At 51.0% G+C, this 68380-nt stretch overlaps 4 protein-coding genes across 10 annotated transcripts in view; 2 read left to right on the top strand and 2 right to left on the bottom strand.

Moving 5' to 3' along the window:
* Positions 1 to 6834: 6834 nt before the first annotated feature.
* Positions 6835 to 10543, bottom strand: C23H1orf216 (chromosome 23 C1orf216 homolog). Its single transcript, XM_069035954.1, has 2 exons — positions 10464 to 10543; positions 6835 to 9181 (listed from the first exon to the last, which is right to left on the bottom strand). Exon 2 carries the CDS (start codon positions 9163 to 9165, stop codon positions 8347 to 8349), a length of 819 nt encoding a protein of 272 aa, XP_068892055.1. The 5' UTR covers positions 9166 to 9181; positions 10464 to 10543; the 3' UTR covers positions 6835 to 8346.
* A 14457-nt stretch (positions 10544 to 25000) lies between these two features.
* On the bottom strand, positions 25001 to 38885 carry CLSPN (claspin). Of its 6 annotated transcripts, XM_068994365.1 has the most exons (26): positions 38292 to 38403; positions 37941 to 38070; positions 36979 to 37442; positions 36494 to 36661; positions 35792 to 35881; positions 35504 to 35576; positions 35139 to 35247; positions 34041 to 34597; positions 33388 to 33579; positions 32740 to 32951; positions 32165 to 32367; positions 31930 to 31994; positions 31334 to 31539; positions 30589 to 30749; positions 30266 to 30492; positions 29957 to 30071; positions 29199 to 29280; positions 28797 to 28891; positions 28032 to 28196; positions 27817 to 27938; positions 27428 to 27555; positions 27022 to 27127; positions 26855 to 26937; positions 26505 to 26666; positions 26171 to 26306; positions 25001 to 25406 (listed from the first exon to the last, which is right to left on the bottom strand). In XM_068994365.1, exons 1-25 carry the CDS (start codon positions 38343 to 38345, stop codon positions 26193 to 26195), a joined length of 4083 nt encoding a protein of 1360 aa, XP_068850466.1. In that variant the 5' UTR covers positions 38346 to 38403; the 3' UTR covers positions 25001 to 25406; positions 26171 to 26192. The 6 variants fall into 6 exon arrangements, with proteins under 6 accessions (XP_068850466.1, XP_068850469.1, XP_068850470.1 ...); XM_068994368.1 differs by lacking the exon at positions 38292 to 38403 and adding an exon at positions 38816 to 38885 and having other exon boundaries at positions 25001 to 26306; positions 36494 to 36658; XM_068994369.1 differs by lacking the exon at positions 38292 to 38403 and adding an exon at positions 38816 to 38883 and having other exon boundaries at positions 25001 to 26306.
* Positions 38886 to 43477: 4592 nt separating this feature from the next.
* LOC138121865 (protein argonaute-4) lies at positions 43478 to 58699 on the top strand. Of its 2 annotated transcripts, XM_069035787.1 has the most exons (19): positions 43478 to 43899; positions 46423 to 46588; positions 47266 to 47386; positions 48335 to 48516; positions 48913 to 49049; positions 49129 to 49263; positions 49424 to 49511; positions 49931 to 50078; positions 50155 to 50274; positions 50493 to 50621; positions 50772 to 50905; positions 51377 to 51561; positions 51799 to 51958; positions 52066 to 52185; positions 52957 to 53272; positions 53546 to 53680; positions 54445 to 54546; positions 54761 to 54960; positions 55053 to 58699. In XM_069035787.1, the coding sequence occupies exons 1-19, from the start codon at positions 43881 to 43883 to the stop codon at positions 55159 to 55161; spliced, it is 2706 nt and encodes a 901-aa protein (XP_068891888.1). In that variant the 5' UTR covers positions 43478 to 43880; the 3' UTR covers positions 55162 to 58699. The 2 variants fall into 2 exon arrangements, with proteins under 2 accessions (XP_068891888.1, XP_068891889.1); XM_069035788.1 differs by lacking the exon at positions 52066 to 52185.
* Positions 58700 to 60054: 1355 nt separating this feature from the next.
* LOC138121900 (protein argonaute-1) overlaps positions 60055 to 68380 on the top strand; it is a 23167-nt gene continuing 14841 nt past the window's right edge. Inside the window, exons 1-4 of the mRNA XM_069035888.1 lie at positions 60055 to 60173; positions 67199 to 67382; positions 68107 to 68227; positions 68358 to 68380. The exon at positions 68358 to 68380 is cut by the window's right edge and continues 159 nt beyond it. Coding sequence (XP_068891989.1) covers positions 60149 to 60173; positions 67199 to 67382; positions 68107 to 68227; positions 68358 to 68380 — 353 coding nt within the window. The 5' untranslated portion in view covers positions 60055 to 60148. The remainder of the gene's footprint in view (positions 60174 to 67198; positions 67383 to 68106; positions 68228 to 68357) is intronic.

Raw genomic sequence — 68380 nt, 5'->3', positions numbered from 1 at the left:
CACACTGGTGGCATGTCCTCAGGACATTTATTGCCTCCCTGTCCCACCAGGCAGCCCTGGGCAGGGTCCACATCAGCCTGTCCCCCATCCACCACATCGTTTCCTGCTTTGCATCTAGTGAGATGATTCCCCAGATACCCAGGGATGTTCCAGCTCCTCCTGTTTGGATAAAATATCGGTAATTACACGCATGCCTAATTTGAATTATTTCCACAGTGCACTCCTGGAGCTTTGGACCCCACCGAGTAACGTGGTAGAAGACTCCTTCCTCAACAAGGAGAAGTTGGGTGGTGGCACTTCTGCTTCTGGACTGGGTGACCAGTGTGGCCATCAGGTGACCCCCATGGGGTGCTCACTGCCAGCACCCAGAGAGGGCCTTTCCTCTTCGGCAGGTCCCCGAGTGTACTTTAGGTGTCCATAAAGATGAGTGGAGAGGGGGATTTGACATCTGCTCTCAGACCTGCCATGGGTGTCCCCATATTGAACCTGGGAGGGTGTGGGAAGTTAACTGCTGTGCCCATGGCCTCGTTTGTCACCACAGAGCTGACAGATGCTTTCCCAGCCGTGACGCTGCTGTCACAAACTGTGGGGCTGGTGGAGAAGGTTCTGGGTGAGTTTCCTTGGCCCAGGCTGGGTAAAATGTCAAATTGGATTCGTGTCGTGGTTCCTTCTGGCCCCGCAGTTGATGGGCGCAAAACTGGGGCTGGCTGGGGAACAAGAATGGGTTCATCAACTGTTCAAGGTTTTAAAACTTGGTTGTCTTCCAGCGTGCAGCCAAACCGAGTCCTTTGGAAAGTTTTCCATGGCGAGCTGCCTGCATGTCCCAAGGAGCTGGGGCCAGAGCAGAAATCTCCCACAGCAGGCAGAAGGATTTGGGGTGCACATCTCAGCCATGAGAGGCCCCCATTCCCTCTCTGCTGCCTGCCCACACTGATCCCTGCTCTGGCAGGTCCCTGCCCACGCTGCTGGGCACATTCTCTCCGCATGGTGGGTTCCCCTCAATGCAGGGGTCTCCGCAGCCCCTCGCAGCCCCTCGCAGCCCCTCGCAGCCTCAAGCTGTCACACTGCATTATTTGCTCGTGAGAAGTGACTGATGAACCTTCTCCCACCATTCCCCCGTCCTCAAAATTTCCAGCGGCCACCTGGCATTGCCAGGGCACCGGAGGGGGATGCTGGAAAGGGGACCCCAGACCTCAGCACCCATTGCTGCCTCCCACAGCATCTGTGGTGGGTGGCTCCAGGATTGGAGAGGGGTGTTATTTGGGGATTGGGAAGTGACACCTCAGGTGGGATTCGTGCCCTGATGCCCTCCTGGGCACCCCCCACCCAGGCTCCTGCCCATTCCTGGCTTTGTGGGCAAGGGTCCAGGCAGGGCTGAGCCCCTTGTCCGGGGCACAGCAGCTCCCCCTCCATGTTTCCTCCACTTCTTAATTCGTTCTCCATCATTTTTGTCTCTCCCTCCTCCCCCTCTCTGTCTCAGCTGCCTGATGAATGAAGGATGGGTTTTTAAGCCTTTTTTGCCCCCAAGGCCCACAGCTCTGGCTCGGCTGCTATCACTGGGATAAATGCAGCTTTTGGGCCTGGAGCAGCATCCGTCGGAGCCACGGCCCCCCGTGCCGGGTTATCAATCCCCGCTCAGCATCGCCAGCGCCGGGCTGGGTCCTCTCCACTGGGAGCCCTTTTCCTACCCCCTGGCCACAAGAAAGACCAGTCTGACTTAATTCTGCACAGTATCAACACCAAACAGACTCAGCCCAGCACTACTGGCTCTCCTAATTCGGCTTTGTATTCCTTGGTTTTCATGAATTTTTAAAAAGTTTGCATTTCTCCCAGGTTCCGGTGGGTTTGCTGGGGTGCGTGTGCCCCAGTGCTGGCTCTGCATCCTCTTCCTTGCCCTCCTGGAGAAAACAAAGGAGACAGAAAGTCAGCTTGGATCTCCCCACCCTGGGAAGTTTTTGGATGGCTCGAGAAACCAAGTGTGTGCCACAATTCAGGAGATGAAAGGGCCGGCATGGTGACTGGATCCAGCACTTGGGTCCTGGCACAGCTGGTGCCACAGTGCCACTCCTCCCTCTGGCAGCACTCAGACGTGAAAATACAGATGGTGCCACTTGCAGGGCAGGGCTGGAGCCATGGGGGAAGGAGGCTTTGGGAAGGGAAGACAAAATGAGCTGAGCCCTCATAGGACTTAAAAAACCCAAATGCATTTCTCTGTTGTTTCACTTTGTTGTTGGTGCGAAATGCAGCCTCCATCCGTGACTGGGAGCTGGAAGCTGCCTTCTCCCTCTGGGTCTGTCCAGAGCAGAGAAATCAAGCCAGGGCAGAGGAAAATGGAGATTCCAAGATGGAAAACATAGATAGAGTGTGTGAATGCAGCCAAGCCAGGCCCTTCAGTTTAAATCTAAGCACAGACGAGCTGGAAGCCTCACTCCAGCACACCAACCTGAACTTTCGTCCACTTCCAGTGGTCCACAGAGAGCTTGGAGATCAGTCTGGCCATCCCAGAGGCTGGAACCTGGTCCCAGTCTGCACCCCAGGGGTTCCTGTCTGCAGAGGTTGGCAGTGGTGACGCTGCAGTCCCACCTATGTCACGGAGCTGGAGCCTGTCTTTAGCAGCCCCCAGCCCCATCCCAATGTGCAGCAGCCCGTGGGGAATGGTGTCCCCCCATCCTGGCCAGGAGGAGCCAGCAGCTCCCCCAGTGAGCCCCTGGGGCTGCACGGGGGTTTGTTGGCTGTCCAGGCAGAACCTTTGTTTTTAGCCCTCAATCAAACACTCATGGACAGGCTGTGCATGCAGCACTCGGATCATTATCGTCTTGAAGGAATAAAATGCAGCACTGGGGCTTTTGGGATTCAACCCGATGCTTCCAGGGCTCCAGATATTCCAGTGCAGATGCTGAAAACTGGGAAGGCATTCCCTCCAGCGAGACAGCCACTACATCACAGGGGACCCGCGTGAGGAAATAATGATGTACGGCTGGCCTTGGGGCACTCTTTGCAGCTCGATTGGCCTCCCTGGCAGAAGAATAACCGAGAGTTTATTGCCTCTCTTCCAGTGATCTTTACTCCCAGCTGTTTTCTCAGGGAGGCCTGGATCCCCATACCTCATCTGAAGAGCCATGGGCTGCCAGTGAGGCACAGAGTTGGTTCCTGGGATGGGGCTCTGCTCTCACAGGGGAAATCCTGACCCACCTCTGTCCAAGGCAGACGATGCCTGGGACCTCTTTTCCCCTTCTCCTGCAAGTGCAGTGAGCTCCTGGAGCAGCACCAGCACCCTTGGCCTCAGCACCCAACCATCCCAAATGAACAGCATCCACGTGCTCGCTTCTTCACACCACATCCCCTTCCCCAGCACCCAAACACCTGGTGCACCCGTGTCTCGATGCTGCACCTGGGCAAAGCCCCTGCAAGGGGTCCAAGAGCCCATTTCTGACTTAAATCCCACCTGCCTGGGCAGGAGAAAGGGGAAAAAAGCACTTTCATGTCAAAGGCTGGTGATTCCCAGGTCCTGATGCCGTTTATGAGGGGCAAAGGTGAGGTGGTAGCAGGTGATTTTTCCCCTTTTCCCTGGCACTGCTGCAAACAGCCCGATTGCTACGATTCCTCCGTCATTAAAATGTAAATGAAAACAGACACAAAAACAATCTGAATTTCCAGCCGAGTTGCTCTTGCTTAATATTCTACCCCGAAGGGGGATGTGCGGAAGCAACAACATTTCAAAGGGAATCATTAAAGAAGGGAGGCTCAAACTGCGTTTCCATCAGATACCACGGGCAGAGCCCGGCACTCGGGGTCCCGCCCATCCCAACGCCGCTGGAAAGGACGAGGTCTTGGAAAATGAACCATCCAAGCCAGGGTGAGGAGGATGCTCACCCTGAGCAAGGCTGTGCTGGTCACATCCCAGCGTGGTCCAGTTCTGGCTGTGGATGGGCAGAGGAGCTCCAGGTGCATGTTTCCAGCTGCAGTGATCCGGCTGGGATGATGCCCAGATTTTAATGCATTTTGAGGTTTTAGAAGTACCCTGGAAGGGCAGCAGGGTTTGCAATGTGTCCTGATACCTCAGCAGCGCAGGGTCGGGAGAAGATCCTGGTATTCCTGATCCTGTCTCCTGCCTTGTCCACCCCGAGCTCTCGGCATCAGTGCTGCTCTGCTCTGCTTCAAGCAGGAGGTGACTGTATTTCTTCTGTATTTATTCTGCCAGTGTGAGGCAGATAAAAAGAAATATAAAACGTCAGGGAGTGAGAACAGCCTGAAAAATCCTGTGAATGGTGGTTCTGTCCTAGTGGATGCTGCTGGAACTGGAGAGATACACCAAGACCCAGAGCCACACGTGAGCTCCCAGGATCTGCCTCCAACCCTCCAGTTCCCACTGGTCAGTGCCACTTACCCCGGGCTGCAGGACAAAGGAGCCCAGATGGACAAGGAGGATCTCTCTGTGGAGAGACTGGAGCAGCAGGACAGAGCCCCCCTGCTCCCCAGCACCCTCCTGGACCTCCCAGGCAGTGGCAGGTGCTCCCAGCACGGTGGACATATGGATCCTATAAGGGCTGAGCTCATCTCTCTGGGCAGCCTCACTCCTCCGTGCCCCAGGGAGCAGCCTGGGAAGGTTGATGATGGTGGGACAGGGGGTGCCCAGGGGGGTGGGACCTCTCACCACACTGGGTGCTGCCTGGATGTGACATTTGGGGTGAGGGGAGCAGCTCTGGCAGTGCTCATCCTCCCAGCTGAGAGTAAGGAAAGCCCTTTTCCCACTGCAAACCAAACATGTGGGATCTGGAAGTCTCCGAGACACAATAAACAAGGGATCCTGGGATGCTTTAAGTGTGTCCCAGTCTGGATCTCTGGATAATGGCCTGAGATGATTAATTTTCTTTTGTACTTTCATTGCATCAGTTATCACATCATTCGATTTTATTTTTAAAGACTTTTTTCTAAGCCCACAAAATACTGGAAAGGGTTAGAGTGGATTCCAATTACAAGGTAAAATATTTCCCTCCAAAGCTTCATAAATACTTGATTTTGGTTTAATGCCATTATTTTAACTTTCAAAGCAAGGCAACATTTGCCAAATCTTGCTTTGTGCAGTAAAACCGGCCCAGTGTCACAGGGATTTGATATAATAGTAAAAATAAACTTTCAGAGGAGGCTTTAAAACCAGAGGGGCCATCGGTCAGGCATGGGATTTCAGGCTCAGATGCCATGGGGTCCACAGCTCAGATCCCCCCATGCTGGCAGGGAGCCCCATCATGGCTCCAGGCTTCTGCCTGGAACAACGGCTGCATCCAGATCCCCCCGTGCTGGGGGCATTCCCACCGACCTGGGGGGGTTTGGGGCTGGAGCCTCTCCCCTGAGATCCAAGTTAATCCCTCTGGGAGGTGAGAATGCAGCCCCTTTAGGGAGGCTTGGCAATCCCTGAGGATGGGGAAATCCCTGGCATGGAGTCCTGGGGCAGATCCCCATCCCAGCCCCATGCCAGTGCCTGCCTGTGGCACCCATCCCATCTGGATTGCACCCAGAGGGGGCTGAGCATGGGATGCAGGGTCAGAGTGTCCTGGGGGGTGTGTCCCAGGGGCAGAGTGGGACCCTGCCCCCCCAAGCTGGCCTGGGCTCAACCCTGCAGTGTTTTGTGTCTTTATTGTTTTTCCCCCCACAATTGGTCGGGTTTTTAATTAATTCCCAAATCTCATCTGGGCACGGGAGCTGGGGGTGGAAAAGCTCTGTCTGTAGTTGATTTTGCAAATCAGTTCTGGCCATCTCCAGCCAGGTCCTGGGGCAGGAGCATTGGGGTCCCAATAACCAGGGAGGAAGCCTCTAGCTGCCAGAGCAGATCCACCTCTTTGATGTGCTCCCGCAGTTATTCTTTCATTTCTTGAGCAAATAATCTGGATTTTCACAATATTTACCTTGGAAATAATTATTTGTGTAAAGCATTTGACCAAGATAAACAGAGAATCTCTTGGTCTTGCTGCGGGGCTGGGAGGGCTCATGTTCCCCCAAACCTGATGGAGTGTGGACTCTGTGGAAAGTGGATGAGGTGAGAAACAGGCTCAGAGAGGAGCACCCCACATCCTAGGGAACCCCCGAGGGCTTGGACAAACCTCCCAGCAGTCCTGGCTGCAGGGCATGGATGAGGGTGGAAAAATGTGGTCGCTCTGCCCTTCATGCCTTGCTGTGTCTGTACATGGATCCCTGAATTGCATCCCTGGATTCCCACAGACTCAGAGGCTGGAAAGGAGAAGCAGGAAGGGGCGGGGGGGAAAGGTGAGGGAGGGTTCAAAGGGCTGCTACAGCCTCGGTTTTTCATCTCTAGTTAATCTCTGTGAAGCCTGAGGCAAAGTCACCTTTGGGTCAACACTCAGGTGTTGTTATCTGCCACCCCCATCACCCGGAGCTGCCCCCAGCCCTCCCCACGAGCAGGGCCGCAGGGCAGGGTGCCAGGAATCCGGGAATCCGGTCCCCCCGGTTCCAGCCACGTTCTCCTGGGGCAGAAGGTAAATCCTGCACTCAGACTGCACCACAGCGCCGGCTGCCTGCTGCCCCACGGCCACGGGAGAGCCAGGAGGAGCAACACACGCCGGTGTTTAAAAAAACCTTTAGAACTTAAGCCTGGATGAACTGCTGGTGCTGGCACAGCGTGGCTGACCCAGCAGGCCAGCATGCCCAGGGATGCAGGGATGGGAGGAAGGTGTCAAGACCTGTGCCCTCGACCTGCCATTCACCCACGGTCCCACCTGCGCCAGCTCCAGCCCCTGCGGTGAGCACGGGGCGGCTGCTCCCAGCTCGGCAGGCTTGGGAAGGGAAATAAAGGAACAAATCCAGCTGGGGCTCGGCTCCTTCAGCTCCAAGGCTTTTATTAAGGTGCACAACATGCCCACGATCACAGGTCTGGGATGTGACACAGGCAGCAGGTGCTGGACGCGAGCGAGCAGGAGGGAGGTGAGGGCAGCATGAGCCTTGCAGGAAGCTGCCGGAATCCTCCAGTGCTGGCACAGGTTGCTTTGAGCTGAGTGCACCCTTTGCCACCAAAATGTCCTTTTTGGAAGAGGATTTTTGTGGATCTCCTCACTTCACCCACTGGCAGCAGCCTCAGGGGGAGCAGAGCCTGGCTGTGCCCCATGTGGGGCGGGAGGAGGCTGGTGCTGCCCCTGGCCTGTGGGTCGCTGGTGGGCTTGGCCATGGTTGTTCATCCATAGTCCAGGAGCATTTGGTGGGTGCCAGGATGTGACCAGATGGTGCTGGTCACTGGGGCCCCGGTGAAGTGGCTCCTCTGAAGGCAGGAAGCAGTTTGGCTGGGGGGACGCGGCAGCTCTGGAATCCCGCATCACCCTCCTTTTGTAGATGCCAAATGGAATCAGTGCCTGGCTTTGCTGGGCAACCGGGGCAGGATGGGGAGTGCAGAGCCCTCTGGCTGAGCCCTCACTGCCCACTGCTGCTCCTCCACATCAGCACTTAAATGGAATATGTGTCCTATGAATACACAGCAAAGCAAACATACACAGCAGCTCCTTTTCCATCTCTAGTTAAGACAACTGTTCTTTGGGTTCTGTGTACAGCTCCCACTGGATAAAATGCAGATTAGAAAAAAATATTTCTTTGCTCTCAAATGATAAATTAATATAAACACCAACACCACAAGTTCATGAGCAGCTTTGGGATCATGCACTGAGTGAGAGCATTGCCCACAGCAGACACACGTGCACACACACATAGACCTAAATTAACTTTTCTCTAATACTGACATTAAAAACATATACTGGTGTTGGATCATTTGACTTAAATTTTCAGCATTCTGAGGTCACTTTTCAGAATGATTTTTTTTCTCTCTCTCACAGCCCAGGACACCTCACTCTCACCAGCAAGCAATGTTTACCAGAGGCTGGGCTGTGGCTGCAGGGACGCACCGGTGCAGGTGGGATGTGGAGATGAAGCACATGCTGGAAGTGCTTTGCCCAGGGAGCTTTAGAAGCTTCACTGCCCTGGGGCCCTCACTGCCCTGCAGCTCCAGCACGGCCATCCTAGCACTGGTGTGGCTCAGCCAGGCTCAACAATGGACTTAGATTAGGTTTAAAGATGAGCCTGGTCACCTCGGACTCAGCACACCCCAAGGTCCTGAGGTCAACCCATCCCAGCGCGACCCCGGACCAGGGTGCAGGACAAAACAAATTCCAATGCAGAGGGTAATGGAGATGAATGCTTCGGGGACTCTTGGCTGCGTTGGAGAGACATGGGAAGGGCAGGGTGGGCACCCAGGGGCCTGGTGAGCGCTTGGCACAGGATGGAGATGCCACCAGCCAATGCCACACCATCCAGAGGGTGAGGGCTGGGCTGGGCAGCGCTGGTGGCACCTCAGGGGCCAGGGGCAGCCGCAGCAGCAAGGCAGGGTGGGCCCTGCTGCATGCAGCGGATGAGCTCCTTGCGATTATCCAGGATGGTGTCGAAACTCTCCTGCAACCGGTTCTGCTGGTCCACAACTTTCTGCTGGAGGCCGTGGATCCAGCGCAGCAGGGCCAGGCGCCGGTACATCACCAGCTGGATGTGGTGCTTCTCCTTCTCCTGCTCCTTGAAGCGCTCCTTGTCCTGGAGGTGCTGCACGGCCTCTGCCAGCGCCGGGAAGAAGGTCCCCGGCTCGGGCTCGGCCGCCCCTGCCTCAGGGGGGCTGCTGGCTTGGGGGGCAGAGGCAGGAGGGTCCCAGGTGGTGCTGCAGGTGCTGTCGGGGCTGTCGATGCTGAGGGAGCTGCTGGCATAGCCGTTGTCCTCTGCAGGGGAGCTCGGGGGCTTGACACATCCCCTGGCCCCCTCCTCGGCAGTGTCTCGTCCCCCCGCCCCGCCGACCTCCGCTCCCTCGGGGGGGCTGCGCACCCCCTGCTCGGGGGGCACGTCGCCCAGGCCCGGGGCGGTGTCCCTAAGCCGGCCCTGGACCATCTGTCTCTGCGTTAATAACAGCAGATTATCAGACGGATTTGTGGTGTTTTCGCTCCGGCTGGAGCCCTCCTCCGGCGGGGACCCGGGCGCTGGCTGGCTCCAGTTCTCGTTGCTGTCACACACCTCTCCCACGAAGTTGGAGTTGGAGTCTGGCCCATGTCCTGCCCCTGGGATGGCCGTGCCCGGCGCTGGGGCCCCCCGGCCCTGCCGGAATGGGGCATTTGCTGGGCAGACAGCAAACATCTTGCTGGTGTCCTGCCTGCAAGAGAGACACGGAGCCGTGACACGCCTGTGGGCACCTGGGCCGGCACAACCAGAGATTGGTTTCCCTGCAGCTACAGTGGGGAAAAACACTCTCTTCACTTTATTTACCTCTTTAAAGGTACTGGATCCATCATAGGCTCAGAGTTCCTGGGTGTTTGACTGCTGCTCTCAGCAGGTCCCCATGCAACATCATGGAATCATGGAATGGATTTGGTTGGAAGAGGCCTTAAAGCTCATTTTGTTCCAGCCACTTGTCACAGGCAGGGGTGCCAGTCATCCAAGGGCATCTTCCCACCTGATGCAGAAGCTCAAGGAGGCACCTCCCATCCCATCTGTCTTCCCTGACAGCTCCAGTCCAACCCCATGTTCCTGCAGCATCCCCTGGGTGATGCCAAAGGGCATCACGGGGCGCAGGCACGCAGCTGCAAGTGCTGCTGGCAGCATTTGGACCGTGGCTGATGCAATTAATTCCATGCTGGTACAGGTGCACTTGGAACACAGCTTTCCCAACAGCAATAAATGACTTTCAGCAGGTGAGACTGCCTGGGCTTCTCTGCACAAGCCTTGCCATCAACCCTGCATCAGGACAGGGGGCTGGCCTCTGCCTGCGCCCAAACCGGTGACCCCACTGGCCTTCTTTCTCTGCAGGGCTGGGAACAGACTGGGCCAGAAAAGGAAAGGTTATCTCAGTGTTCCTTGCCGGGTCCCTGGCATTGAGAGGCGCTCTCCAAGCTCTCTCCTACAAGGACACGCTCACAGGAATCCCAGGAAGGAACCCATGGGGTGTCCCGGTCTGACCCCGGACAGCAGCACGGCAGGAGCCCGTGCCCAGCTCAGGGTGCTGCCAGAGGCCTGGGACCCCGGAACCCCCGTCCCGCAGCCCCCCGCATTGACATCCGCTCTGTCCAGGGCTGGGTGACACCCCCGTAGAACCGCTGCACCCCACAAAAGAGCTGCACCCCGTACGAGCGCTTCCCCCCGCAGGCGCGGGGCCGAGCTGCTCTGCCGGGGGGATTCGCGGGCGGAGGGGGCGAGTCGCGGAGCATCCCTGCCCCGCAGAGCCCCGCAGAGCCCCCGCAGAGCCTCCTGAGCCCCAGTCCCCCGCAGAGCCCCCGCAGAGCCTCCTGAGCCCCAGCCCCCCGCAGAGCCCCCGCAGAGCCTCCGCAGAGCCCCCCTGAACCCGCAGCCCGGCCGGGGGCGGCCAGCGACCCCCGGGCTCCGCGACCCCCGGGCCCCGCCGCTCCGCTCCCACCGCCCGCTCGGCCCCGCGCACTCACCGCCCCGGTCCAGCCCTGCTCCGGCCCCGATCCCGGCCCCGGTCCCGGCCCCGGTCCCGGCCCGGGCTCCGTGCGCTGCCGCCGCCGCCGCGGGTGGGAGCGGGAGCGGAAGCGGCCCCGCGTGGGGAGGCGTCACGGCCGCACTTCCGACGGCGCCGGCGGGGCTGCTGGGGGGGGACAGGGATGCTGGGGGAGTGGGGATGCTTGATGGGGGGGCGGGGATGCTCGGAGAGGACAGGGATGCTCGGGGAAGGCGCGGATGCTCGGAGTAGAACGAGGATGCTCAGGGAGGTGATGGGGCTGCACGGCCCGGAACCGCCCGGTCCTGCCCGGTGCCCCCCGGTGCCACCCGCCCCCGGTTGTCGTGACTGCGTATCGCTATGGGTCCATTATTCACCCACAGCATCCCTCGGGAAACTCCAACCGTTGTCCTCCAGCGGAAAAGGGAAAACTCCCACCAGTGTCAGGGAGAAGGAGCTGGAGCCCCCCGGCACGCACAGCCCGGCGCTGGGTGGGTGCTGCTGGGCGCTCCCCGACACGGGCGGGGTGGCTGGATTGGGACACTCTGGCTCCTTCCCACTGGCCCGTGGGTCCCGTGAGCCTCAGCAGGTCCCCGTGGGGATGGGGACGGAGCTGACTGCTCAGTGGGTTCTTTATTCCCCTCGCCCGGAGCCGGGGTGTCCGCGCTGGGAAAGGAAAAGGCTCAGGAGCATCAAACGGTTCCCACGAGCCCCCGCCCGGCGCGGGGGTCACATGAAGCACCAGGAGCGTCTCGGGAGATAAAGAGGCTTTGTGGGGCTGGGAGCCGCGGTGGGGGCAGCCCCATCACCCACAGAGCTGCCCCGGGCGGGGATGGTCCCATCTCCTGCCGGGTCACCCGATGGGGCCTTCCCTGTCATCCTATGCGAGCGCTGGGATAGACATGGCACGAGCAGAGCACCGACATCCCAAGCGCTCCGCAGCCCAAGACCAGGCTGGGATCGGCGCCTCCCACCTACCCCGAGGGGGAGGAAGGAGGGATGAAGGTGGACAAAGATCCTTTTAAAAGCTCTGGATTGCTGGAGGTGGGATGTAGGCGAGAAACACCCAGAGCAGATGTTCCCTCATGACATTTTGAGGGTTTGGAGCAGTGGAATATGTGGCCAGTAAATAAGTTGTTTTAATTTCTTATCTGCCTGACGGGTCCCTTGACAACCTCTCCTGCTCCTGGCTGCTCCAAAGGCTTTGACAACTCCATGGAGGAGCAGTCAGAGGAGCAGGACCAAGCGCTGTAACTGGGACACTTGGGCTGCAGCTCCAAGGGAAGCCTGGGATTAAAGAAACAAACCCTTCCCGTCGCACAGGAAAGGCAGGAGCTGACTCAGGCGTCTGGGAATGGGCAGGACAGAAACAGGAGTTTGGGCACACAATGGGTTCAGCTCAGCCTTTGCCATCAGCCAAGCATTTGCTTTGTGCTGCTCTGGGCTTCCCTCCCATCATGGCCTGAACTCAGAGTGAAATTTTCATCACTGAGAGCACAGAGGGAATTTTGATCCATTTGGGGACCTTCTCCCCCAGTTTACCAAAGGGCACATCCCAAACAGGCCTTTTCCATCTCCAGTTTAGGTTTCAACAGCACAGAAAACCATGAGCACCACTGGAGTTTGGCTCCAGGGCAGAAGAGGGTTTGCTCCTCTCCCAGCTTTGCTTGTCCCCAGCCCAGGAATCCCCGCAGGCCAGTGGGTGCGGATGTGCTGGAGCCTGCTGCAAACCTGCTGCCCTGGCTCTGGCTCCACTGGTTTGGGGGTTTTGGGGTTCCCCCCCAAAGTGCCAGCCATGGGGGGAGCCAGGGACGTTCTGGGTTCACAGAGGGATCCAGAAACAGTGTTTTTAGGGGTCTGTCTCACTGGGATTTTGCACTGGTGCAGCTCAGCTCCTGGGGATTGTCTGTGTCTGATGGAGACCAGCAGGATTTGCTGCTTCCTGTGAAAACAGTTCCATTCCCCTGCCAGGCAGTGTCCCCTCAGCCCCAGCTGTCCCTTGCTGCAAGGACCTGCCTGCGTGGACACTGTGGGGAACCCCAGAGCAGGAAACCCAAGCTTGGGGCACAGGACAGAGGGGATGTGGGGACTCAGGGAGGGCTGGGCTGGTCCTTTCAGGGACAGTGGGAAAGGGAAGGTTTGGAAATGGAGGGGGCTTAGTGATGGATTTCAGAGTCATCTTCCCCTCCCCTTCCCCCACTTTGTTCCAGAAGTAAATTAAAAGCTCTCCCTCCAGGAAATTAAAAATAATTTAAGAAGGCTGAGCACAGGACTTGATGCACTGGGGTTTTGGAGCTGGGGATCCTGCGTATGGAAGGGAGAAGGGTGCTGGGGGTGACCCACTGGAGCTTCTCCAGAAGGCACTGGCCCCAGATTACTCCACCAGGGACATTCCCTGGGGCACGGATGCCCTGCCCTTCCCTGGCCTCAGGGCCTGTCCTGGCTGAGGGAGCCCCCTTGCACCCAGGAGACTTCCATGGCATCTGTGACCTTGCACCAGCAGAGTGCAGGGAGGGACACACCAGAGCTGGGAGCCTGGCACTGGCCATGGTGGAAATCATCCTTCAATCCCAGGGCCAGCTCCCCTCTCCCTGCGCTCATCCCGCTCAGGGGAGCCGCCGTCTGCTTCTCATCTGCCGCGCGTCCCGCTAACCGCTGCAACGTGCCATGGGCTTTGAACCAAATTGGTCCCAGAAGGAGCCCTGGCACTTGGCCCTGTGCCCGCATGACATCAGCCTCGTGTCGTGGCCACAGCCGGTCCTGACCCCTCTGCTGGGAAGGAGGCACCGGAGTTCAAAACTGCCCGGCACAAGATGGGCTGGGGATCTGCGGCCTTGCCGGGAGCTGGGGGTGCGGGAGCAGGCGAGTGTTGGTGCTGCTGGTCCTCAGGTTCTGCCTGCAGCCCCTGTGCCCTCTGCACAGGGCCATCCTGAGAATCCTGCCATGTCCCTGAGAGCCTTTTCCAAACACTCCTGGAGCTCTGGCAGCCTTGGGGCCGTGACCATTCCCTGGGAAGTCTGTTCAGTGCCTGAGCACCCTCTGGGGATAGAACCTTTTCCTGATATCCAACCTAAACCTCCCAGTGATGCTTGGATGGGCTCATGCTGGTGTCTTCAAGCCTTGAGCACTCCAGCACCAGCCCACCCAGGACACAGGTCATCCAGGAGCTACCATCCCACTTGTGGGTTCATCCTGCTATCCCAGTGCTGAGACCGGCACTTTGTCCCGAAAGAGTTAAGGGTGAAACATTGCAAATACAAAAAAAAAAATTACAAAAGAAAAAAGTGCCCTGAACCACATGCGACCTAACCTCCCCTGCGGCTCATCTGAGTTTAATAATGGAGGAGGGAAATCTCCCAAAAAGCTCTCAGAGAAATTAAAGTAAACAGTGTGCTGACCTCCAGCCCACACTGCCCCGCCGCTGACTCGCTGGCCACGGAGCTCTGCGTTCCCTGGCATTCCCCGTAATTGTAAACACATTCGGGTAAATACAAGGGGAGGGGAGTGAGGGGGTCCTGGGGAAGCAGCTCTCCCCACAACCAGCTGAAACTGGGACTGAGCATCCGCTCATAGCCATGGGTGACATCTCTGGGCAATGTGGCCATGGATGTCCCTGGCTATGAGAGCCTTCACAAGGATTGAGGGCTGTGAGGATTGAGGTCCAATGTTGCCAGTGGGAGCAGGAGCCACTGGGACCACCACGCTGCCAGGTGACTGCAGAGCTGGGGCTGGAAAACCTCACGTTGGGAGCGGTGGCAGGTCCTGCAGATGGAGAGAGGAAGAGGAGAAGGGGGATGCTATTAACAGGTTTGTCCTCTTGGCCTCACAAAATTTAAAAACAATGCTCTTACTTTCATAGATCCTGGTCATGTTTTTAGGCTGAGGAAAAGAAAAGCAACCCCAGGCTGTACAAGTGCTGGCGTTCCTCTCTGGACAGGGGCTGGAAAAGCTGCCGGTCAGGAGGGAGGAAGCATCACTGCCAGCCCAGCCCCATCCCTGGCCTTGCTCCATCCTCATCCCCATCCCCAGCCCCAGCCCTCTCCTGCTCTTACACGCAGCATCCCATGGTCTGCATTTCCCACAGGATTTTCTGGGGAAAACACCACTCAAAGGCTGGGGAAGGGGCAGAGGGGGCTGGATCCAAGTGACCCCATTCCCCTGCCCACAGCCCCAACTCCTGGCTGGTCCCGCTGCCTGATGTCTACTTGCAACTCGAATTCATTTTCAATCAGAATCAAAAGCAGTGGCAGATGCACTGCATTTGGTGAAAAATGCCAGGAATCTGCAGCCAGATTGGATTTCAGAGGAGCTGGGAATCCCACGGAGGCCAGACCGTTTGCACCAGACCGGAGGTCAGAGCCTGCTCCCTGCAACAGCTCCCAGCCCCAAGAATCAGCCTTTGGGTAGCACCGGGAGGAGGAGGAGGAGGAGGAAGGGGCTGCGGGGCCAGGGAGCCCAGCGGAGGTGCGACCCTCCCTCCGGAGGGATGAGCCACCGGTGATGGGGACCTTGGGACACGCAGCTCTGTCACCCAGCGGGGGCAGAGACCCCCTTGCCAAACCACCCATGCTGGAGAGGAAGCCTCCTTACTCTTTGCTTTCCTAAAACCCCCCCAAAAATGGATTTCTCTCGGCCAGGGGAGCAGGGCTCTGCCAAGGGAGGGGGGCTGGCTCCCGTTGACGTTTCCTGTGCGGCTTATCCGCTGCTGAGCCACAAAAGGGGAATATTGCTGCCGACTCCACCCCTTCCATCAGACTAGGACCCAAAAATCATCATTTCCTCTTGGCCTGTGAATCACTAATAAACTCCAGACAGAAAGGTCTGATTAGGAAATTGTTTGGGAAATGGAAAGGAAGGGGGAGGGACGGGTCCTCGCCACAGCCGGTGCCTCTGGGTGGCTTTGCCCCTCGGCGTCCCCTCCCAGCGCCGCGGGCGGGTCCCTGCCTTGGAGTCCTCAAATCTGCTCCAGCCACGGTCCCATCCCAGTCCGGCTGCAGGCAGAGCTCTCCAGTGGATGGATCTATTTGTCTTCAAGGATTTGGGGATGAAAATCTCTGTGTACACTGAAGTATTTATTTTTTATTTGGTCACTGTCCCTTGGCTGTTCCGGAGCTGCGGCACGCAGGGAAACATTCACGGGATCCTCACTAGAGTGTCCCTGGAAGGGCTGCTGTCATTAACTGGGAAGGGAATGTGTGACATGTCCTGCAGCCCAGACCCCTCGGCGGCGACGGGACTGTCCCCTCCCTCCCTGCCGATGGAACTGCCAGCACCCCCCAATTGCTGCACACTCATTCTGACACAGAAAGGCTCCACATTTGGACCTCATAACGCAGAAAAACGTCAGGATCTTTAAATTTCAGCCTTGGACCCAAATCTGATACATTCCAGAAATGCTTTAATTTATCCCTTTGTCACAACATTCAATAAAAGGTTTCATTTCAGCTGCTGTGCTTTGATTAATAACTGTAACAGATTCTAACCTGAAGGAATCCTCTGATATTGCGTCCGTGGAAATTAAATGTTTGATTGCACATAGTCAGGATTTTCTGATGTGGAAACAGTTCCACTAGAGAACTTTGAACAAGCTCTAATCAAGAAACACTTTGAGTTATTTTTCCTTCACCTATAACAAGTCAAAACATCTGTTAAAAATTCAATCAGAGCACAACTGGCTAAAAAACCCCTAAAATTTGGGTTGTACAATGAAATGACTGTCCAGGTTGAAGCCAGGTGGGATGGCTGGATGTGGGCTCAGCACTGGTGCCCACCTGGCCAGCACAGGCTGCGAGGAGCAGTGTCCCATGGAGGGGTCCCACAGCCCATCCCCTCCTGGCCTGGCATCATCCAGGTGCCACTCTGCTCGTCCCTGTGTCCCCGTGAGCTCCACAGCCCCACCAGCGCCTGCCACAGCATCCTGGCCATGATGGTGATGCCACTGAGGCAGCGGGAGCCACTTGGGATCCCCACAACAGAAGAATGGAGCAGAAGGTACCTTTTGGTTTGAAAAGGATGTTTTCCATATGCTTGAAATCCTCTGTGCTTTAGTAAAGATGGAAATACTGGGATTTCCATTGTCTATGTACATTTTCCTTTCTCTTTCTTCCACTTCCATGGCACGGTAAGGGGTTCATATCTCCTTAAGCCATGGGAGAAGGCAGACAGATGGGAAGGAAGAAGGAAAACCAAAATACCATAAGAATTTGGGAACAGGAGCACTTTTCCATGGGGATTGTGGCCGGCAACCGCTGCTTTTTGGTGCCGATCCTGGCTGTGCTGTGCCACAGGTGCCCCTGTGCCAGATGGGGAGTGGTGGCACATTTTTGAGGTCAGAAAGCAGAGTTTTCAGCAATTAGAGCAGCATGCCAAGATAAACCCCCGCTTCCTGGTGGATCTGTTCCCATCAGCCATCATCCCAGCGAGACGGACCCCAGCGAGGGGCTCTGCTGGCGGGAACAGCCCGGCAAATTCTCTCTGCATGGGTGAAATTCCCTCCGCTACCGAGGTTATTATCTCCCAACAGGAACCAACAATATCCTTTCATTTAGGCACTAATTCGAACAATGTGCGCTGGCCGGGGGAGGAAGGGCGCTCGCTGCTCTGGAGCCTTTGAAAAATCCAGGCAGGAGCCAAACCAGAGGGAAAACAAAACCCTGGGATGATGCAAATGGCTCAGCAAGGCAGGGCCAGGACCAGAGCTGGTGCTGGTGCCGGTGCCGCAGGCTCTAGCCATGATGCTGGAAATACGGTGCTGCCAGTGCATGGCACAGGGACAAGCAGGGCACCAGGCACCGTTCTCCCAGCTCCTAGCCAGGGAATGTCATCCTTCAGGCTGTGCTGGAGCCAGGAACCCCACCCATGGGGGTTTTGCCCATTGGTAAAGTCACTTTCTTCACTTAACCAGCGTGTTCAGCCTCGCAATTCCAATTCCCACTGCGCAGCAGGGTGCAGTAAAAGACTTCTAAACTTCTTTTATCACAAAGCTTGCACGAGGCACCAGGAAAAACTGGAGTGTGTAACTGAGAACTGTAAAAACACCGTAATTTCCATTTTTCAGGAGCAAACAGGACAAACACAGCAGGGGAAGGCAGCACCCACCAAGTGGAGCTCACCCACCACCACTCCAGCACGGCTGGTGGCTGTGTCCCAAGGGTTGCACCCACCTCGCTCCCTATGGTTTGTGATGGGACCAGTGTGTTTTGGAATTGCTCCTCAATAGGGATTTCTGCCAGCATGTGCCTGGCAGCAGCATCCTCATCCTCATCCTCATCCTCATCCTCATCCTCATCCTCATCCTCATCCTCATCCTCATCTCATCTCCATCTCCATCATCTCCATCTCATTCCCATCTCTGTATCCAGCCTCATTCCAGACCCCATCCCTATCTCTATCCCTGTCCAAGTGCCTGCTGGGATGCAGCCTCCCATTCCCACTTGCTGTCCCAGTGCTAATCCCTCCTGGGCCCACCTCTCGGGGGTTTCCAGGGGAATATGGGGGGTTTTCCCCGTATTTGCTCTTTGAGTGCTGCTGTTATGAATATTTGCTCCCATGTAGGGAGAGCAGGGGTGTTCCCCGCGTTCCCCGACAGGGATATCAGTTGGAACATCATCTAATTGATTACACAGAAATTGCTGCTGGTGCAAAGGGAAGCCCTTGCCTTACTCTCGGTGAATTAATTTTGCTTTTGCCATTCTTGGCTGTGCTCAATTAATCTTGTTAAAGTGATAAAATTTTAGCTCACACCTCACTCACAGGGTACCAGGGAGGCTCCTGGAGCCAGGACGTTGGTTAATCACAGAATAGAATCATGGAATATCTGAGCTGGAAGGGATCCACAAAGATCTTTAAGTCTGAATCCTGGCCCTGCCCAGACACCCCAACAATCCCACCCTGTGCCTGAGGGTGTTGTCCAAACCCTCCTGGAGCTCTGGCAGCCTTGGGGCTGTGACCATTCCCTGGGGAGCCTGTCCAGTGCCCACCCACCCTCTGGAGGAAAAACCTTCTCCTGATACCCAACCCAATTCTTCCAGTGATGATGGGATGAGCTCAACAAGGTGCTTTCGTGGCCAGGAGTACTCTGGCACCGGCCCACCCCGGACACAAGTTACCCAGGAGCCACCATCCCACCGGGTTCATCCCAGGCCTCCGGTGCTGAGCGGGGCTCCAGAGTGCCGTCCCTGCCGGGGCTACCGGGGCCACCGGGATGCAGGATGCTGGTTTAGGAGCCTGGGCTGTCCCCGGCTCCTCGGCGAGACAAAGAGCGTCGGCTCCCGCGGCCCCCGGCAGCTGGCGCGGGGGGACGTAATCCCACAAAAGTCCTGCTCCGGGGGGCTCAGCGGGAGAGGTGAGGGACACGCCGCCGAGCCCCCGCCGCCGCTGCCCCACTATTGACTGCCTAAACAGTTCTTTGGTGATTACAATGTAAATATAGCTTTTCATGGAGTAAAGGCCTTTTATGGGATCCACACACACTTAACCACTTAACCCCGGCGACAAAAAGAGCAGTGAATGAGCTGTTTAGAGGCTGCTCGTGCAGAAAAGCGGGGCCTGAATAGGATTTGGGGATCTCTGTGTATCAATTGCTATGCTCTGGGGGCCCTCAATGGGGCTTCAGCGTTCGAGCATGTGCCAAAGGGCTCCGTGGGTACGGATGGGGTGTCAAAAAATAAAAAAAAAAAAAAAAAAAAAAGGAGAAGAAAAAAAGCAGCTGCTTCTCTTTAATAAAACAATGATTTATTCATAGCAACTTGGGGAACAGGCAGGGGGACACAGGGACGTGCCAAATTGATGCTCATCCTGCTCCACACTCCCGAGAGGCTGAGGGGATGAGCCTGCCTGGGGAGCAGGAGGCATGGAAACTCCCACAGGGACCCCAGAGCAGCCCAGGTGGCAGGACCAGGTCCTGCTGCAGCCCCAGCCAGATGATAAGGGCATCCCTGTGGCTCCACTTCTTCACCCCAGGCACTTTTGGAGGGTATTTGAGTTGAAGGTTTGGGGACACCCCTCTGCTCTTCCTCTACCACAAGGGCACCTTTGCAGTTGGTCTCACCTCTGCCCCAGGTGCAGCAGTGGGGCCATGCAGGGGCTGACATGAGGCTCAGCCTGAGACCCACCATGCCCAGCATTTTGGGCTGGGAGCAGGGAACAGGGATCAGGGAAAAAGTCAGGGGTGCAGACGCCCCTGAAGAGCCACTTGGTGACACTGGTCTGTGGCAGGACAGTGGCATCTGAGGGACACTGGTGGGTCCTGTCCCCACCTTGCTGGGCCACAAATGGGATCACACCAAAGTCCCGACAGGCTGATGAGGCACAGACCGAGTCTGGCCATGGCCCTATTTTTAGGCCTATGCAGATGGAGGGATGAAAGCAGAGGGGGAGGCAGGGCAGGAATGGGAATGAAAGACAAACAAACGCCAAGCAGATGTTGGGAGCAGGGCTCTTCCACTGGCAGGATGTGCACGTGGCTCCCGGCAACACTGGCCCAGCCAGCCCCGACCCCAGAGCTGGGGGACCATGGGGGGGACCAGGGCAGAGCAGGGAGCAATGTCCCCTCCTGGTTGTCCCCCATCTCTGGGGATGACACTGGCCCCCCAGGGCAGCGGGACACCATCAGCCTCATGCCCTCAATAGTGGCCCTGGCAAAATTTGTGTGAGGATTTTGCTGTAAGGTCCTGTACTTTGAATTAAAAACACCTCGTGGCCACCGTGGCACAGCTCTTGGGATAGAGGTGTGGCTTTAGGGAGTGGATCCAATGCTTGGCTCACCTGCCAGTCCACCAGCACCAGCCTCACCAGACTGGGGTCATCACCAGCACCACAATGGGGTTGGTTTGGTATCTCCAGTTTCCATTTGAGCTGGAGACTCCAGCAGTGCACTCACAGCCTTTTTGCAGGAGCCATGGGCAACACCCGGCCAGTGGGACAAATCTCAACTCTCCAGACTTGAGCTGGGTGCTGGCTGAGGGGTACCAAACCCACCTCCTCCAGCTGTGCCTTTGCCCCTGCAGACGTTCAAGGGGCCTTTGCCAACCATGCTGATCCCATCTAATCTTCCCTTCCTTCCTTTTCTTTTCCCTTTGCAGCGTAGGGGACGGATGGAGTGACCGCGGTGGGTCGGGCTGGGGGCAGTCACACCTCAGGAGCTGTTATCATACTTTGGGGCTCATGTCATCCCAGCTCTGAAGATCACACACCCTCAGCAAATCCGTAGGTGGAACAAAGGCCACCAAAACCAGCCCAGCACTGTCTGTGAGCTCATCCCGGATGCCTCACTCCGAGATTTGCACTGCGAGCGTCGCCCTCACGTCACATGAAATCGGGACCACATGGCGGCTTTAATTGCCGGCTGATTTAATCATCTTCTTACAGCAGTGGGTTGGCGTTGCCTTTGGCTGGAGTGTCTGTGCTGGCACTGCTGGAGCTGGGATGTGCATCCTGTGGGAAATGCCAGCTGTGGTCACCACGGCTCTGCCACGGAGCTTAGATGGGATGGGATAGGAAATTTCTCGGATGCCAGAACCTCTCTGTGGGTCCTTGAGTGGGAGGTTGCTGAGAGTGACTCATTGAGGCACCTTGAGGCACCCCAACCCTGCAGCCAGTGGGCTCAGGGTGCCTCAATGAGTCACAGCAATGACCCCTTCCAGCACAGTGCCAGCCTGGAGCTGGGACTGGGAAAACGCCTGCCCAAGCAGCAGCTCCTGAACTTCACATTCCCAGGCACTATTAGGCCCCTCTGGCCCATCCAGGCTCACTGAGGAGCAGGAGGGAGGAAGGAAAAGCCATTTTTTTCTCTAATGTGATGGTTATTTGGGAAAGGTTGAGGGTTTCCTTCAGGCTCCGTGTAAAGCAGGAATGTGGAAATGCCACCTCTGGATCCTGAGCAGCCGGGAAGGCCGCATTAGAGCCTTGGTGGTTAATAAATCTTCCTGCACAGAAAAGAGTGTCTGTGAAGTGGCAGCTGGAAATTGGGCAGTGCAGGAAGATGCTGCAGAGCTGGCCTGTGTCCCCTTCCAGCTGGAAGGGGATGAGCCTGGCCTGGCACAGCAGCTGTGCCAGGATGGAGTGGGACCTCTGGGCTCTGTGCAGCATCCCCAGAGGACAAAGGTAAGGGCTGGGATACCACAGGTGGCTTTTGGGGTGCGAGGACACAGGTGAACGTGGCCCTTGGATACTGATCCCCTGTGGCCACGTGCACAAACACCATCAAATATTGAAAATCAATGGGCCACTGCAAGGGAAGCAGCATAGAGCGTGTTACATGAAAACAGCCCTGAGGAGCAGAGAAAAATATTAGCTAAAAATAAAATTAATCTCTTGCAAAGCTGTAAGATTTGCTGATCCCCCTCCCCCCACACCCTGCAATCTTTTATGTCGTTTTCTTTAATTACAGCTGGTTTAGATCTCTGCTGCCTGGAGAAGCAGAGCTGGAGTCAGCCCTAAACTGGGCTTCTGGATGATACAAGAGAAAATAACAACCCCCAAGGACTGAACATCTGTCTGCATGGAGCACGCGCAGCGCTGGAATTAATATTAATGACTAATAGTTAATACAGAATGAAACTTTTGCTTTACAGGTCACCCACTAAACCCTGCAGGGCTCACAGAGCTCTTCACTGTGCCAGGAGCTTGACCAGACTCTGCCCAGCCAGGAGTGCCTCTGGCTGCCGGGGTCCTGCCCTGGGGCAGAGGGAAGGGCAGCAACGGGGGACTGCTCCAGGCTCAGCTCTTGGAAATACAGCAGCAATCGAGCTGCCCACCCAATTAGTAACAGAGGGCTCTTGGTTTTACTATATTCCTTCTGTATTTCTCTATTTCTTGAATTATCTGCTCCCTTTTAGCCATCCCTGCTGCCCTCCCTTTCCTGTTTTGCCTTTTCCAACAAGAAAACCCAAAGGAGAAAAAACAGACACCAAAACCATCACCTGCTCCGCTCCCAAACCCAACTAAAACATTTATTTAGGCCCAAAAACCCTCCCCCATCCATCCCTGGGGAAGGGATGCACCAGTCAATGAGCAGGGTGAAAGCCAGGGAGGGTAAATAATTGTGACATGGCTGCTCTGGAAGACACCCCCGTGGGTGCCTGGGGGTCTTTTTGTCCTTTAACCCTCATAATGGGTCTGGGACAACTGATTAGAGGCCCAGGACAGATGAGGTGCAGAGCTCACGTGGTGAGTGCTCACCAAACCTGCCCCACGCTGCCTTTCATGTGTCCACTCCAACATAATTTTTCACATGTTGGAAATACAGATGATTTTAGCCTGGGTCCATCTGGTTTCCCAAATAACCTGTCTATTTGATAAATAACATAAATTAAATTAGACAAGACAAACAAATAGTTTTTTTTCTCTCCCCTTTTCAGTCTCTTGGCAAAAAAGGGAAAGAAAACATAATTCAGTGAGTGCCTTGAGCCCTGAGGAGCCGCACGGCGGCGGGAGCTGGGATTATAAACGTGTCTGCAATGTCAACCTTTACCACGCACCCAGGGCTGCTCCTCCCTCTGCTTTTAAGTCCTTTTCAAAAATTTCTTGATTATCATTTGGTTTTCCAAAAGCTCATGCTCCCTGCAAACTCAGCAGGTAACACTGTGTATCAGCAGCACTGCTCTCATCAAGGCTCCCGTGATGCAGTCAAGAATCAGGAGCTCAGATCCCATAGGTTATTCCTCCTGTCCCCTGTGTGGGAAAGGGAAATCGAGGCACAGAGAGGTGTTGTTATTAGAGCTGCCCAACTGAGATGAAAATCCAGGCTGCAGCCACTTCTGCACCAAAGTCAAACCCAAACATCACCGATCACAGCCCTCAGTTGGAACTGCTCCGAGTTATCCCAAGGCACAGTAGTAGGGGAAAAAAGGGAGGGAAGTGGAAGAAGTGGAATCAGCTCTTCCTTCAGCCCAGGATAGCCCTGCAGACACCATCTCACAGAATCACTGAGGTTGGAAAAGACCTCCAGGCTCATCAAGTCCAACCTTTGAGAAGCTTCTGCTCAAGGGGCACAGGACCCCACTCCTCACCACCCTGAGTCATTCCCTCCTTCCCAGCCCACTGTTGGCACTTCCAGCAGTAACAGGGAGGCTTTTTCTCCCTGTTAGCACAGCAGCCTCATGTCAGTGCCAGGAGGGGGGAGCTGAATTGATACCTGAAAATGAGAAGGCAAAGCTGAGTTAATGTGCCAGACATGAGCAGGGGGCAGTCCTGGAAAAGCCAGAGCCAGGAGATGGATGGGAACAGGGCAGGGCACAGTTGGAAGCACAGGTGAGGGCCAGGCCCAAGCCCCAGCTCTGGGGATAGTCTGGCACATCTCAGCACATGGCTCAACTCTCCTATTCAGATTCCAACCCCCACAGAACCTGTCCCTGGCCTCCTACCATTGCTCCCACTCCCTGGCATTGAATTACTCCCAGGCAAGGAATTTTTGGGGTGCAATGCAGAGCTTCCAGCAGCAACTCCCAAACCCTGAACTACTGCAAAGTTGTTGTGGGGGAAATGCAGCCAGAAACCTTCCCAGTCCCTGTATTTCAATTTACAAGCATTTCAGGCTCAACAGTATTTTCCTACCCTTGGCTCTGGAACAAGGAAAATGTATTTTAAAGGGAAAAGTCTACAGGGAAAGCAAAATGAAAGCTGTAATTATGGCTAGTAGCATGTGCTGAGGAGAAGCCAGGAAACCACCAGAACTCAGCCAACCCTCTAAAGGTGCTCTTCAAGCTACCACTTTCTAATGCAAAAATGTAGCAATTATAGGTCTCTATAAATTTAATCCTTTGCAATGCCAGAGCATGGAAAACTGCAAGAATTTCCCCTGGAGTCAAGACACAGTTTAAGCTTTAATGATTTTGCCTTGCCCCTGCACCAGAGGAAGCATATTCTCTTGCTGCGCTCTAGTGGCAGAGCAGGAGCAAAATGCAGGAAAAACACCCAAGTTTAGAGCTTGAAATGTTTTTACCCAATAAATCTGTGCTGAATTAGTACAACTTTCATATCAGTGAAACACTGATAAAGAATGAAGTGGGTGTTAAGAAATCTTTTAGTTACGTGGTCCTTCAAGAAAAGTCTGATAATGAAGGAGGAAATGTCATTCCTCTTCCTTAAACCTCCCACCTCAAATCCAGGTACAGTAACCATGAGAATTACTGTAATGAACTGAAATAGACACTTCTTAGACAAGGATAAAGGAAGTTTTGTCTAGGAACTAAAAAATCCAAAACTATTGAAGCAGGAAAAAAACATATTCTTCAGGCCAAGAATTTTATGCAAACCCAAGTGGAAGACTTGAGGAGTTGAAAATCCACACTCCAATGAACACAAGGGGTTGTTTTTGTTGTATTCCAGTATTATTGCAGCTGTTCCTAGTGAAGGGCTGAGTTGTGGCTACAAAAAAAAAAAAAAAAAAAAAAAAAAAGACAGCAACGAAAAAAGAAAGACATAGACAGAAATAAAAAATATTGGGGAAAAAAAACCCCCAAGACATGTATACAACTGAGTGAAATCCTAGAAATTAATTCCAACTGCCTCCAAAATTAAAACCACGTTTTATTGTAAAGTTGCACTTGGATTAGTACCACAATTCTTTATAACATACTGTACAATAAAATATTTTACACACAGCACACCAGGCGTGTGCTCACGATGTTACAAAATTTACAGCTCAGACACTTCTCTGATGGCATTGGCACCGTAAGTATGTGACATCCAGTCCCAGAGGTGTTTAGTCTTAGAGCAGGACCCTGTGTCACCATTATCTGCTCTCCAACACGTTCAACATGTGAGCAGATACATCAGGAATGCTGGATACTCTGGCTCAAGTTTCTCTCACACCATTTAGAATAGTTGTGAATGATGGGTCTTTATTAATTCCCTCATCCTAGGGCAGCCCTTTCCTTACTGGCTGCTCAGCAATGGATGGTTTTCTCTTGGATGAGTGCAGCTTCAATGAAAACAACAGAATGGATGATTAAAGATAGCCTGAAGCTGGGTAAACCAAACCAACCCCAGCAACTTTCCCCCCACCAATGCAAATAAACCCCCCCCAAACCTCCTTTTCCTTTCCCACATGTTACTCACATTCTTCCCTCTGCACAAATACTTTCAATTGCAAGTTTAAGGACATCAACAGTAATAAAAACTTGGAAAGAAGCCCTTCTCATGTTGCCTCAGAAGAGACTGGTACCTTTTCCACAAAGTAAAGATTTCAAGGATAAATTAGAGTTTCTTAAAAGGCGAAGCTTAATAAATGCTCAACATCAAAGAAAATAAGACACTGGAGGAAGACACAGCTAAAATTTTGTGCTGCAAGTGTAAACAAGTGTTCTGCCATAGCCACCACTGCTTCATTCTCTCCCACAGCTGTAGAAATCCCTCCTTTTCTGTGCTTACACCTACCTGAGGCATTTCTGTGTCACACCTATGGCATTTCCAGGTGGAACTGATACCTCTGCTGCACCTATGAGGACAGCCCACAGTACTGGAAGTTTCCTTAATGCTTGGGAAAGACCAAGTCAGCATTTCATTCCAAACCAGGAATGGATTTTGTGCTCCCATTTGCCACAGAGGACTGAGAAAAAACAGCACAAAACCACTGCCTGGAAATTACTGGAACTTGTGAATGAGGTGGCACCTATTTGTTTCCCTGCCTGGTGATTTCTGGCAGATTGGCAAAATAAACTGCAGCTGGCAAAGAGGAGACACAACCTTTGGCTCCAAACAGGAATATTCAGCTCTCCAAGTACTGGAAAATGCTGCGGCTTTGACTGGTTTCCTCTGAGCTTTCTACCCTGGGCCGCTTCGCCACTGATGTCATCACTACAGAAGGGCCTCTCTTCTTCACCTAGGGGGGGTCAAATACATTAGAATACACAACATGTCCAAAAAAAGGTTTAAATTCTGAGTTATGAGAGAATTATTTGATGTGAGAGCACATAGGGAATATTTAAGACAGCAGTACTCTTAACTGCTTGGCAGAGTTCAGTGCCTGTATATTCAAATAATCTCCACAACTGGCAGCACCTGCCACCCAGATCTTTACCTGAGGTTTTGATTTCTCCTTTGCCTCTTCACTCTTCTCTGGGGAAAGTGTATGAAAGACAAAATTCCTTGAATTTCGAGGGGCATTTGGATTAAGATCTGACATTGCTGCCAGTTTCTGAAGAACAGCTTTAGGTCTGTTCAAGAGTGACCCATTTTTTATCTGAAAGGCAAAGAAAAGCTGCATTAAACCACACTCAGGAACAAGGCAGGTTACTTAGTAAGTTACTCTTCGTAGAAAATCTACTCTCTACTCACATGTAACAACACCACAAACCAGGAGTGCCCAGAATTCAGGGGCAGCTGACTTGGCTGTGTTGGGAAATGCCATTTTTGAGGCCTGGTACCCACCTGGATGTCACTGGCAGGTCTGAAGGCTTCAAATGGGTTCCTGGGTAACAGAGTTGTGTCTTGTGCCACCACTGCTGGGCTGGCTGGCAGAGACATGGGGAAAAGGTCAGTTTTTGAACTCTTTCTTTCTCTTCTTTTCTTGTCACTTCAATAAAAATCAAGCTCACCTTTCTTCTGCATGGACTTGGCAGTCACTTTTTTTGCCAGTTTCATGAATTCGCTGTCTCCACCAATTTCTTCCTCTTCCTCCTCCTGCTCTTTATTTTTTTCCTTCTGTAGCAGAGAGAAGACACTTTGTAAAATGGAAAAAATTCATATTACAAATGGACACTTCATTCAGTATTTTAAGTAGAGCAATTCTTTTCTTCATGTAAATTAATTTTTATTTACTTTCTACTGTAGGAGGTTATTGCAATTTCTTAGATACTTCTTCATCCTTGTTCTATTAATGAACAGCATCACATTTAGCTGAGAAATCTGACCTAATACTGAAGTTTAGCTTGAGGAGTAAACAATTTCACATCCAGCAATGACACAGAGACTGAGCAAGCCTTTCTGGCAGCTCACCAGTACCTGCTCACGAAGCCACTGCTCTCGCTCAAATCGCTCCTTCCTCCACTTCACTTCTGTCTCATCAAACTCTTCATTCTCCTCATCATTATCTGAATCTCTCTGAAACAAGTCCATCTGTGAAGCAAAATCTAGGCAACAAAACAAGACTGTTAGCTATGAATTTTGAAAACGGAGGCCAGTAAAAAACAACAACAACAACAAAAAAAACCAAGACCAAAAACCAATCAAACAAACAAGGCAAAAAACCCCTGACCAAACAAAAAACCCAGAATCATCCCCCCAATTTACTCCTGAAATACTTTATCGAGGACCACGAAGTGCTATTTCCCAGACACAAGCTCTGTTTCCAATCTTTCTCCCCCCTCTATTAACTCTGGATCATAGGTCACCTATGTTTTTCCATCTGAACCTCCTGGTCCTGCCCGGGCCGTCGCTGTGCAGGTCCCCATCCAGCAGGTACCTCTCCTGGTACAGGCGTAGCTGGCGCTTGTCATCGTCCAGCATCGCCTTCCTGCCAGCACAGGAGACAGGGAGAGGTTAGTCTGGGCTCTACCCCAGAGCCAGGGCCTCACACACCCAAATATCTACTGATAATGTCACTGACATGTGGAATTTCTGTATTTGGTTTCCTAGTTCCACTTCATTTGGGAGCTCCTCATCGATAATCTCTTCTTCATATTCGTTCAGGTCTTCACCATCATATTCATCTTCACTTCCCACATCACTCCCTGACAGCTCTGCCTCCTCTTCCATGAAATCTTGCAGTTTTCTATGAAAGGAAGTTGAAAGAGTTCAGTTTGAGAGCATAAGAGCCATCATACAAATCTTCAAAAAGCAAGATTTGTCTTTTGACATAAAATTAACACATTTCCTAAGGATGTATCGTAATTTCTCAAGCCATTTTTGGAAAGACCAAGCCTTGAGTTCTTGCACACTCACATACACAGCCTGACATCATGTAGCACCCCAAATCATTGTCATCCACCAGATTCCTTGCCAAAGATGATGGCAATAACTGTCAACTCTATGTTTTACTTGCTAGAACAAATAAGATCTTAAGACATGAGGAATGACAACAATATTCTTGCATCCCTTTTTTTGGTCAAAAAACCGTTGCACTGCTTTTATTGCAGTTTTTTGATTTCCATTTATAATGAAAATTACAATGGAAATCATCTATAACCCACAAGCAACTCAGTTCAACTCATGCAACGTGACAGCACCAAAGTAAAAAAAGAGAGACATATGAAAACCAGACCATATAAACATCAGCTAACAATGCTGGAGAGGGAACAATTCCAAACTCCATTTCTAGTGCTATAAAAAATCTATTCTCTCTGGTAATTAAGATTAAAAAAAAAATAATCACAGTTTTTTCTTCGAGCCTGGTCTATGTCTCAGCAGTTCTTCCTCTTCATCACTCACTTCTGCTTCTTCAGCAGCACTATCTTCACCTTTTTCATCCTGTCAAAGAGAAAGTTTTCAGAAATAAGGAATTTCTGAGAGTGGATTGCTTTGTAAGGACAGATTCATCTGTTCTTCAATTAACAACACACTAAAACACCAGGCATATTTCAGAGGATTTGCATTTTTCACTGTACCATTATATTAAGGAGATCTTTTAAATGATCCAAAGTTTGCTCTGAAAAATGTTTCAGTAGCTTGTTAGGGGAGTTGTAGTACTTTGCATGGATGGAGATATTAAAAACCTAGGAAGATAAATGGAAATATCCATTTTATCCAGCAGTTGCCTGGCTGCATCAGTTCACACCTCTTCACTTGCAAAGGCCTCATCATCTGTTAAAAGCTGAAAACCACCAAGTTCTTCTTGTTCCTCCTCCTCTTCCTCTTCCCTAGGGAAAATACAAATGGGAGAAAGGCATTTTCATTTTGCCTCCAGGAAATCAAGGCAAAAAAACTGCTGCCAGGCAGTTCCCTGTGAGTGCTCAGAGCTACAATCTCCCAGCAGCATTTAGCTATAAATGCCCCAAAGCCCCATTAGTGCTGATGTTTTAAGACCTCAGATTTTTACTTGCAGAAACCATAGGAAAAGTACTAATTTCCAGTTCTTCTTCCCCCTCTCAAATTTCTCATGGATCCCCCTAACACTCCCACTTGTTAAGCCTCATTATCCTTTTGTCAGGCAGCCATACACTTTCCAACTTAGTCAATAAAAAACTCCAAGCATCCAACTTTACACTTGGTTACGGCAGTTTGGCAACAGCCCAGAACAGACTCCAAAAGTCCCACTTTTAATCATCTTTTCTCAGTTTAATGGAAGTTCTTCACTGTTTCTTGCACTATCAGTGAAAGACAAAGAATTTCCCTTCACAGTAGCTGTGGGAAACAGTTTATGCTGCCAATTAGAGAGTAATTGTTGAGCAATTTGCAATATCCTCCCCTCCACCTCCAAAACAAAGCACACTTTCGCTGACAGCAAATTGATGTCAAACAAGAAAGCACTTTTAAGAGTGAAACAAGACAGTTACCAGAATAAACTTCTGTAAATTTTAGAAGAGCAATGCTAACCTGTCTGTGGGAAAGGAGCCTGAACAGAGCTCCAGAGCCTCTGCCATTGGATCTTCTATGTCACTGTCTTTTTCTGCCTTGGAAGACACCGAAGAAGCCCATGTTGGAGAACCTGCTACAGAAAGCAATAAGATGGCAACTTATTTCTGCTCTTCAAGTGTCAGAGAACATCCTAGAAATAACAATGCACATGCTCCCAACAAAGACAAAATTCCACACGTGGCATCAGTGCCCAGACGTGAAGTTACCTCAGCTAAAAACTTCTAAATCAAGTAACCAGCAAAGCTGAAAAGAGAATTCAGGACATACTTTGAGACATGAATTTTCCTGAACAAAGATTGAGCAGTTCCTCCATGTTCTGCTTTTTGGTGCTGCTGGTGTTTGGCACATGCTCAGCTTGGCTGCTGAACTGTCCAGAACACAGGTCCAGTAACTCATCCATGTTGGCATCCATGGCATTCTCATCCATGCTAGCCAGTGGCAGCTGATGCTTTGAGGACTGGTATTTATTCCTGTGTTGTCCAACGTTCAAGAACCTGAAAGAAAGACTGTAGTTAGAAAAATCGTGCTGGTCTGCACATCCTATTTCTGTTAACAGGCACAAAACACCATCCTTTGCACCCATCACTCACCCATCTGCATCGAGCAGCTGGCTCTGAGTGTCATCTTCCAGGGAAAATTGAAACCTTGACTCCCCAGCCCCTGGAAATAACCTCTTGGGCTCAGGAGAGGCATTATACAGGTCCTGGGAATCTTCTATGGGAAGAGAAGGCTCAGAGGTCTTTCCAGAGCTCTAGTCAAGGGAATATAAAAATATTTAAGTTGTTTAGCAAGCCTAAATTTAAATGCAAGGGGCACTGGACCAGACTTCCCAGAGAAGCTGTGGCTGCCCCATCCCTGGAAGTGTTCCCGGCTGGGATGGATGGGGCTTGGAACAACCTGGGATAGTGGAAGGTGTCCCTGCCCATGGCAGGGGGTGGGACTGGATGGGCTTTGAGGTTCCTTCCAACCCAAACCATGCAAGAGTCAAATTATGTCCATGCTGCTCCAATACCCCACAGGAGTTCACTGACATCATAAGTTGTGTAGCCCATAAAAGCATTCTTAAAAACCACATACATGATGCACATATTTTAGATATAACCAGATTATAGCATATTCTCTTTGATGCTTTAGAATATAAATTTTATAATGTCATTTTTATCCATTCCAATGTGGACACAAATCCCAGGGACAGTTTGCTCTCCTGAAATCTTACTGATACCAAAGCATTTGTCTGGCTTGATTTTTTTGATAGATCTGACCATCAGGATAAAATACATTTATTTACTACCCACTGTGTTAAATGTAACACACAACCAGGACTGAGAATCTCACCTTGGAAGCAGAGCTGATAAAGCTTGTTTTGAAGAAACCTGGGGAGGGTGATCTGAACCCTCCTGCTGCAGGTAAGAAGCTCCCTCCCCGCGAGGCCTGTTTGTTACAGGGCTGGTAGGATGGGATCATGGAGCCAATGAACTCAAAGCTGCTGTTGTGGCTGTTCTCCTTTGCCAGGGTTGGCAGAGAAAATGAATCATCATCCTCTGGAAATAAAAAAAATAGTGTTTAACATTTTTTTGTGTGTGTGATCCAGTAAAACCTCAATATAACATTTTGCAACACTGACACCTTGCTAAAAATTCATTTTGTGGTCATGTTGGATCTTCTTCTCATAGGATGCATATTAAACGTTTTTACTGAATTTCATCTTATATAATTTCATATTCCTTCCAGTATTATTTTGAACTTTTTTCCCCTCTGGTTTTTTCAAGCCCTCCCATTTTTTCATCAATCTAAATTTTTAAAATCATACTGTATAACTATACAGATGATGAAATAACATAAAGACTGAACACCAATCTTAAATAGAAACTTTTACATGTGCTAAGTTAAAAAAAAAAAAGCAGCTATGTAGGGCAATATTTCTACTTTACCTAACTTGGCAGGTCCTTTGTCTGCAGTTTCTTCCATTTCCAGTTTCTCATCAGGAAGAGAATATCTGCAATTCATTAAATAAAAGGTGTTTACTAATAAATTCAGGATGAGTTGCAAAAAAACCCCAAGGTAACACAAAAATACTTATAAAAGGGACTTTAAATAAAGACACCTACACATGCTGATCAAATTTAAAATTTCTCAGTCACCATTTTTAAGGCTTGGATTATTTACCCCATTTTTGAGGAGCTGTCCTTAAAAAGGATCAATGTAGACTCTGTTGAAGGCTGTTTTAGAACAGAATCACAGTGTTCAGATTTCTCCAGCTTTTCTCCATCAATTGATTCTTTGTCGGTTTCTTTATCACCATCTTCAACATGTTTCTCTTCTGAATCTTCATTATCTTCCTCAGCTTCATCAAGCAGAAATTCTGAATTCTAATAAACATCCCCAAACACAGCACAGATATAATGATTATTGCCATTGCAAACCCTACCCCAGGTCAGGCACGTGACCTGTTTGGCCCTGCCAGCAATGAGCCAAGGATTTATAAAAAGAGAAAGGGGCATCAGAATCTTTTAAACACTTCTATTTGGTTTTAATAGTGTTTAGACAAATCAAGAAAATACTCATGAACTCAAAATTAGACAATTCAATCCCTGAATATGCCAACTACAGCAATTTTTTAGCTTCTAGGAAGAATCCTTATCAATTTCCCTAATTCGTAGTGTACAAAAGGCCCATTCCATTGGGGAGAGAAAGCAGAATGGAGAAGCTGATGAGGTTATGGAAAAATGTTGCATACAGACCTCATGATCACCTTCTTCTTCTTCTTCTTCTTCTTCCTCTTCTTCCTCTTCCTCAGACTCATCTGTCATCTCCTCCTCCTCCTCTTCCTCATCCTCCTCCAGCATTTCCTCATTGTCCAGCTTAAACAGCGCTTGCCGCTTCTGGCGCTCCTCGGTCCTGCGGAGCTTCATGGCCTCCTGGAGCTTGGCCTTCAGGGCCTGGAGCTTTTCACCTGAGCAGGAACAGAATCAGGGAATGGCTGCATTGGAAGGGACCTTAAAGTTCACCCAATTCCACTCCCTGACACGGGCAGGGACACCCTCCACTATCCCAGGTTGCTCCAAGCCCCGTCCAACCTGGACTTGGACACTTCCAGGAATGGGGCAACCACAGCTTCTCATGGAAGCATGAAAAATCCAAGGAACCAAAGTCCCAAAGATCTGACTGAGGCTGTCCTACACAGGCCACCTCTATTTAAGCAGTCCACCAAGAATTTTTTTATTAAAACAGGGCTATCCATTAGAGGGAACACAAACAGTAATCTCCCGGATGAAGATCCCTTCACCTGTATTTCATAGGGCAGCACTGAGAAATGGAGCATGAGAGAGGAAAATAAAGACAAAAGTGTTTTCCAATTCAATCCTCATCACTTCTTCTCCTCCACCAACCTGGCTTTGTGTGGACAGTTTCCTCCAGGCTCTCTGCAGCCAAAACTGCTGGCACCACATCCGCTCTCAGCTCCTCTTTCCCATCAGATGTCGTTTCCTTACGGATAATGTTCATGTTTATGGCCCGTTCCACTTTGGATTTCGATGTCTGGAGAGTGTGCTTCAAGAAACGTGCTTTCAGGGCTTCTAGTTCTTTAAATACATATTAATTAAATTAATGTGTAACATGTAAAATGTTAATGTAACAAGTAAAAGCATTGATTGTTAAAGTTGTAGTAAGAGTAGGTCTTGAGCTGGTTTTCCCCCAAAGATAGTTTAAAAGCTAAATCTTTAATATTAAAATATTTACAAAACTATTCTATTCAACTAATAATGAACCACCATATAATATTTTTGCTGTAGCTTGTACTTAATTGATATTAGCTAATACTAAATTATTTTACCATTGACTACCAACATTGACTATCCACAAGACTTCAGTTCACTTCCAGCCCAGCCTCCCAGCCACCAGGCAATTCTAGATTTCTGTTAACATGACTCAAACAATCCACACTAGTAAGTGAATGTGCCTGACTCTTATATCACCTAAATATTTCTGAATTTTCCAGCCAAGCTCAGATCAACACTGCTGAGGACTACAACACAAGTGATACCTTTACTTGAATCAGCTTCATCAAGGTTTATGAAGGATTCATTGTCGGAGCAGATTCTTGGCTTGATGGACACATCTATTCCCAGTTCACGAAGTTTATCCAGCTTGGACTTCCTCACTTTTTCAGGCTGTGTCACCAGTCCAGGCCCCACCTGCTGACTGTTTGTTTCACCTTGTACATCTGGTGCTGTTTCCCCTCTTTGCATGAGGGCATCTCCACATGCTGGAGGAGTTTCACTCTCCTTTTGCTCACCACAGTCAGTGCTCAGGCAGTTGGAGAGCAGCTGTTCCTCTGCGTTATCATCAGTTGTTACAGTCTCTGAAACTGCATGAGAATCCTCCCTATCCTGCCTGGGCTGCTCAGCACAGTCCTCTGCCAAGTTCTTCCCTACAGCAGCAAGGGGCTCAGTTGCAGAAGCATCAACATCTCTGGCCAGGTTCTTTTCTGGTTCAGCAGCTGTTGATTGATCACCTTCCATTGGCCCATCTTTGCAATCCTTGCTCAAGTTCCCAGTGGCTGCAGATTCTTCATTTAGGGGCAGCTGGTATTTAGAGGACCTAACAAAGGCAAAAAGAAACATATCACCCATGGCTAGTGTGAAAGGGAGATGAGGTTGAGGACAAACTGAGAGGAAGAAACCATTTCCTAATTATTGTCATTGATGTGTAGGAAGAGGTGAAGGACAAATCTAGAAAACTGCATCCTGAGAACTTAAGGAAGTGTAAAAGCTTTGTACTGGTTACAGTATCACAGTATGAAATTCCTGAGGGATTTTGTGACTACTGTAGCTTCAGTATTTTACTACACATTACTCAGGGAAGAAACAGACCAAGTAAAATGCTGGACTTCACCCTAAATCCCATTAAAATAACTCTGCATCACTAAGTTCCTTCCTCTGAGTTACTCCTGGCCCTGATCACTTCAGCAATAGGACTGTGTCAGGAGTGCAGCATTGCCTCATGTTAGCAATGACATTCTCCTAATTTCCTACTTTTATGGAATTAAAGGAGCCTGAGAAAGTCTGGTTATCCTCAAAAGAAAAGCTAGAGATGCTTAAAGTTCATGAAAAAATTGTATGAGGAAGGTTTAAGTCCTTACTTCAGCAGGGCCATGGCACTTCCTTGACATGCTGGTCGAAGTCTGTGCTTGAAGAAGTCGTGAACACTTTTGGCCTCAGGCACATGATATGGGAGAGACACGGATGATTCTGCCAGAGCAAGACAGTGAGAGAAGATGTAAAACATCATCTGAAACCTTTATTTGATAACAACTATCTTTATTTTCATTAGTTACAAAAGTACCTTTAACAGGTCCTTCAACAAAAATGGCCTTGCACCCTTCAACTCTAAAGAAGTCATGCTAGGTCAGAGAAGGCTCTAACCTTTTGGGTAAATTCTTTCAATTTCTCCTCTAAGTTTTTGAACAGTTTATAGCCCTTTGTGTATAAAGAATTTAAGTTTTACCTCTAAGAAGTCGTTGGGTCTCACTATGTAGCTGTTTAAGGGCTTCTTTACTCAATCTTGCTGCTTTCCGCTCCTTAAGGGGAGAAAAGAAAGGCTTCTGAAGTCAGGAAACAAAACATAGGGCTCTCTCTCTCTACTTCTTAAATACCTTATTTTTCCCTTTCAAACAGAAAGGAGTCAAAATAAAGCATCCAGTTTAAAAATAAAACAAAAACCACACTGTGGATACAAAACCATTTTAGTCACGACAAACAACAATACAGAGCTTTAAAAAGCAGAAGACTTCACCTTCCTTTTTGGTTCCTTCAATACATGCTCCTCATTCTCCTCATCAAATACGTGTTTGTAGCCTTCACCCTCAGGAAAACGTTCTTTGTTCTACGGGGCATAAGAAGAAATTCAACAATTTCTCTCAGTACACTGGCACTATCAAGGGCAAGCACATCAAAAATAACTGCACAGAACCATCACTGGTCAGCAAAGCCAGCAAGTGTACTCATAAACCACCACAAACCCCACATAAGGGCCGATTTCCAAAGCTCCAACTCCAGCATTATCTTTTTAATTTTGCCAGGACAACATCCCTCCATCTTTAACAACAAAAACCAGAAGGCTCTTCTCTCCTCTGCCACAGCAGTACAACTCCATTATGGTCAAAGAGAGTTTTAGAACCTGGTCAGGTACAAAGTCTTGCTAAATTCAGTAATCATAGAATAATTTGGGTTGCAAAAGATCTTAAAGATCATCCAGTCCCACCCCCTGCCATGGGCAGGGACACTTTCCATTATTCCAGGGTGCTCCAAGCCCCACCCAACCTGGCCTTGGACACTTCCAGGGATGGGGCAGCCACAGCTTCTCTGGGCCACCTGTGCCAGGGCCTCCCCACCCTCACAGGGAGGAATTTCTTCCCAGTATCCCATCTAAACCCATTTTCTATCAGTTTGAGAGAGAGTACATTTACAATTATTTTGTATCACGGTCAACCCTTACCTTGTACTGTTTTATTTTGTTTTTCACAGCTGCTCGTATGGATTCTAGGGACTCTTGGTCCTCAGGGGGCTGACCATTCTCCTCTTCCAAGCCATTATCAAAGAGCTCCTTGTCATCCAGAAGACATCCACTGTCATTGAAGGGAAACCTCTCACCACCATCCACCTGCTTCCAGAAGGATAAATTATTTGTGTGATTCCTTTCAGAGGGTCCCTTTGGTTCTTTGACATTAATTTAAAATGACATTAAATCATCAAGCGTTAGGTTTTGTACTTCCATAAACTGCAAATTTAATGTAATTTAATTGAAATGAATCTGCAGACTTTGCAGGTTAAACCTGTATGGTGTTGCATGGATCTCTGTGGATCCCAAACCTGCTGCAGGAATTTGGACACAACACTGAAGCTTTGGAACAGAATAACCACAAGCAATAATAAATTGGACTTAGCTGAGACATTATCTGAGTTTTCTGCCAAAATACCCACCTCTGCCACAGGCTTCTTTTCTTTTCTCAACTGTTTAATGGACTCCATTATTTTCTCCTTCTTCTTCCTTCTTCTGGATTTTCCTACAGCTTCTTTGGCTGGCTCTTCTTCGACATCTTGTTTATGTTTATGTTTTCTGTACTTTTTCCCAGATTTTAGGGGTCTCTCCTCTTCCAGCTCACCCTCAGGCAAGCCAGACATCCTGTTTGTTCCAAGGTTTTCAATCTGCAACCGGTCACCAGTGTCACTGTCATCACTGTCCAGCAGAGCCGGGCGGATCCGATGGCATTTCTTGTTCTTCTCAGCAGCAATGTTCTCCTTTTCCTCCTCCCCATTTCCCTTGTCTCCACCCAAAGCATCTTCCTGCACAGACAAGTCTCCATCCTCCCCCTCTTCGCTCTCACTGTCCTGGAGCACCTTCTTGTTTTTTGCTTTTTTACGCACAAAAATCTCTTCCTCTGAATCTGGTAAAAGATATGAAAATAGAACAGGAAAATCCCACGAGTTAATTAACAAACAACCAAATCTACATCTGTTAAATGTCACATATGTCACCATCTACAGCAAATGAGCTTGAACCCAACTTCTCAAAACCCACTTCTCCCCAGAGAACAGCATTTAATTAACCCAAATTGATGTTACAGGTTTTTAACCTTTAAAAAAAAAGGGCAAAGCTGAAAATCCTTCACTGGTAGTGTCTTGCCTTGAAAGGGTAATAAAAATCACACCACACAGATTAAACAAAACAGAAAAGAAAGTGAATAAGTAATTAAGACACGGCCCATATACTCTTTTTCTTTCTGTAGCTCAAAAAACACTTTTCAGAGGTTTAAAGCTTGCCCACATTCTGAGCAACAGCGTTTAGATTCCTGCAGGTCAAGCAGTGACAACCTCCTAAAAGGTATTTATGAAACGAAAAATGTAGGATTGGAGAAAAACAATTTCATAGAAATGTTACAGACCTCTGTCCTCGAAGGATGCAGTGCCCTTGCCAGGGGGACCCGGGGAGGCCGTCTCACAGCTGCCCTGGCCACTGTCAGAGTCGCTGTCCAGGGGTTTCTGCAAGTCTGGGTTCAAATCTGCCAGCGGAAGCTACAAAGCAAAATATGATTTTTTCCTACTGGGGTAAATATTGTAGATGTAGTCCTGACTCCTGGCATCCAAGTTAATTCCAAAACCTTGGCTAAGCCCTCACACACAACGAGATACACATGCAGTCTCCTTATATTCTAACTATCGGTACGGGTATTTACATAGTTAGTAATATTTATTATTGATGTTTACCGTATTTCTCAATACAAATGGATATTCACTTGTGGGGTAGTAATTAAAAGCGAATTTGCACAGAAGAAGAACAGAATCGACATAAGCTGATGTGATTGTATTCGGACTGAACGACTTTTCTCGTTATTGCGTTATTTATTGATTTTTATTCGGACCCGTCAACACGGGCCTAGCAGCCCTCCCAGCATGCACCGCGCCCGCAGAGACCGGCCGAGCGCGGCCTTCCCAGCGCTCCCCGCGGCCGGCAAGGGGCATGCTGGGAGCTGTAGTCTGCGAGGAGGGGCGAGCCCGCTGACGGCGCGGGACCGCCCGGGAACAAGGGCGGCGGGCAGGGGTGGCTGGTAGCTACTGGCACCGCCACCGGCACCGCTACCCGAACGGGCACCTTACTGGAACGGTTACTGGAACCGCCACCTCCCTCGCTGTCCCTCCCGGCCTTCCACCGCGCCACAGCCAGAGAAGCCGCAAGGCCACAGGCAGCCACCAGCTGCCTCCACCGCCAGCAGCCAGCCAGCCGGCTGGCCGGCCGGCCATGCAGAGTGACAGGACTCACCTCAACGGGATCCTCCGTTGTTACCGGTACGGCCGCCATATCCCGCCCGCGCTCCCGCCGCCCGGGGACCGCTTCGAGCCTTCGCGCGCTGCCCCGGCCCCGCCCCCGCCCGGGATCGCCCAATGGCTGCCCAGGACGGCACAGCGAGCCCCTCCCCTCGCCGCTCCGCTGGGCGGGGCTCCCCGTAGCCCCGCCCCCTCCGCACGGACCAATCGGGGGCCCACTGTCAGGCCGCCCGTGCGCACTGTGGCGCCGCCTGGCGGCGGGGGCGCTCCCCGCGCCTGGGCTGTGGCGGGACCCTGAGGGGACGGGAGGGGACGGGAGGGGACATGAGGGGACGCGAGGGGACATGAGGGGACATGAGGGGACGGGAGGGGCCATGAGGGGACGGGAGGGGACATGAGGGGACGCGAGGGGACGGGAGGGGACGCGAGGGGACATGAGGGGACATGAGGGGACGGGAGGGGCCATGAGGGGACGGGAGGGGACATGAGGGGACATGAGGGGACGCGAGGGGACGGGAGGGGACGCGAGGGGACATGAGGGGACATGAGGGGACGGGAGGGGACATGAGGGGACGCGAGGGGACATGAGGGGCCATGAGGGGACGCGAGGGGACATGAGGGGACGGGAGGGGACATGAGGGGACATGAGGGGACGGGAGGGGCCATGAGGGGACGGGAGGGGACGGGAGGGGACAGGAGGGGCCATGAGGGGACGGGAGGGGACATGAGGGGACATGAGGGGCCGAGGGGGGCCGACAGGGACGTGGGGGACTGAGAGGAGTCGTGGGGGGCCGAGAGGTGTCGTGAGGGACCGAGCGGGAACGTGAGGAGACGGGAGGGTCTGGGAGGGACCATGACGGACCCGGGGAATTACAGCTCTCTCAGTTATCGACGTTGTGGGGACGGGGCTCTGCTGCCAAAACGTTTCACGTTATTTCATGGGTTAAACAGAGCCCATGTTTCGTTCTGACCTTCGGGATATGCTGCATGTCGTGTCTTCAGGTGACCGTGCGGGTGGGAGCACACGAGTCGAGTTTATGGGTATTAGATTCACGCAGCTATTACTGTCAACAGTGTTCGATTTTAAAAGATAAGTGTTTTCCATTGGCTTCTGTACAGACACTCTGAGCCAACCCCACTCATGTTAGATGAATGAAGGCTCAAACCTTTAGGGTAAATTATTTCCTTTTCTTTCAATTTCTCCCTTGAATTTCTGAGTATACCCTCTACATACAGAGGATCTAAGTTTTACCTCTCATAAGTCATCAAGTCTCATTATGTAGTTGTTTATTAACTTCTTTACTTAAGCTTGCTGCTGTATGCTCCTTAAGGGAAGAAAAGAAAGGCTTCTGAAGCCAGAAGAACTTGCTGAAAACACGTAAGTCAATGGAGAGCTACACAACAGATGCAAATCACTTCATACTTCACAGATTTCACAGAATATTCTAAGTTGGAAGGGACCCACAAGGATCGTCGAGTCCAGCTGGAAGGTGAATGGCCCGTACAGGGATATTCTCGTACAGACTCAACCCAAGTATGAAAATATTCTACTTTATCCTTTTTTGCTGCCATTAGTTCTGTGGTTCTTTTGCAAGTAGCTGGAGGGAGAGCCCTGAGCTGGGATCAGTGTCAGGGACCCCGTTCTGAACTACAACTGGGGATGTTTGACACTTTTCCACCATTCCAGTTACTTTGTAGAACATGCTGCTGTAATACATTTCCTTCTGAGTCACCCAGTGGGAATCTGCCGTCACTGAAGGCAAGCCCAGGAAAAAAATACGTGTTTTGGGGTGTTTGATACCAGACACAGTTTTGGGGGTGTTTGCTACCAGCTACGGTTTTGTCAGGAACAAGGAGCAGAGGGACTGCTCTGCCATGGCAGTTCTCATGGAGTCAACAAGCCTGAGAACAGAGGAAGTGAGAAAAGCTAATGCCCATGAAACCCACCGCAAACACCACAGTTCTGCTTTCCTGTAGCTGCTGCAGGAGCTACAGTAATTAATTAAATAGCTAGTGTTTAGTAACAGGGGGACAGATGCTGGCTCTGCACAAACACACCTCCTCAGGGCTGTGCTCCCATTGCTGCGTCAGGATGAAAGTCAGAGTCAGCTGACAAGAAAAAGGTGGCAAAAAGATTGGCCTTATTAGGTAATTTCTGATCCCGAGTTGTTGGTCACACCTGGCACACAGAGGCAACCATGGAACAGGTAAAACGTTTGCTATTAAGGAGGTTCTAAATTGAACACAGACTTTTAGCACTGGATCAGGCACCATATTAAGATATTTATATTATAAAAGCTGGTTTGGGAATCTGTTTCTTATTAAATAACATACTCCTTCCCCAACTTGGATCAGATGAGGCGTTTAGAGGCAAATTTTCAGAACTAATCCTGTCATAACTCTGGTCTGTCATTCCCAAATCCAGTCTTGCCCATGGAAATGTGCTGTTTTCAATAAAAGGATGGGTTAACATAGAGAAATAAGGTTCTGACTGCTGTGGCAGTTGGGATGTCTCAATATGTGTGTAATATTTATCAAGTTAATTGAATTTATAATGCAGTAAGTAAAGGCTTTAGTTATCACACTCAACATCTTACAGGACTGAGCCTTTGTGTTGCAGATTTCTTGAGACAGAAATTGTATCTTTGGTGGAGTTTTTTTTTAAAGTACTATTTGTGTAGCCCTACATACGTGTTTTTTATACATAGACATGCCGAATAATAGCATGGAAATGTTGCCAGACACTGTGGAGTTTGTTACTGGTCTGGTAAAACTGGTTTTTTCCTCAGGTGTTCATCAGCTGCCGTCAGGGAATTATGAGAGAATCTCAGATCTATATGAGAATCTCAGATTTCATTTCATTTTAAAATAGATTTTGATGTTTTAACTTGGAAAATATCAGCCTCACAGGTTAAAAAAAGGCAAATAAAGTGGACTAGGCATTTATTATTTATAAAATGTTTTGACTTCTCACATTCTGGTGAGTCAGCAGAGAGCTGTTGCTTAAACAGAACCCAGGGAGTGCACAAGGGAGCAGCTCACTAAAATAGCGTGAACTGCTTCAAAAGGCAAAAAGTCCCTAGGCCCTTTATTTAATGGCACATGGCTGGAAGTGTTGTCTCTTTAACAGAAGACAAATTTACTGTCTGTGAGGATAAGGGGCCGTGGCCATGGCAAGGTGCACTCAGGAGCTGAATGCCCCGCTCAGTGGAGCACAGCAGGTTCCCACTGCCGGTGCTTCCCAGACAGCTCCTAGGTGTTGTCGATGATTGTGCCAGCAGCTCATGGGTCTCCAGCCCTGATGGATCATCAGCCATTCTGTGTCCAGGGAGCACCTCAAGGGCTGGTGGTCACAGCCCCGAGAGGTTCAGTGCTGTGGCTCACCTGACTTGTACAAATCCTGGGTTTTGGGGTGTTTTAAACCCCACTGGGGCTGTTTAGCTGGTACTGGGAGTTATTCAGGGTGTCGTTAATTGGGCAGGGAGAATTTCATGGTTTTGGGGAGTAGTGGAGGACTGGCAAAGCTGGAGTGGCACCGCTGTGGGCGGGCAGGCACCATCAGGGTAGCTGTCATGGAGCGTGCTGGAGTTCTGGGTTAATTATTAAACCTGCAAACAGGTGTCGGGTTTTGGGAACGAACAGTGGAGGTACAGACAATTCCCTCCTTCCCAGTGCCCGAGGGGCAGCAGCTCTCACCTCTACTGAGGCAGCTTTGGAGGGACCACATGCATGGGATGCACCCTGGGAAGAGCCAGCAGGTTTGGGAGGGAGTCCTGCCACTCAGCCCTGGAGTGCTGTGTCCAGTTCTGGGCTCCTCGGGACAAAAAAGGCAAGGAGCTACTGGAGGGGGTCCAGCAGAGGCCACAAAGATGATGGGTGGTCTGAAGCATCTCATGAGGAGAGACTGTTGGAGCTGGGCCTGGTTATTCTGGAGAAAGGAAGGCTGAGAGGGGATCCCATCAATCCACACCAATATCTCAAAGGCGGGTGCCAAGCGAATGGTGCCGGACTCTTTTCACCAAGTCACAAAATTGTTGGGGTTGGAGGGAACCTCGGCAGATCATCCACTCCAATGCCCTGCCAAGGCAGGGTTATCCGGAGCAGGTGACACAGAAATGCATCCAGCTGAGTTTGGAATGTCTCTGCATGATCTCCCCGGGCATCCTGTTCCAGTGCTCAGCCACCCTCATGGAAAGCTCTTCCTCATGTTGAGGAAGTGTTTTCGCTTATGGCCATTGCTCCTCATCCTGTTGCTGGATACCACTGAAAATGATCTTTTTGGTGATGCCCAGCAACAGGATGAGGAGCAATGGCCATAAACGAAAACACAACATTTCGCCTTAACGTGAGGAAGAACATGTTGCGGGTGGCTGAACACTGCAACAGGTGTCCGGGGAGGGCGTGGAGTCTCCCTATTGGGAGATATTCCAACCCCACCTGGACGCGTTCCTGTTACCTGCTCCGGGTAACCCTGCCTTGGCAGGGGGGTTGGACTGGATGATCTGCAAAGGTCCTTTCCAACCCTAAATATTCTGGGATTCTGGGATTCCGTGATTCAGAGCCGCCACCTGTTGCGGCCGCGGGGCCGCGCGGGAGGCGTGCGCGCTCCCGCGGGCGGGAGGGGGGGCGGCGCGCGTGCGCGAGCCGGCGGCGCCGGGCAGCGCGGAGCGGCCTCTTCCTCCCTCCCTTCTCCTCCTCCTTTTCCTCCTCTTCCTCCTCCTCCTCCTCATCCCCGTCCCGGGAGCGCGCTCGGGCGCGTGCTGGCGGCGGCGGGGGCGCGCGCGGGCTCGGCGGGGGCGCAGCGCGGGGATTGTTCGCGCCGCCGCTCGGGGAAGCGGAACGCGGGGAGCGCTCCCCGCCGCGCCCCCGCTGCCTCCTCCTCATCCTCCTCCTCGGCCGCCTCCGCCTCCCGCCCCGCCGCCCCCGTGTCCGCGCCGGACCCCCACCCCGCCGCCAATATTCCCGAGATCAAGCGCTACGCGGCGGCGGCGGGGCCGGCGGCGGGGCCCGGGGCGGGCGGCGGGGCCGGCGGCGAGAGCAGCGAGGCCGCCACCGCCGCCATGGAGGCGCTGGGACCCGGTGAGAGCCGCGGGGGGGGCGCGGGGGCCGCGGCCTGTCGGGCCGTGACAGCGGGGGAAGGAGGCCGCGGGCCCGGCGGGGCGCCCCGGCGGCAGCGGGGCCCGCTCGGAGCCGCCGGCGCTGCCTGGTGCGGAGGAGCCGCAGCGGGTCGCGAAACTTTGCGCGGGGGTTGCGGATGCCCTCACGGCCCCGCTGCTGCCGGGGCTACCGGGGGACGCGCCTCGCTCTCTCCGGGGTGAACGGGACGGGACTAGGAGCGGGACAGCGACAGCGAGGGGACGGGGACAGGCAGGGCTCTGGTGTCACAGAGATGTGCGCCCTGCAACCTGTGCAATGATAAGTTTTATGTTTGACATTGAGCTATTTCTGAGAGTTTAAGGTGATACTGTCTGAAAATACGGTTGTTTATTTCTTTAACAAAGTTCGCTTAAATATTGGTGGGGTTTTGCATGTGGTGTTTTCCTGCTTGTGTCTTATTCCATGATTATTCTTCTACCAAATGCCTGCAGGATGTATTTCTAGCCCTCGGTGGCCTGTACACCTGACCCATTAAGTTCCCATTCAAACGATTGGTATAATCGAAGTGATGTTAATTTTGGTGTGATAGAAAACGCTTATTGACACAAAGGTGCAATTCCAGAAGAATCCAGAGTTTGAGGTAGTGAGGGCTGACTCAGAGCCTGCTGTATGTGTGTGATGTATCGTGGCCTCCCTGAGTTCCAGCTGGAGAAGCAGATCCTCTTTCAGTTTTGAAAACTGCTTCCTGTCTGAAGCAACTCGGTTGAGGTGCTTAGTACGAAATGATTGTGGGATAGGAGAAATTAAAATATAACAGCACATACAACCCTAGTCAGGCTGATCAGATAAAAATCCTGTAATGCCAGGGCAGCCTGGCTTCAAATGGGAGAACAGTTTTTAGCTGATTCTCTGGAATCCTTTGAGAAATAACTTTCGGAAGGAGGAGATGTAAGTTTTATCTCTTTTGGACAGAACAGAGGACAGCGTTGCTGTGCGTGTTTGCAGAACTTGTCAATACCAAGGGAGGAAAATGGGTAAATATAGTTGTCATTTAATCTCTTGCAGGAGGTCAGTGCCTGCACTTCCTTCAGACTAATTAGCATGGGATTAATGGATCATCTCTCGTATCCAAATAAGCACAGCAAACTTTGATTGCCCTCAATGATTCATGCTTGTCAAGACAGCTGTAGTTTTTTTAAACACTAACTGTACCCCACAACTGGTCTGACTGTGACGGAGCACGATCCGTCAGGCCGGTGCGGAGCCAGGAGCGTGTCCTGTGGGGTGTCTGTCTCTGACAGCCCCCTGCCACTGTGAGCTGATGTGGCAGTGGGCTTCAGCTGCTTACATGCTCTGTGTTCCTTCTGCTTAAAAGTATTCCAGGGCTGGTGTCCTCAGGTTGGTAATTTTATTTGGTAATGCAGTAGCCAGTGGATGGCTTGTAAATCTGGTGTGGAATCTCCTGGGATTTGGTCCTGGGCTTAGTTTATGGTTGTGTTAAAGTTTATTGCTGCACCCTGAAGTGTACTCAAATAGGAGTCACCTACCTCTCCTCTCTTCTGGTACAAACTCTGAGCCTTTGTCTTACATGCATGCTAAATTTGCCCTAAGTTTTATGATAGGTTTATTATTGCATTCTAGTGAGACTTCTTGCCCTCTCCTTTGCTGCTCTACAACAGAGGGAAGACACTTTGATCACACTGAGCCCTGCTCAGATATAGACAAACCCATGAAAATATACCAATGTCATTTGCTTTATGTGCAGTGTCAGCTGAGGCTGTGATCGATTTAAAAAAATAGTCAGTTTAATCTCGTTAACATGGTATCTCAGATCTTAAGACTTTGAGGAGGGTAACTGAAGGCTTCCCTAGTGACCAGCTTGCATGTGAGTAATGCTTCCAGGCCTCTAATAATTTCCTCCTTAGAGCTGTTCCTGAAGCTCTTTTTTGTCCCAGTAAAATATCTCCTCCATGTCTGTAGGAGTCCATACCTGTCTAATGCTTTCTCCCTTATCCTTCTGTTTAGAAGAAAGCCTGAACCTTTCCTCACTCCTGCCTTTCCGTTGGAATTTTAAATTGGATCATTAACATCTGAACTTCAAGCCTGTAGTGAAAACAATGACAAAATGTGGCTTTTGTGGCTGTTGGTTTGTTCTGGAAATGGAAGTTGGGATGTATTTATCTTTGCATTACATGAAAATACATAATATTTGTATGGTTGCATTCCCTGTCAGGACTCTGTGAAGTTCCTAACCACAGTCATGAATAAATGCCACTAAAAATTTAAGAATTATTTATGGCACCTACCTATACATGCTTTAGGGAGCACATTTTTTACCTTGAAGTTCTGAGCAGCTGGAAGGCTGAGCCTCTTTGAATGCCTCTGTTTGCAACCTCGGAACGCTTAAGATTTCTTCCTGCCCAGTCAAAAAGTCACCCATAGCACACCTGAGAGGTGCATGGAGTGAGCCATCACATCTCATACGTATTTATTTGACTTTCCTAGGGCCCCCAACGAGCCTTTTCCAGCCGCCGCGTCGCCCAGGCCTGGGCACTGTTGGGAAACCCATCCGTCTCCTGGCCAACCACTTCCAGGTTCAGATCCCCAAGATAGATGTTTATCACTATGATGTAGATATCAAACCAGAGAAACGCCCCCGAAGAGTCAACAGGTAGGAGTTATTCAGTAAAGGTTTACTGATTTAAATTAACTGTATATACCTGAATGTAAGAAAACTGTGCATCCTAGGAATTCTCCATCTGCTAAAGGCCTGTTTGTGTTTGTACTGTGGTCAGCAGCTGCCTTTCAGTGAACTATAATATTCTTATTTTTATGAAGATGTGTCGCAATTGGCCCATAATCTGGAAGGCTCTGGGAAATGTACTGAGCATTGACCTCCAGCTGGCTTTATTTTACAGTCTATAAGTGAATGTCCCTGGTTAATTGTTCCACAGTCTGTTACACAAACGTGTAGCAGCTGAGGGGACGTATTTCAGCTTGTAGATTTTGGAGTCCACATGTGGATAAGTCCACGGAGTGCTCCTACCCACCCCAAGGCAGGTGCTTTTGTCTGCTCCTGTGTCTGAACATCTCTCCAGATTCCTCTGCCAGTTTTGGTTGTAGCTCTGCTGACAGTACAGATACCTGTACAGACACCTGTGTGTGCCACCTGTGTCTTAACCTGGAGGTGACATTTACAGCTCCTGATGTGACCTGGGGGTGCTCTCGTGCATTATTGTTTTTCATATCTTGCTCCTTTAAGAAAAAGTGAAAAACAGAATTTTGAATTGTGTAAGCCCATTGCTGAATTTTCTATTCTTCCACTTAACTCAATGAATCACTCCCTAGGGAGGTGGTGGATACGATGGTGAGGCACTTCAAGATGCAGATATTTGGGGATCGGCAGCCTGGGTACGATGGGAAGAGGAACATGTACACAGCACACCCCTTACCCATTGGCAGGGACAGAGTAAGTGTTGCCTTAAGTTTCTATGGGAAAACTTACAGTGTCATTGGAAAAGTGTTCTTTTATTGATGTAAACCCAAAACACTGTCACACCTATTGGTGTAGTCTTGGCAGGGCCAGTCAGGGTCTCTAAGAGCTCACTGGTGTTTCACTGAAGTTTGTGTCTTTGGGTTTCTAATTCCCAGCTCTTCAGCTGGAGAATATCATGAGATGTGAGAACTACGTTGTGCTCTTATAAGCTGCAAGGAGATTATTTTTCTTTCACTCTGATGGGAACTTCCCTTTTCTCTGTTCTGACCCTCGTTCTGAATGATAAAGTTGTAGCTGATGATGACTTTGGTTGGGTTTGGCTGCACTGTGGAGATACGTCCTCCTGTTCCAGGGGAACAACTGGATCAGCTGTTCCTGCCTTGCACGTGGACCCGAGCTCTAAACAAAACTTCACCCCATCTACTGATCTCCCAAGGGATCTGGTCATTGCTGTGCCATGGGGGATGCCCAGGATGAGGTCACAGTTTCCCCTGGGCTGTGGGCTGTGAGAGTCATCCCAAGTGCTGTGCCAGAACTCTTGAGATTTGTGTTTCCCAGCGAGTCTCCTTTTTGACCAAAAGGTTTTCTTGCCTTCCCATTTGGTTCACAAAACATCTTGCTATTAATTGGCTGACTTAAAAAAATGACTCACCGTTCTCCAGAGCTTTGATGTCACCATACTAATTACTGCTTAAAATTTACATTTAAAGATACTTCAGTGCAGTTTCTCACATGAACAAATGACAAACTTTCAAAGTCCTGAGGGAACCAATTGTAATGTTTTAAGGTCATTACCCAAACTAATCATCAAAAATACAGACTCAAAGGACACCTAGGAGAAAACTGTACCATTGCTGAGTGTTGTGTCTGTCTGCAATCCATAACAAAAGCTTGTGCTTAATTCTCTTGTGCCCATGGCAGGTGGATATGGAGGTTACACTTCCAGGAGAGGGGAAGGACCAGACATTTAAGGTTTCCATTCAGTGGGTGTCAGTCGTCAGCCTTCAGATGCTGCTGGAAGCTCTGGCAGGGCACTTGAATGAAGTTCCTGAAGATTCTGTACAGGCACTGGATGTAATCACACGGCACCTTCCCTCCATGAGGTGGGTACCTGTGGGGCCTTCCTGACTGGGTATGTCTTCTATCCATCTTAACATTTGTGTTAGTTATTCCTTGCTGCTGCTCTGCTGCCCATTACACCTCTGTGGTAGAAGGGATGAGGGATACAGCCATGTAATTCAACACCTGCCTTACAAATTTGCACTAGAATAGGGAAATGTGATCTGAACTAAGGCCTTCTGTCTGCTGGTCATGTTTCTAACAGGAATTTGCGGTACCCTTTCCAGCTGCACTGTCAGAAAAGGCTTTATGTGCTTGCCATGAGTGAGCTCTGACAGTTATAACATGCTGTAGAAATGTGTTTTAAACACCATAGGTGTGAATGTAAAAAGTATATGAGAAATAAATGATCAGACTATTAATTCTCTGATTTTTTTCAGGTACACCCCTGTGGGTCGCTCCTTTTTCTCCCCTCCTGAAGGTTATTACCACCCCCTGGGAGGGGGCAGGGAGGTCTGGTTTGGTTTCCACCAGTCGGTCCGTCCTGCCATGTGGAACATGATGCTCAACATCGATGGTGTGTAGGAGATTCTGTCTCACTCATGTAACAGAGTTCTTTGTGCTTCTCAGTTAATTGTCCTATCTTTTTATCTTAGTGTCAGCGACTGCTTTCTATCGTGCCCAGCCTATCATTGAGTTCATGTGCGAGGTCTTGGACATCCAGAACATCAGTGAACAAAGCAAACCTCTGACAGACTCCCAGCGTGTCAAGTTTACCAAAGAAATCAGAGGTAAAAGCTTGTCCTAAAGATGCTGCAAGAAAATACTGAAACCTGCTCATACTGTGTCGTAATGAAAATTTGACACATGAGGAACTGGGCAGTTCCTTTTTGCCTTCATCCTCCTCAAAGGTGATTCCTGTCCCTGAATTTATTTTCTTTGGGTTTTCAGGTCTAAAAGTAGAGGTTACCCACTGTGGCCAGATGAAGAGAAAATACCGAGTTTGCAACGTTACCCGGCGACCAGCCAGTCACCAGACGTACGTATCAAGCACTGCCTGACAGTTCTTAAAATCTTCAACCTAGTAAATATACCTGGAATATATTTGGTATATTGTTTATGCAGGAATAGTTGATTCTGGAGATGAAGCAGCTGTGTGGCTTTTACAGGAATGTTTAGTATTAGTGGAGTAGAGGAATAATGTGGGTTTTGACCACTGCTTTATTTCCTTCAACCCAGGAAAATTGAGCTATATCCTGGCTTTTAAATACAGTTGTCAAAAGCTCCCATTTTTAAAATAGCTAAAATATGAGAAATTCAGTATATAGACTAAAATCTTTTCATAAAGAAGAGATCCAGTAACTAAGGAAAATAGAGATTTGCTAAAGATAGTCTGGAATAGGTTTTTTTCCTTTAAAAAATCTGACAAAGTCTAACCAGAACAAACATAATTTCTAGGTTCCCTCTGCAGCTGGAGAATGGGCAGGCCATGGAGTGCACAGTAGCTCAGTATTTTAAGCAGAAGTACAGTCTGCAGCTGAAATACCCTCACCTGCCCTGTCTTCAGGTGGGACAGGAACAGAAACACACGTACCTGCCGCTGGAGGTAAGGATCCGAGTCCTGCACTGTGGTGTGTCCTCTGTTAAATGGTGTCACAGCACCTCTCCCTGCTCCTGTGCAGGTGTGTAACATCGTGGCTGGCCAGAGGTGCATCAAGAAGCTCACAGACAATCAGACCTCGACCATGATAAAAGCAACAGCCAGGTCTGCCCCAGACAGGCAGGAGGAGATCAGCAGACTGGTGAGTATTTTTCCAGCTGCACAGTCTGTGTTGTCACTTTTCATGGCATTTCCAGAGCATTGGAGCAGGTGATGATGAGCAGCATGACCAAGACAGAAGTTAAAAAATCTGTCTTGGTTAAAACAAATCCCATCTAAACAGAAAGGCTGTTGATGGCAAAGAGGGCAGAGTCACCTGAAGCTTTAGTGTAGTGACATCAGTACTTGTCTTGTCCCCAGGTGAAGAGTAACAGTATGGTTGGTGGGCCTGATCCGTATCTGAAGGAGTTTGGAATTGTTGTCCATAACGAAATGACAGAGCTGACAGGCAGGGTTCTGCCAGCCCCAATGCTGCAGTATGGAGGCAGGGTGAGTTTCCACGTCTTGTAAAACTCCTTATCCTGAGGTTATTGAAATTCATGAGATGTTTTGTGTATCTTCTCATGAGGCTTCTTCTGGTGGGCTACAGTCAAAACAGAGCAGTACTTTATTTCTAGTTTGCCTTTGGTTTTTACCTAGAACAAGACTGTGGCCACACCAAACCAAGGCGTGTGGGACATGAGAGGGAAACAGTTCTATGCTGGCATTGAGATTAAAGTTTGGGCTGTTGCCTGTTTTGCTCCTCAGAAACAATGCAGAGAAGACTTGCTGAAGTAAGTATTTCCCTATTTATTCAGGATTCTATTGCAAGGTGTGTTTTTCTCATGTTTCTGAAAAGTGATGTGTGGTATAAGTTGATTTTCCCCTGCCCTTCAAATTACCCCACAGAATCCTAAAGAAAGAGGTTGTGTGAACCACTTATTGGTAAAAATCATGGTTGCAATAATGCTCAGATAAATCAGGTGGATAAGTAAAAATTTACCAGAGCATCAGTATTAGTTTGGAAATCTGCCTCAGGATGTTCATCTCAAATGTCTCTTTCTGTAAGGCTTGTAAAATTACAGAAGCTGATGACCTTCCTCAGAGAGAATTAGAGTCATGTTAGCGAGTTCCTGATGGGGATAGAATTGCTAAAAAATAATTACCGTAGTGCTGTGAAATAGCAGAAATAGCTTAGATCTGGTTGATAAAACTGATGAGTGAACCATAGTGAAAAGGCCAGGACAAATCCGCTTCTGTTTCAGGAGTTTCACAGACCAGCTGCGCAAGATCTCCAAGGACGCCGGGATGCCGATCCAGGGCCAGCCCTGCTTCTGCAAGTACGCCCAGGGTGCAGACAGCGTGGAGCCCATGTTCAAACACTTAAAGCTGACTTATGTTGGCCTGCAGCTCATCGTGGTGATTCTGCCCGGGAAGACGCCTGTGTATGGTATGGAGAAGGGGCTGTAAAGTGATCAGGAGTTGTACTGCAAGTGGGTGGCAGAGGAGGTAATGGGTTCTCTTTAAAAGGGTGTTTTGGAGCTGGTTTGTCAGGCCTGATTGGAGAACTTGTATTACCAAAGAGCAAACTGAACCTTTATCAGTGAAGTTTCAAGGATCTGAATTACAGTAACATTTGAAAAAAAATACGAGCAAGCAGGAACCACTGCCTTATTTTCTGTCACAGCTGAAGTCAAGCGGGTTGGAGATACTCTTCTAGGCATGGCCACACAGTGTGTTCAGGTAAAGAACGTGGTCAAAACCTCACCACAAACGCTGTCTAACCTGTGTCTGAAGATCAATGCCAAGCTCGGGGGAATCAACAATGTGCTGGTACCTCATCAAAGGTAAGAGTCAATCAAAAGCTCTTCATAATGTCTGCATTGTCAAGGAAAATGGTGTTGTTTTGTTGTGTTTGCTAAAATGATACTTTTCAAAATAAAACACGCTTTAGAAATTCCCACAGTCTGGAGTGGACAGTGGAGGATATGTCTGCATTTGGAGTGTTCCCAGTAAGCCCTGAGCCAAGGGGAATCAGAGCCATCCAGCAGTCAGAGCCACCAAGCTCACCAAGGTTTTTTTTCCTGTCTCTTTCCTGCCTTTGGATTCACTCAGTCTGCCTTTTCCTCTTGCCACCTCCTAAAGCATCCTGTGTTTGCTTCCAAATTGAAAGAGAAGGAGTGAGGAGTGACTTGGAATCAATGCTTGTAACTTGGTCTGCCTTTGACTCTGTCCTTGTCACTTTCTGTTCTTTCTGGACTGTAAGTGCTTGAGGCAGTGAACTTTATCCTTAAAGATTCTGACAGGTTTTAGTTCTGTTCTGTGCTTTGGATGCACCTTCCTCAGCTGTAATTTTTTCTTTTGTTTGTGGCCCTCCTTCCTTTGCTCTTCTTATTTATTGTTATGAGTTGATAAGAGGCCTAAAGCACCTCTCCTCTCAAGTCAGGTTGAGAAAGTTGAGGTTGTTCAGCCTGGAGAAGAGAAGGTTGTGTGAAAACCTCACAGCACCTTCCGCTATCTGAAGGGGCTGACAAGGAAGCTGAAGAGGGACTGTAGTAATGGATTCACACTAAAAGAGAGTAGGTCTACGTTAGAGATTAGGAAGAAATTTCTTCCCTGTGAGGGTGGTGAGGCCCTGGCACAGGTTGCCCAGAGAGGCTGTGGCTGCCCCATCCCTGGAAGTGTCCAAGGCCAGGTTGGCCAGGGCTTGGAGCAACCTGGGATAGTGGCAGATGTCCTTGCCCAGGGCAGGGGGTGGAACTGGATGGGCTTTAAGGCCCCTTCCAACCCAAACCCTTCTGGGATTCTGGGATTCTAACTAAAAACCCTTCATCTTATCAAACAGGCCCTCGGTGTTCCAGCAGCCAGTGATCTTTTTGGGAGCAGATGTCACTCACCCTCCTGCTGGGGATGGGAAGAAGCCTTCCATCGCAGCTGTGGTGGGCAGCATGGACGGGCACCCCAGCCGCTACTGCGCCACGGTGCGCGTGCAGACCTCGCGCCAGGAGACCTCCCAGGAGCTGCTCTACAGCCAGGAGGTGATCCAGGACCTGACCAACATGGTGCGGGAGCTGTTGATCCAGTTCTACAAATCCACTCGTTTCAAGCCCACGAGGATCATTTACTACAGAGGGGGAGTGTCGGAAGGACAGATGAAACAGGTATTGTCTGATAATTTTTTGCTGCTTGTGAAAAGGGATTGATATACAGCTACGTGGATTATAAGGGATTGGCCCTTGAAAAAAATATATTTATTTATGTAGGTTATATTTGTTATTGGAAAAATTTAAGTTTCCTTGAATTGTCCCGGGCAAGCACAATGTACACTTACCCATCTGATGATGTTCCTTACGATGTGGCATTTGTACACAGGGAAAAAAGCAATCAAATACCTACTGAATTCATCACATAATAGTTAAACCTTCTGCTTGTAGGTAGCTTGGCCAGAGCTGATCGCCATCCGGAAGGCCTGCATTAGTTTGGAAGAAGATTATAGGCCAGGAATAACCTACATTGTTGTGCAGAAAAGGCATCACACCAGGCTGTTCTGTGCCGACAAAACTGAAAGGGCAAGTACTGGTTCCATGAGGGGGAGGTGATGGCACAGGAAAAGTGGGATTGTTTTATTCATTGGGGTGCGATCTGTCTTGCCCACTAAAGCTGTACAAGCAGCAGCAGTACTGGGTGGTAACAGGCTTTCTCTAGCAAAATAACCAGTTCCTCCCTTTTTTATTGCTCTACATCAGATGGAACAGCTTGTTCCCCCTTTTGGAATAGGTGTGCTCAGTATGCAGTATTTGTGTACCTGGAGCTGTATCCTGGGTTTTTATAGTCCAAGATTCCTGATGATGAGCTGACCTGGCTGTTCACTCTGTTCCCTGTTCTGTTTCCAGGTGCATCTAAGATGTGCCTGTGCCACAAATCCACAGGCCAGCTGAGGAACCTTCTTTAGGGAAGCGCTTGATCTGAGGTTTGCTTAAAAACCCAGATCTCCGGGGTGTGAGGGCAAACAAGGGTACGAAATAAATTTATCTCAGGAATCTGCATTTTCAGATCCTGAATTACTTGTGTAGGCTTTATCCCACTCTGCAGTTTTAATGGTGCTGGCAAGGGTTTTATTTTCCTCTGATGACACACCAGCTGGATTTGGTGAAGTTTCTAAAAATGAATTCACAGAGAACATTTTCATTCCTGCTATGTAAACGACCTTAATGTTTTTTCACCTTTTTGAGCAGTAAATTTTCCAGCAGCTTTCAATAGAGCCTACCTCTGAAGGCATTTTTGGGTCACTTCCAAAAAAGCCCATGGACTAATAATAAACTTTTCTCACTAGGTGGGTAAAAGTGGCAACGTACCAGCAGGCACTACTGTGGACAGCACCATCACACATCCCTCTGAATTTGACTTTTACCTCTGTAGCCATGCAGGAATTCAGGTAATGCCAGCTCTGTTGCCCTCAAGCTGTGGGACTAAATCCTTGTAGTTGTCCCCATGGGAATTGTCACTTCTGTTTGTCGCTTGGCAGACTCAGAGCGTGTCGGTGCCCGCTTGGCACTGACTCCTGGGTGCCTGCTGGAAGGTGCAGCCTGCAGGTACCACCTCTGTGCTTGCTGCTGCTCTCCAGCTGACTGCTCACCTGGTCTCTGCAGGGAACCAGCCGGCCCTCCCACTACCAGGTGTTGTGGGATGACAACTGCTTCACAGCAGACGAGCTGCAGCTGCTGACGTACCAGCTGTGCCACACGTACGTGCGCTGCACCCGCTCCGTCTCCATCCCCGCGCCCGCCTACTACGCCAGGCTGGTGGCCTTTCGGGCCAGGTACCATCTTGTGGACAAGGATCATGACAGGTAAGGAATGGCCTTGTCCTCCTGGTAGGCAGGTAGTGAAGCTGAGCTGTGCCGCTTGTCCCAGTTGTTCACGGGTGTGTGTCTGCTCACAGCGCTGAGGGCAGCCACGTGTCGGGGCAGAGCAACGGCCGTGATCCGCAGGCGCTGGCCAAGGCCGTGCAGATCCACCACGACACCCAGCACACCATGTATTTCGCTTGAGAGCACCTGGGAAGATGAGGCAAAACAACAACCCATGCAGTCCTGAAGTGTTTGGAAGCCTCCTGCTCTATCCAGGGCCGGGGGATTTTGGACTGCCCACTACCAGCAGCTCCGGACAGTCGCACTGAATCTGTTCTTCACTGCAACGTCTGATGCACCAACACAATTGAGCCATTTGTTTCATTGTTTTCTGTACTAGAAATCCATAGACTTGTCTTTTCTGATGCATTGGACCGAATTTTTACCTCAAAGCGCAAAGGCCGATCATCCTGAAATTTTTCAAGGACTTGGCACGAAAGGTTTCTATCGAATCTTTTGCTAGCTGTGGTTTTTCAGTTCTCCTCATCCCATGAGCTGACGGTGACTGCTGCCCTGTCTCCGTGCCCTGCTTCGTGAGTATGATGTGATGGCAAAATGTTTTATCCAGCTCTCTGTAATCCTTCTGTCGTGTGGGGCCATAGATTTTTTAATGGAGATTTTAGACTTCACTACTGTAAAATGCCTTTTAACAAACATAACTTTCACAGGTATTGCAGTTTTTTGTCAGTTTTACTAATTATCTTTTTAATCTCTGCAGTCTTGGGCTGCAAAGCAATTGCACTATACTGCGAGTTAATAGGTGGTTCTTGTTCTGTGAATGTGTAATATAACTAATAGTGATGCCTGTCAGTAGATTTTAATGATAATGGTTATAAATAATACTGCCATGGTATCGTAACAAGTACTGAACCATCATTTCCCCCCTCTAAAAATGATAAAACAAAAAAAAAAATTTAGCTTTTAGGTATTTTGCAAACTTTTACAAAAGTGCCCACTTTATGCTGCTGTGTGGTTTGATAAATCTAAGTGATTTTAAAACTTTTTTCTCATAGAAGGTTTAACTTTGGCAATAAATCTTTGTTTTTTAAGCCCCCCCAACAGTGTAATTTTCTAGCTGAGGATTGTGCATGAGTTTAACCAACATTCTCGTGTCGTTTTCTGAACACACAATTTGGCAGTTTCTGAAACAAATTAGAAAAGACGCATTTCCATGCTTTTTTTAAGAATTATTTTTAACTGTTTTATATTCACTGTTGGTGTCCTGTCTACAACATTTTTTATAAGCTTGGAAACTGGGTGTTCCGTGTAGGAAAGGCCAATGTGTACAGTCAAAATGTATTGTGTGACAGGCAACCTGAGGACTTGTACCAGCATTTTGAACTGTTTTTTTTTCCTGGGAATCTGGGTTGCCCACACAACTGCATTTACAGCATGTTGAACCCGTGTGAGTCTCAAATGCTGATTCTGTCCCAGCCTAGAAATTAGGGTTTTTAATCTGCTTGGCTTTTTTCAGCTGCAACCTGTAATCCAGAACAGGGACCTGGTTTCCCTGGTATTCCTGTAATCCATGAACGTAGTAATTTAAGATTAGATTCCTTACCGTATACCTGAGTCAGTGCAGATTAAATCTTATTCCTAAACTGAGGAGGAGTTTGAGAAGCCCAAGGATTGCACTGTGGTCTCTGATACTTGTGTGGGGTTTGCTGCTAAGTTGTCTGCTGTCCCAAAGCTTAGGAACCAGCCCCCTCCAAATTTCAGCAATAGGAAATGCTGTTTCCTTCAGTCTTTAAGCTTGTAAATAAATGAAAGTTTACATTTCTAAATGCTGTTGTTTTCAGTTGTACCAGAGTACACTGAACATCTTCAAACAGTTTTATAACCTCCTTGCCAGTAGTACGTCTCATAAATTAAGTTTAACCTCTTTTCATTTCTTTTGAAAATGGGACTGAAGTGAACCCTGCCCCTGCACGTGCCAGGACAGGTTTAGACTGAAAAAACAAAAAGATTCTTTTTAGTTTTTTAACTTTTTTTTTAAAGAATACCTCACTTGTGTAATAAAATCAGGACATGTGGGTGGGAGACTGACCGCTGCTTTTCTCAGTACTCGTTCAGGGAGAAGACACAAAAACCCTTTTTAGAGTGAACTCTGACTGACCCAACACACACGGAGAACTTTGGCACCTTGAAAAGCACCTGAGCACCTGTTGGAGGTGGTAGGATCCAAGATCCCTGATTTGAGTTTGTGCACTAGGAATGGGGCTGGTTTAACAAGGGTGCATAAAAAATGAACTTTATCACCAATTAGTTGTCCAGTGCCAAGCACTCCTGGTTGAGACTGAGGGAAGGGAGAGCCTCTCCTTGGTTTGCCTGTGACTGGATATTTGACCTCAGACCAGGTGGAGCATCAGCCCCTGGCGAGCCCTGGGCCACCACCTGTGCAGGGCTGGTGTGAGCCCACCCTGGGCACAGGCCTGGAGTTTTGGGGGGAAAGCACTGAAGTTCAGGATCCAAGTTGCAGCAGTGCTGCCCTAGGCAGGTCTGAGCCCAAGTCTGGAGGACTTGAGGACCTGGGTGAGCCCTGTGGGCCTGAGTGACTCATTCTGCATGTGTCAATCAATGGGAAGATGTGCATTCTGTAGCTGTAGTTTTAGGGTGTTTTGATTTTTGTTTTTTGGGGTTTTTTTATAAATAAAGCCTGTTGGCCACTGTTTAGCTCTGTGGTGTGAAAGATTTTAAATGTAGCAAAGTTCAAAGAGTTGGGGAAGGGGGTGGTTGATATATATAAAAAAATATATATATTTAAAAAGGGGGGGGAGGGGGCAGAAATCCTGTTTTCCACCCGGTTCTGCTTGCTTTGTCCCTGCTGAGTTCCGAACAAGCTCTGGCAATCCCTAGTTAGCCTCTCTTCACCAGTCTGGCTCTTGTATTCCTGTGAGTTACCCAGGGTCGTGCCCGGAGCTACATCCAAAGGGCGCAGAGGTCGGTGGACGGGATGTCCCGTGTCCACCCTCGCTCGGCCCTTCGGATGGGGACGAGCCCTGGTTCAGAGCCGGTGTCTGACAGCCCCGACCCCCAACCCCTTTGTGGATGTGCTGTAGGAGTTTTCTTGCTCAATAGCGAGGGAGTGACTGCTTTCATTTTCAGAAGGCAGGGCCGGAGGGCATTGGATCCATCCCAATCCTGATCCACTGCGAGGCTCTTTCCCTGTGCACTGGAGGAAAGATCTTGCACTAAATATCACTTACAGATTTTCTTAGACCTTGCTATTGACATTTTCATATTTCTATGTCTAGAGGCTGCAACTTCAATGTAAAATGTTTGCATTTGTTCAGTTTGACTTCTGATGTAATTTTTTGGTTTCTATATTGTTAGACTTGTAATGTTTCAAATGGTATTTTATTAACTTTGGGCTGGATGTATGTCTCTAGCAATACGAGGTACTTTCTAAACTGTCCTGGGGCTCACAGCCCTGTGTCGAGATAAGATGCTGGTTGTGTACAATTGCAATGTATTTTTTTTTTTTTTAGCCTGCAGGGATATTTTGTGTTCATGTGTCCAAAAATAATAATAATAATAAAAAAAAATTGGCATTCTCGTGCCAAATGTTCTGTTTTTTCTTATTGCTGTCGAATAAATGCAATGTACAGAGTGAGCAACCAATACTGTTGCCTGTAAACAAATGTCTTATTTAACTTTTAATTAAAACTTGTACACAATGTGTCACCTGTGGAACTCATTACCACAATATATCTATTTCTGATGCATTAAGAGTTAGCAAGTTACAGAAATATGTATGGGTGACATCTCCCGGGATCCGAAAGGAAGCTGAAATTGCAAACCCCAGGGGCGGGCTTCAGAATGGGCCTATTTTTTTAATGTTTGGGAAATTACAGAGAAAATTTGGTGTTAATGGACTGTACCTGCCTGGAGAGGGGATTCTATATCAGAGAGATGCGATGAATACAAGAGCGGTTGGCTGCTTCATCTTCTCTATGTGAGGTGAGGGTTCGTCTCCTCAGACAGCTGCGCTGCACTATAAATACTGCAGAAAGGACAGGAAAAGCTTTTGGAGGAGGCCAGAGCGTGGGAGCTGTGACTGAAACCGGGACAGGATTGTCTGAAATCCCCAGCACCTTCTGCAGTCCCGCATCAGGTGTTAGCTCCGTTTGCAGGGCAGATCCTGGGGCTTTGGCACTGAGGTTGCTCAGCCTCATGGAAACCTGAGGAGCTCAAACCCCAAGGTTTGTTTATCCTGGTGTCTTCCAAACTTGATGCAAAGACTTCCTGGATCAAACCTCAGGAACCCAGGGCTGAGTGATGCATGGGATTCTGTGCCACAGCTCCGACTCCAAAATCCCGGCTGGGTCCTGCTCCAGCCCCTCCCTCGGGACAGCAGGAGCTGCTCCTCATGCTTTGAGAGAACAGCACGAGGTGGGAACGCTTTGACAGCCTAAATTCCTGTGGCTTTTCCACCGATTCCTGGAATGGCCCTGCCAGGATCACACACCTGGGCTCGTTGTGGGAATGATGCTCCTGGGGTTTATGATGTTACTGACAAGTCGAGGCACAGGGTCGGGATTTGCACTTCCTGGGAAGGACGGGTCTGGGAGGTGGCGGGACACGGGATGGGAAAAGGATGCTCTGCCCGGTTCTATGGATTTAGATGGAGCAGGGCCCACGGGGAATTCCTGCCCTGCTCCTGCCTGGCGACTCTCAGGGCACCTCAGGAGTTGACCGTACAGCGGCCCATACAAGAACTGGTTCACAGCGCTTCCTCTTCGACCCGGCCGCACAAAATGAGTCAAAAAAAAAAAAAAAAAAAAAAAAAGGGGAAAACCCACGACATAAATATTTGTGGCAACGGCGCAGCGGGAGGCGCGGGCGGGCGGGCAGCGCTCCGCCGCTCCCCAGCCCCGGCTGGGCCCCCCCGCTGTCCCGAGCGGAGCCCCCCGGCCCCCCGGCTCCTCCCGCTCCCCGCGGGCCCCAAGATGGCGGCGGGGCCGGCGGGCGCCGCCTTTGTTGCGCGCGGGGCCGGGCGGCGGCGGCGCGTGCGCGCGGCGTGAGGGGCGTGAGGCGGCTGCGGCACCGGCCCCGGCCCTGCCCGGCCTCGGCCCCCGGCACGGCCCTGCCCCGGCCCCCGGCTCGGAGCGGCGCCCGCGTGGATGGGATGGAAGCGGGACCCTCGGGAGCAGGTACCGCCGGCGGGGGATGGGGCGGGGATGGGGCGGGAGGGGGGGGTCGGAGCGCTGCGCGCCCGGGAGCGCCGAGAGGGCGGCGGGGGGCGAAAGGGATGAGGCCGGTGGAACGGGGGGCGGGAGTGCGGCGGGGGCCGGGGGAGCTGTACCGTGTGGGGATCGTGGGGCGGGGGGGCCGCGCTGGAGGGATGTGCGGAGGGGACCGCGGCGGGTGGCGATGGATGTGGCGGCGGCGCGGGATGTGCGGGGGCGATGCCGAGGATCGGGGGATGTCGGAGGCGCGGGGGGGGGGGTCTGAGCAGCGGGGGTGCGGGGGGGAACTGCGGGTCCGCCGGGCAGGCGCGTCCCCCGGGTGTCCGGAGAGCAGCAGCGGTGCGGACGCAGGGGAGGGGGCGATGGAGGGACCCGCGGAAATCCCGCAGGAGGGGGCACAGGGCCGGGGTCACGTCCAGCCGCAGGTCCCCACAGCGCGGAGCGAGCCCTGCGCAAGGGGCCTGTTGTGCACAAAGCAGCAGCAGCATCCCCCCGGCTCCCCATCCTTTCCTCCAGGTGCCATTCCATCCCCCCGACCTCCCACCGCATCCATCCCCCCAGCTCCCAGGTGCCATTCTACTCCCCTCTCTGCCATTCCACCGCCCCAGCTGCCATTTTATCCCCCCCAGCTCCCGTTTCATCTCCCCGCTCCCCATCCATCCCCCAGCTGCCCGTTCCCCGAGTTCAGGGAGCGGGGCTCAGGCTGGAGCTGGCGCGAGGCCGGCGACGCCGTGTGCCGTGACAGCACGAAGCGTCTCCTCTCCCCGTGCCAGGGCATGCGCGGAGCCGGGGCTGAGCGTGGCCCCGCGGGGCCGAGCTCCAGAGCCGCGCTGTCCCCCCGTGTTCCCCCGTGTCCCCCCGTGTCCCCTGCCCCAGCCTCCGCACGCCGGGCTGGGGACGGGAGCAGCTGGCAGTGCCCTTCGTGCCGAGCTGCTCCGCGGGGGTTTGGAGAGCCATTCCCTAGGCCGTCGCATCGGCAGCCTCTCGCTCCTGTGTCTGGCCTGAGCATCGCCAACTTGCGCTGCTGAGTCGCAGAAGGATTTTGGTGCCTAAAATGAGGCAGAAGGAGGGATGGGGTGCTGGAGACGCGGGTCACTGCCCTGCTCAGGCACGGGCCGATGGGGATGGGGAGCTGCTGCCCTTCCGAAGGGGCAGGGCAATGGGATCGGCAGTCGCTGCCCTGCCACCTCTCTTGCGCTGGTGGGTTTGTCACCCGCCGTAAAACATCAGCCTGGTGAGATTTTGACATAAACCTTCTGAGTGTTTGCAAACTTCAGTCCTTTCTTACGATATTTACTTTAAGTGTGGCACAGAAATCTCCCTGTGTCTGCTTTACCTTCTGGCTGCCGGCGCTTTGTGTTTGGGCTGATTTATGGCCTCTGGAAGCCGTGATTTGGCGGCACCACGGACTTTGCCGGTGCCCAGGCGCGATAGCAGCACTGCTGCTTCAGGGCCACACAGATAACGCCGCCGGACACCCTCCTACCCCAGCCTGAACTGATGCTCTTAAGGTGCTTTAAAAGAATCTCTTGTGTTGGGATGGGGATGCACTCGGTGGACAGGTTTGGGCTTCAGTCCCTGGGCCTGTGGGGGCTGCACTGGGAGCAGGGCTCTGATGCTGCACCCTTGGGAGTTTCCTCTTCTGTCCCCAAATTTGGCTGGGGGTATCTGCTCCCACCCCATTTGCCCTGTGGGCAGGGGACACATGAACCCCATGTCATCAGAGCTGCTGTGAATCCTGCCCTGCTTTGGCACCCCTCTGCTTGTGCCAGCCCCTGGGTATGAGGTGAGCCTTGCGTGCGAGCTCTGATGATGCTGTGGCTTATCAGGGCAATAAAGCAGAAACTGGCATGTGCCTGGATATGCCCAACATGGAGATGCCTGGAAAGGCAGCGGGAAAACCCAGGACATCTGACCCACAGTCAGCACTCAGGAAGGCACACACATGCAGTGGTTTTAAAAACTAAGCTTATTTTCCTCCAACTTATAGTTTTCTTTATCCCTTGCAAACTTCCTAAAGGCTGCTAATCTCAACCGTTGTCTTCCTGTGCTGAACCTTGCAAAAACCCCAAAGCTGCTCTGGCTGTTGGGGCTCCTTTATCTTCAGGAAACACGAAATTGCGTATGCCTGCTTCTGGGATGGGATTAGACCGAGAAACAAAGCCAGGAGAAGCACCTTGCCTGGAGACACAGCACGGATGGTTTATCTCTAAACACTCTCTGCAGCCTCTCCCTAAACCCTGGGAAGAACAAAACACAGACAAGTTATTAAGATGGCAGACGCGAGAAGGAAGCCAAATCAGGCAGAGAAGCTGCTCCTTGGGGAGGGTGATCCGCACGGAGCCACGGGCGGGTTTAGCCTTCTCTCCAGGAGCCGGTGGCTCTGCGGGGCCGCGGTGGGACATGGAGAGGAGCCAGCGTTGCCTTTGTCCTGTCCCTCCGGCACTGGGGGCCGGCTTTGTCTGCGACTCCCGGCTCTGTGTGTCCCTGGCTGCTGCCTGGGCAGTGCAGGAGCAGCGGGAGACCCCGCACGGCTGGCAGGGGGTGTCAGCCTCTGCCCAGCCCAGGCGCCTTTAGCGGGGACCCCAGGGTCACCGTGCCATGTCACGCAGCCTGGAAGTGCCACTTGGTGTGCTCAGAAGGGGTGCTGGCACTTGCTGTGCTGGTGCTTCTCAAACCCCATCAGGGGGATGGAAAACAGAGCTGCTGGACAGCTGAGGCCAGCTTGGCAGGACCCTCACGGGTCGGCTCATGATTGAGCCGTGTCCGCACCGCTGGCATCACCGCACCACTGGCATCACCACGCCGCTCTCTCGAGGCAGAGCAGCTGGAGTACAGCCCCTGCATGCGGGTGTGATGGAGCTGGCACTGCTCTTGCTGCTGTTCCTTGTGCTCTGTCGCAGCACCCACAGCTTCACACTCTTGCCCAGCTCAGCCTGCGGGACTGCGTGTCCCAGGGTGCAGGGACACCCCTCTTGGCCAGGCAGGTTTATAGCTTGCACTGTAGGGTGTCACCTGTGATTTCCAGGTGGGAAGCACAGCAGTGTCCTTTGCAATGTTTAGTGTGAGGATACAAAGAACTCAGCTGCTTTCGGGTGTCAGTACTGTAGTAAAACAGTTTAGAAGAGCCCGTTTTGGCTCATCTTTTGCATGCAGCCACCCCAGTGCGGGGTAGGAGCAGAGCTTGGACAGCTCAGCCTTGCCCTCTGCAGCCAGGCTCTGGTGCACAGACAGGTTGAATGCTGAGCTCTGATGGCTGCAGACGGAGCCTCTGTCCCGTGTGTGCATCACCTGCTGACACTCAATTTGGTGTCAAACCAAAAAGTGCCTGCAGTTGCATGGCCCTGGTAGTACTCAGTACACTTGGGAAGGAACGGTGGCAATGTCTGGGTTGGCGGAGCCGAGATGGGGCTTTTTGAAGTCTTGGCTGTGTGGGATGGCATTGGTCACTGCTTAGAGCCGGTGGTTTTAGAGGTGTAGAGCCTGGAGATTGGGAATGCCAATTGCTCACCCCCTGCCAGCAGCTGCCTTTCCCACTGGTGCTGCCCCTTGCTTTGCTCCCCGACAGGGATTTCACTTCTCAGGGGGGTTCTGGGGTAGTTCAGGATGGGAGATGTCTCAGGGTGAGGATGGACCACGCTGCGTGTCCGGTGGCATTTGTTGTGCTGCGGACCTGTCTGCACCTCTCCGGTTCCCGGCTGTATTTTGGCGGGTGGGTGTGTGGAGAGGGGGCCGGCGCGGACCCGCCGCCGCCGCAATAAAACTCCCTTTTGTCTGGGCCCCGTTCCCGCGGCCCCTCGGCTGAATGCGGCGCTGGAGAGGATTTCAATGACATGGTAATTTCATGCCGTCCCACCGGCGGCTTCGCCCGGCGAAGGCAGCTGTTGGGCAGCCGGTCCTGTTCCCCAGCTGTTACAATAATGAACAGATACAAAGCTTATTCCAGCGCTAATTACCTCAAACTTGCTTTCACCTCGGTGGCACTGCCCTCGCCGCCGTCTCTGCCCGCGGTACCCGGCGCAAGGGCGGCGATGCTCCCGCCGCCGGCGCGTCCCCAGGGCACGGCTTTGTGTGCGAAAGTCTGTGATTCCTCCCAGGCCGCGGAATTTCTAATGGCAGCGGATTTCATCCCGCTCACTGGCCGCATTGTGCTGCAGGAACAACACTCGCCCTGCAGCCCCCGGCCCCGGCGCCCGCATTTACATGACAAAGTGGGAGCCTGTGCAGCTTTGCCATGGAGAGTCGAGGTATGCAGGAGCCAAACCCCCCTATGCAGGAGCCCCCTATTTCCATGCACTTTGGGTAGCTTTTTAACGAGGCTTCTTCTTGCTGGCTCCTTTTCCTTTGCCCTGAGCCGGCTTCAGGCATGAGGTGTCTGGGGATGACAGTCGAGCTGCCCGGGATTCCCTGGCAGCATCCTCGGAGCCAAGAGGAGGGTGGCTTTCACTGAAGCAAATCATGGAGGGACCCTGAGCGCCCCGGGGCAGGAATGTGGCATGTGAAAGGATGAACCTAGCCTTCCTATTCACCAAAGAGTTTTGGGGTCTCTCCCACCTGCTCTGAAGCAGCCAAGGCCAGGTGAGAGCCCAGCTCACATGCTGGAGGTGCTGCCTAGGCAGCTGCTTTGGCTTGTCACATTCAGGGACTGTGTGTTGTGGTCACCAAAATAAAACCCTCTGAGTCAGCCCAGGGGTGAACTTGCCCATCCTTCATGCTGTTCCTGGTCCTGCCCTGGTCTTTGCAGAGCATCTCCTGTGCCGTTAGGTGCTGCTCCCTCTGGCCACACTGCCCATTTATCTTACCCTGCGTTTGTTGTATCTTCTGTGTCCCATCAAAATTCTGAGCCAACTTTTGTGTTGCTGGAGGCTGGCTCCTTCCTTCACCTGTGATTCATGAGCCTAATGAGTGGGGTGTTATGTTCATGAAGCATTTGGGGATTCTCTGGCAAGAGGGTTTGCATGGCAAAGCCTCTCATTTTGGAGTGACCAAAGCAGTGCCCAGTGTGGGATTGGTATGGGATGAATTGGTCACACCTCTGCAACTCCTGCCAGCCCCAAACTGGCTTCAGCTTCTCTTGGGCACCCAAGTGCCACTGAGCAGCTGTCAAGCTGTGGCCACTGCCCTGTGTTTCCTGCATCTGCAGGGTTACCATGGGTACATGGAGTTGCAGTCCTGCTCACACATGGCTGCCGGGATTGTCTGGGGAGTGAGATGATCCAGAGGAGGCGAATTTGCTTGTGCTGGTATTGATGTGGCTGCAGGAAAGGCAGGGGAGAGCTGCTGTCCCCCATCAGATCTTGCAGGTGGGTGGCATGATTCCCCACTCAAACTCAGGGGCTGGAGGCTCCAGCAGCACTGGCAAATACCTCTTTGCTTGTGAGCCATGATTTAAGAATGCATCAGCTCACAGCCAGGGAGCTGGCCACTGCCAAGAAATGTTGATCATGTGGAGACATGACTTATACCGGGAGCAGCTCATCTGAAAATCAGTTCCTTCAAACAAGCTGCTCCCGAAGCGCAGTGCAGATGCTTTTTGGGGGTGGCTGCCAGTCACCCTGTCTTGGGGCAGCTGCAGGTGCCTGCAGGGTCTGAGCCCCGCAGTGGACTCAGGGATCCCCACCTTGCTCCAAGTCCTGTGCTGCCATGTCCAAGGAGCTGCTGGGGCCAGGTTAGCCTAGGCTTGGGGCTCCCAGTGGGTTTTGGATCTCTTGAGCTCCTGTCTCAGGGCAGAAGCAGGAGCAGATGTTGGAGCATTAACTTCTGGAGTTCATCCCCTGGATGCTCACAAGAGTTTTCCCATCCCCTCAGTGTCCTGCAGCACTGGTGGCCTTCCATCAGCAGGAAAAGTCTTGCAGAGTTTGGGTGCAAAAGTAAAAGGAAAATTTGAAGCTTAGTTTGCTGCTCTTCTGTTTTTCTGCTTCTGATATTTTTAGCCTGGAATGGAAATATGGATTTAAAAAGAAAGTGGATGGGAGAAAGGGGTGCTAAAAGTACCATGTGTTCAGGAGCTTGAATTGGAGCTGGGTTGCTGTCTGTGGGCCGATGTGGACAGTTGGCCGCGCAGATGGAGCACTCTGAATACCCCCACGCTCGCTCCCTGCGCTGGCCCAGCTGGCTCAGACCTCGTGGGGTTTGAGGAACAAATAGAAGCTGCAGACTGGGAGGGGTAGAGATGGGCAAAGTGGGGATGGGGCAGGGAAGGCAGAGCTCACCTTGGAGAGCAGCGGGGTGGAATAATTCCTTGGCAATATTTTAAGATACGTTTGAGTCCGAGGGTGCTGTTGATTTAGAAATGCAGCTCAGTCCTGTAGCCATGTGCTGGTACCATCCTGTATCTCCAGAGCTTCATAAGTGAGTCTGTGTAATGGGAATTGTGGAAAAACTAATATTTCCCTCTTTACAGGTCCCCACACTGCTTCAAGTGGGGATTTGGGATGGGTTTGGGTTTGTTTTGGGTTTTTTTTTGCAAAACCCAGCAGTTCAAGAACTGTGTAGTGCAGATGGAATAATGTGTTTCCTGTTTCTTGTGGCATCCTCCCTCCAGCAGTGAGTCGGAATTTGCTGGGGAATGGAGGGGAAAGGCATGAGTCTGTATGTCTGTGCTGACAGAGTATCCAGGGAATTGCATCCCCTTGGAAAGGGGCAGACCTGCAGCTCCGTGACAGTGAAGCTGGTGCTGCTCTCCCGTCAGAGGTGACAGTGCTGGAGCTTGTGCCGAGGGAGTTGGTGTGGCTGCTGTGGCCTGGCACTGCCCTTCAACAGCTCGGCTGGCACCAGTGCTTCCCGGATGGTGCCCGGGGAAGCTGCTCCCTGGTGTGCTGCTCTGAATTCTGCCACTGCCACCTCCTGCCAGGAGGAGGAGTAGTGGGAGACCTTCCAGTTCAGGATGTGGTGATGGAGAGCACTGTGACTCTGTGAGATGTCTGTCTGTCTGTCTGTCTGGGCATGGGGTCCCTCCCAGCCCCGCTGACCCGTGCTCTCTCCCACAGCTGCAGGCGCATACCTGCCCCCCTTGCAGCAGGTGTTTCAAGCACCGCGTCGGCCCGGGATAGGAACTGTCGGGAAGCCCATCAAGCTCTTGGCCAACTACTTTGAAGTGGACATTCCCAAGATCGATGTGTATCATTATGAAGTGGATATCAAACCCGATAAATGTCCACGCAGAGTCAACAGGTAAGGCAAGTATTAGAGGTTTTGGCACTTGTTCCCTGCTTCCAGTTTCCTTGTGGAGGCTCCATAAGTGCCTGTCTCTCTTTTTCCAGTAGAAGCCATTAGGGTGACCATGATGGCAGGGGTCACAGCAGTGGCAGGGGTCATGGCACGGCATGATGTCCACAGGTGGCTGGACCCCCCAGCCGTGTTTGTGCAGCAGTGCTCATTCCTGGCCTGGGAGTGTCAGGGGTCCAGAGCCTCAGCACAGTCCCTGCTGCTCTGAAGCAGCTGTGCTATTTTGGCAACAATCCCTGATTCAAAAATAGCGAGCCCAGACCTCAGGCCGTCATGTACTTTTCTTTTCTTTGTTTTCCTTTTTGATGTGCTCTTCGCTGCCTGTCCCCTCCTCCCCTCGCAGCCCGGGGAGCTCTGTGCCCCGAGGGCCAGCGAGCAGATGCTGCATGTGCTTTCAGCATCAAGTCACACTCCGGCAGCTCCAGCCACTGTGTGTTCCCTTGTGCCATGTACACTCCTGCCAAAGCCAACGTACTGAGCTATGGGACAAGGCACGTGGCTGCTTGTGCAGGGGCTTTCCTGCCCCAGGGGTCTTAGCTCTGTTCTCAGTTGCCCCAGGAAGGGAGGCTGGGGTGGACTGGACAGGTTGCAGAAGGTATCAGGCTGTAAAGAAAGTGACAAAACAAACCTCTCTCTTCTCTCCTCCTTCCCCTCTACCTTGCCTGCATAGGGAAGTCGTGGAGTACATGGTGCAGCACTTCAAACCCCAGATCTTTGGTGACCGAAAACCAGTCTATGATGGGAAGAAGAACATTTACACTGTCACAGCCTTACCCATTGGGAACGAGCGGGTAAGAGGGGGCAGTGACCCCCGTGTGGGCACTGTGACCTCCCTCCTGCCTGGGAAAGACCAGCAGAAAATGACCCTGCCTCATCCCTCTGGGGATGCCATGGTCACTGTCCCTTCCCTCCTGCACCCAGGTTGACTTTGAGGTGACAATCCC

Source organism: Aphelocoma coerulescens, chromosome 23, assembly GCF_041296385.1.
Source record: "Aphelocoma coerulescens isolate FSJ_1873_10779 chromosome 23, UR_Acoe_1.0, whole genome shotgun sequence".
Taxonomy (NCBI): domain Eukaryota; kingdom Metazoa; phylum Chordata; class Aves; order Passeriformes; family Corvidae; genus Aphelocoma; species Aphelocoma coerulescens.
The sequence above is the reverse complement of the archived record's forward strand: the minus strand, read 5'-3'. Positions and strand labels throughout refer to the sequence as shown.

Excerpts from the sequence above, each read along its gene's own strand:
- C23H1orf216 (XM_069035954.1), bottom strand. The coding sequence starts at position 9,165 with ATGTTTGCTGTCTGCCCAGCAAATGCCCCATTCCGGCAGGGCCGGGGG.
- CLSPN (XM_068994364.1), bottom strand. The coding sequence starts at position 38,345 with ATGTCGATTCTGTTCTTCTTCTGTGCAAATTCGCTTTTAATTACTACC. Across the intron at positions 30,493-30,588 it reads CAGCTGCTCGATGCAGATGG|GTTCTTGAACGTTGGACAAC; the intron begins GTGAGTGATGGG and ends TCTTTCTTTCAG. Across the intron at positions 30,072-30,265 it reads AGGAAAATTCATGTCTCAAA|CAGGTTCTCCAACATGGGCT; the intron begins GTATGTCCTGAA and ends TGCTTTCTGTAG.
- LOC138121865 (XM_069035787.1), top strand. Across the intron at positions 50,906-51,376 it reads TGCAGAGAAGACTTGCTGAA|GAGTTTCACAGACCAGCTGC; the intron begins GTAAGTATTTCC and ends CTTCTGTTTCAG. Across the intron at positions 53,273-53,545 it reads CGGAAGGACAGATGAAACAG|GTAGCTTGGCCAGAGCTGAT; the intron begins GTATTGTCTGAT and ends TTCTGCTTGTAG.